Here is a 70,622-nt window from a genome sequence, read left to right as displayed (position 1 = left end):
CTTTAAAACTTAACTTAAATAATGTTTGCTCAAAAAGACTAACTTTAAATCCTACTTACTGTAGGAAACCAAATGGATTTTGGACAGTGGTTGCTCCAAACATATGACTGGAGATCACACCAAGTTCACTCAACTCACTTACAAAAGCTTAGGAACAGTTGCCTTTGGAAACAACGGCAAACTAAAGGTAATTGGTATAGGTAATATTGAATTAAAATTAGACTTTATAATTACAAATGTTTTACTTGTTGAAAATTTTAAATATAATCTTCTGAGTATAAGTCAATTGTGTGATACTAGGTATAAGGTTAAATTTCTATCCATAGAGTGTCTAATCAAACATCTAGATAATCCTACAATAAGCCTAAAAGGTTTTAGAAAAGACAACATCTATGCCATCAACTTAACCATCTCTTCCATTAAATGTTATTTAACACAAAAAGAAGAAACTTGGTTATGGCATAGGCGGATGTCTCACACCAACTTCAGAAATATAAGTAAACTAAATGGACTTGTAAGAGGCTTACCAAAATTATCTAACTTAGATTCAACCATATGTAATGCTTGTCAACAAGGCAAACAAACTAAATCCACTCACAAACAAACAAATCAGCCACAAACTAACTCAATATTAGAACTTCTACATTTAGACATTTTTGACTCCCATGAAGTCAAATCTATAAATGGAAACTTATATTGTTTAGTAATTATAGATGATTATTCTAGGTTTACTTGGGTAAAATTCTTAAAACATAAAGATGAAACTTTTGAAATTTTTACAAATTTTTGCAAACAAATTGAAAACGAAAAAGATATTAAAATTAAAAGAATTAGGAGTGACAACGGGGGAGAATTTAAAAATCACAACTTTAACAGTTTTTGTCTTGAAAACGGTTACCATCATGAGTTCTCATGCCCTAAAACCCCCCAACAAAATGGGATTGTAGAAAGAAAAAATAGAACCTTACTTGAAGCTTCTAGAACAATGTTAAATGAGTATAACCTCCCTAAATACTTTTGGGCAGAAGTCGTTAGTACAGCCTGCTATGTACAGAACAGAACAACAATAAATAAAACCCATAACAAAACATTCTTCGAAATGTTTTATAATAAACAACCAAGTATAAAATATTTTAAAGTATTTGGGTGCCCAGTGTTTATCTTAAATACAAGAGAACACTTAGGAAAATTCACCTCTAAAATTGAAAATGAAATTTTTGTAGGATATTCCCTAAATAGTAGAGGTTATAGAATTTACAATAAGGTTACCTTAAAAATTGAAGAAACAACTAATGTAAAATTTGAAGAAACTAAACAAGACTTAGAACTTACACAACCACCTGAATTTGTTCCAGAAACCAACCAGACTCTAAGTCATGAAGAAGAGGAACAACATCAAGAAAATGAACTCCTTAGAACTATAAGAGTGAATCCCAACCATCCAACTGATCAAATAATTGGTGACCCAGACATAAGGGTTCAAACCAGATCATCTTTTAGGAACTTGAGTCAAATCTCCCTGATTTCAAAAATAGAACCCAAAACTGTGGATGAATCCCTACTAGACCCAGACTGGATTATAGCCATGCAAGAAGAACTAGCCCAATTCGAGCGTAATGAAGTTTGGGACCTAGTACCACCACCTAAGAATAAGAAAATAATAGAAACAAAATGGGTATTTAGAAACAAATTAAGTGAAACTGGAGAAATTACTAGAAATAAAGCTAGACTAGTTGCCAAAGGATTTAGTCAGGTTGAAGGACTTGACTATGATGAGACCTATGCCCCAGTAGCCAGATTAGAATCCATTAGAATGTTACTAAGTTATGCAGCCCATAAGGAGATTCAGACTATACCAAATGGATGTTAAGTCTGCCTTTCTTAATGGACTAATTAAAGAAGAAGTTTATGTGGGTCAACCTCCTGGGTTTGAAAGTCTAGAACACTCTGATTATGTATTTAAGTTAAAGAAAGCGTTATATGGACTTAAACAAGCACCCAGGGCATGGTATGAAAGGCTAACATCCTACTTAACATCTAAAGGATTCAACCAAGGTCAAATTGACCCAACCTTGTTTGTTAAATCATTAAATACAGACATATTTATTGCACAAATATATGTAGATGATATAATATTTGGGTCAACAAATTCAGATTTTTTAGAGGAATTTATTAATCTAATGGAAAAAGAATTTGAAATGAGCCTAGTAGGAAAATTAACTTATTTCTTAGGATTACAAATCAAACAAACAAATGAAGGAAATTATATTTATCAACACAAATACACTAAAGAATTACTTAAAAAATTCGGAATGGAAAATACAAAAGAAATAAAAACACCTATGACAGTAAACACAATCTTAGATAATGACCCAAATGGAAAATCAGTTGACTTAAAATATTATAGGAGTGCAATAGGTAGCCTACTGTACTTAACTACAAGTCGACCTGATATTTTATTTGCAGTTAGTATGTGTGCTAGATACCAAACTTGTGCTAAGGAATCCCATTTGACACAAGTTAAAAGAATTTTTAGATATCTCAAAGGAACAACAAATGTAGGAATTTGGTATCCTAAGACCAATAATTTTTAACTTGTAGGGTACTCTGACTCAGATTATGCTGGATGTAAACTAGACCGCAAAAACACAAGTGGTGGATGCCAATTATTAGGTTCATCACTTGTTAGCTGGTTTAGTAGAAAGCAACATTGTGTTGCTCTATCTACAACTGAGTCAGAATATATAACCATAGGTGAATGTGTTGCACAATTATTATGGATGATGCATACTCTAAAAGATTTCAACTTAAACATCACAAATGTAAAAGTATTAATTGACAATATAAGTTCAATTAACTTAACCAAGAACCTTGTGCATCATTCAAGAACCAAACATATTGAAATTAGACACCACTTTATCAGGGATCATGTTACTAAAGGTGATATTGAACTCAAATACATTGAGTCCAAATCAAATTTAGCTGACATTTTCACAAAACCACTCCCTGAAAGTGAGTTTAGCAACTTACGTCGAAAATTAGGGATGTGCTCAATAGACTAGGAATTTTAAATTTCAAAATTGGTTTCAAAAATAATTCTTTCAAATTATAAGTTAAACTTGTTTGTTTTCAAAACTTTCCATTTTTAGATTTTCAAAAAAAAAATAGTTTTTGCCTTAGACTAGTTTTGAATCCTTAGAAATCATGTACCCATAGGACTAGTTTTTGAGCATCTTACCAACACCCTAGGTTTCCTTGCTTGTGCTTGACAAACATAGAAAGGGGTGAGATGCATAGGCCAACTGTCTGGACTTAAGATGCTTATTTCAGTGCATCAGCATAAGTCTGGACGTTAAATACAACTCAGATATTAATCAGATTAAAGTTCATCAGTCAAGTCAAACACTGACTGCTTATAATCAACTTAATCTGACTAACCAAGTGAAAGCTACTATCTTCTGATAGTTAGTTAGTACCTAATTGATTAGACAGCTGGTTAAATTTAAGTATCAAGTTCAGGGGGAGAAATCAACTTTGTGTGTTTGAAAAATGCTTCTTAAAACTAACTTATGTTTAAACATTAGTTTCAAAAAATTAAATTTAACTAAGTGTTTGAAAAACTTAGAAGTTTAATCCCACCTAATTTTCAAACCATGATTTAAAAAGTTGACTATTGAAAATTAAACTTTCCAAATTTAGCTATATCAAATGAGCCTTAAAAATTTATTTTGGCAAATTTAATCTCCCTTGTTTAATTTTTGCTTTGTTTTGAAAAATTGAAGTTGAAAATTTACCTGTTGAAAAGAAAATGTTACTTAAACCTGAAAAGAAATTTACCTTTTGAAAAGTTGAAAAAAAAACCTGATTTAAAATGTTTACACGCTTGAAAAGTTAAAACTTGATCAACTTTAAATTTATACTTTTCAAAAATTCAACTTTTCTCCCCCAAGTCAACTTTAAATTTGTACTTTTATCCTTGAATTTTGGACCAAACTCAGTTATTCTTCAAGATTAGGTGTTATTGTTTTCAGTAACTCTACACTATGATTATTTTTTTGATGAATGCCAAAGGAGGAGGGTTAGGCGGTTAAGTTAGATAAACCAAATTGAAAACACTAAAACTAACTTTAAAACCGATGTACCTGTTTTTGCGTTCTTTCACTAACTTAACCAGGTTGTCATTCTATCAAAAAGGGGAAGATTGTTGGTGCGGTTAGCACTAACGATTTAACCCAGGTTTTGATGAATGACAAATAGGTTAAGTTAGTTTTGTTGTTGTCTGACACTTTGATCGAGTGTGCAGAAGAAGTCCAGACAGGTCGACGGGCTGACTGGATGTCTGGCACGAAGTCCAGCTAGGTCAACGAGCTAACCGGATAGCTAGCGAGAAGTCCAAGCGGGTCGACGGGCTGACCGGACGCTTGGCGAGAAGTCCAGCTAGGTCGACGGGCTGACCGGATAGCTGGCGAGAAGTCCAAGCGGGTCGACGGGCTGACCGGACGCTTGGCGAGAAGTCCAGACGGGTCGACGGGCTGACCGGACGTCTGGCAGGTAAGTGAGGTAAGTCACTGAAGGGGAGTGACTGCGAGGACGCGTTCCCGGGAAGGGAACATTAGGCGTCGATCCGGCTTAGATCCATTTCGGATATCTAAGTCGAGATCGTGACTAGATTCCGGTCTCGGAAAGACGGAATCTAAGTCATACTAACTTGTGCTAATTCATATTATTATAAAATGTGCTAATAATCTATGTTGTAGGTTATATATTGCCTCGGACTAACTTTGTTTTGCAGGAAAAGGGAGTTTTCTGGAACAAGGTGGTCCGGGCGCCATGAGGGGATCCGGGCGCCCGGAAGGAATCCAGGCTCCCGGAAAGCAAATTATATCCAGCCGAGTCGTCGCCACGTGGAGCATCACGGTTTGTGCAGTTACGTCACATTTCAGGTGCCCGGAAGGGATCCAGGCGCCCGGAGCAACATATAAAAGAAGCCCCAGGCAGGAGCTTCAAATCAATCATCAATCTGAGAACTCTTCTACTACTGGTCTTGCTGCTCTACGTTCCTGCGACGCCGACAAAGCTCCGACAAAGTGATCCTTCAGTTTTTGGTTTATTTCTTTGTCGGTATTACTTTGTTTCATTAGCATTTCCTGTATTCATCTTGTAACTTTATTCGAATTGCTAGTGATTGCCCAACGAAAGTGGTCAAGGACCACGGGCCTTCGAGTAGGAGTCGTCACAGGCTCCGAACGAAGTAAAAAACAACTGTGTTCATTTACTTTTCCGCTGCGCTTATACTCGGTGTTTTTTCGAATCGATATTCACCCCCCCTCTATCGAATCTAACGGTCCTACAAGGGGCAGCACCCCTTCTTGCAATATAATCATCGCGAGTGTTCCTAAGTGATCCTACAGCGCCTTAGCCCGCTGTCCCAAAACATTTTGGGCGAGACCTTTCCGATTCGGAAGGTATTTCTCGGTAGTCGAAGCCTACAAGTGTTCAAACACTTGTTGTTTCGCTTCTACGAGAAAAATACCCATAAAATACATAAAAATCATAAATTTACAGAAAGTTACAGAACTGATATTTTTTTATAAAAATACAAAAGAAACTCGTACACGCTTCGCACGTGGCTCTGATACCACTATTGGATTTTTTGGGCCGTAAAAACCGCTTTTTACGGTGCGGAAACCCCGAATCCCATGCCACTGGATCCGTGCGAAGTTATAAAACAAAAATTTTCTATGTGTACGAGTTTCTCTAACCTAGATCTACACTAGATCTACAAAGAAAAGAGTTTACCCTTGATGCGATGCCCTTCGTAAATCCCGCTCGTCCAAAGTTCGCCAGATCTCAAGGTTGTCAAGTGTACAACCCTCTATGTGTATCCACACGAAAAAATCTATGGAGAGAACCTCTAAAGATGTGCTAGCAACCTTAGAGGATCAGCAATGGTGGAGGAGAGGGAGAGAAGAAAGGTAGAGAGGAAGAAGAAGGAGGTTACCAAAACCAAATGAAACTCACACTTGTGAATTAAGTGGCCCGCCACCTTTTGAGGCTTATAAACCTCCATGGGATTTCAAGAGTCACAACTCTTGATCTCCCTCATGAGGTGGCACACACATGTGCTAGCCTTGATAATGTGGCACATCATCATTAGTCCACTTTTGAGGCTTATAAACCCCAGTGCCCTCATGGTACCACAGAGTTTTGTCATGGGACCCCCGTATCAGTTGTAGCCTCAGCCCCTAGTCCAGTATCTATAGCCCCAGCCACTGGTTCAGTACCAAACGCAGTCCCAGCTACCAGTACAGTATCAGTCGCAACCCTTACATCCACCTCTGGCACAGTCTCCAGCACCGCCTCAGTGGCAGGCTCCTGCCCAGATGCAGCAGCCGCTGGCAGTGTTACCACCTCTACCTCGGCCAGAGACTGGACGTATTCATGTGGTCACCAGAGAGGATGTGTAACGGGTCGACGGATCCATTTTCCGTGGTATGATTTCTATTTATGCTTTATCTGCTGATATGCTGATAGATACTGGTAGCTCGCATTCTTTTATATCCCGTACCTTTATGAGGGAGATTGGTAGATTACCCACCTTCAGACCACAGCAACTGCCCGTGTCTCTACCGTCCGGTGATCCTTTGGACGTCACCCAAGAGGTCAAAGGTTGCCCATTAGACTTTGGCAACAAGATACTTACGGTAGATCTTTTAGTACTAGAAATGGTCGACTTTGATATTATTCTTGGCATGAATTGTTTGTCAGCATATCATGCCACTGTTGATTGTCAGACGAGGGTAGTCACATTTCGACCTCCGAACCAACCCTCGTGGGATTTCACTGGCATCAGAGACAATGGCATATCGACTATTTCGACGATTCAGACTCAGAAGCTGATGTCACATGGTTGTCAGGGTTTTCTGTTATCTTTGATTCATACTGAAGACGGCAGTAGTTCTCAACTCTTCGACGTTCCAGTAGTCCGAGAGTATCCGGATGTATTTTCAGAGGAGCTACCAGGTTTGCCTCCTAGAAGGCAAGTGGAGTTTGCTATTGAGTTGATTCCGGGAACCGCGCCGACATCGAAAGCTCCTTATCGTATGACACCAAAAGACTTGAACAAACTGAAGATTCAACTCCAGAAGCTTTTAGACAGGGGATTTATACACCCTAGTGCTTCTCCATGGGGTTCTCCAGTATTATTTGTTAAGAAAAAGGATGATACTCTAAGATTGTGCATCGATTATAGACAGCTGAATGCAGTGACCACCAAAAATAAGTACCCCTTACCATGAATTGAGGATTTGTTTGATCAGCTCAGAGGTACATCAGTGTATTCTAAGATTGATCTGCAGTTCGGATATCATCAGCTGAGTGTCAAAGAATCTGATATTCAGAAGATAGCATTCCGTACCAGATACGACCATTATGAGTTTTTGGTAATGTCATTTGGGCTTACCAATGCTCCAGCGGTATTTATGGATTTGATGAACCACATCTTCTTGAAGTACCTTGATCAGTTTGTTATCGTTTTCATCGATGACATATTGGTCTACTCGCGCTCTGAGGAGGAGCATGCGCAGCATCTTCACACAGTCCTGGAGACTCTTCGACGACATTAGTTGTATGCAAAGTTCAGCAAGTGTGCCTTCTGGATATCTTCAGTCAATTTTCTGGGACACGTGGTTTCTAGCAGAGGTATTTCAGTAGACCCTCAAAAGATCAAGGTTGTCACCAGTTGGGAGCAGCCGAAATCAGTACAGGAGATCCGCAGTTTTCTGGGACTAGCTGGATATTACAGACGGTTCGTCGAGGGTTTCTCCTGGATTGATATGCCGCTGACATGCTTGACCAGGAAAGTCGTGAAGTTCACTTAGACGGAAGGTTGTGAGACCAGCTTCCAGGAGCTGAAGCGGAGATTAATGTCGGCTCCGATTTTGGTTTTACCCTCCGAAGAGGACGGATTTATGCTCTACACTGACGCATCTCTTCAGGGTTTGGGCATTGTTCTAATGCAGCACGATAGGGTAGTCTCCTATGCTTCTCGTCAGTTGAAGGAGCATGAGAAAAACTACCCAATACATGATTTGGAGCTAGCCGCCATCATCTTTGCTTTGAAGATTTGGCGACATCATCTGTACGACATTACCTTTGAGATTCTTACGGATCATAAGAGTCTCAAATATATTTTCACCCAGAAGGAACTCAATCTCCGATAGAGGAGATAGATGAAGTTCCTGAAGGATTACGATTGTACCATTAGCTACCACCCGGGGAAAGCTAATGTGGTTGTCGATGCACTCAGCAGGAAGTCCAGAGGGACTTTGGCTTGCCATCGGTCTTCAGTCACGGACTTGATTCAGGGTTTCTCCGAGTTAGGCCTTGAGGAGCAGGGACAGATAGAACAGGGTATTCTTGTTACTATGGTTGCTCAGTCATCGATCAGGACGAGGATCCTAGAGGCCCAGGCCGGTGATCAACATTTTCAGTTCATTGGCACCCAGATAGCTTTCGGGCAGCAGACTAAGTTCACCCGAGATGAGGAGGGTATCATATATTTCCGAGGCAGATTATGCGTAACTCAGTCTCACCCGGTCTTACAGGAGCTACTTCAGGAGGTTCATCGCTCTCAATTTATGATCCATCCAGGTGGGGCCCGCATGTATCGAGATTTGAGGCGTTCCTATTGGTGGAACGGCATGAAGAAAGATATCGCAAAATTCGTAGCTAGATGTCTTGTCTGTCAGCGGATGAAGGCTGAGCACCAGAGACCTGCCGGATTACTTCAGCGGATTCCTATTCCTGAGTGGAAATGGGAACACATTACCATGGATTTTGTGGTGGGTTTGCCTAGGACACGACGAGGCCATGACACGATTTGGGTAATCATTGATCGATTAACCAAATCGGTGCACTTCTTAACGATCCGTAAGACTGATTCCCTGGATCGATTGACAGATCTGTATTGCCGAGAGATCATGAGATTACATTGAGTTCCTTTTAGTATTATTTCGAATAGAGACCCACGGTTCACGTCCCGATTTTGGCAGAGTCTGCAGCAGGCCTTGGGCACTCAGCTCTGTTTCAGTACAGCTTTCCATCGCAGACAGATGGACAGTCAGAGCGGGCCATTCAGACTCTAGAGGACTTGCTGAGATCTTGTGTATTAGATTTCGGAGGCAGTTGGGAGGATCATTTGCCATTGGTAGAGTTCGCCTACAACAACAGCTTTCATTCGGTTATCCAGATGGCACCGTTTGAAACGTTGTATGGTAGGCCTTGTCGGACACCCACCCTCTGGGATGAGGTTGGGGGGGCCCAGTTGCTAGGGACTCATAGAGCTCAGCATGAGGTAGAGTTGGTCCGTACTATCAGACGGAAGATGTCAGAGGCGCAGGACCGCCAGAAGAGTTATGCTGATCGAAGACGGAGACCCCTGGAGTTCTCTACAGGCGACCATGTATTTCTGAGAGTTTCACCCACGAAAGGGGTGAAGAGATTTGGCCTCAGAGATAAGCTAGCTCCGCGGTACATTGGCTCTTTCCAGATCCTGGAGAGGATTGGAGCAGTAGTTTATCATCTGGCACTATCACCGTCCCTGGCAGGTGTCCACGACGTATTCCACGTATCTATGCTGAGGAGATACATACCCGACCCGACACATGTGCTGACAGATATCTCAGTTCCCATTCAGCCTGACGTCACTTATGAGGAGGTTCTGGTACGGATCCTGGATCGGAAAGAGCGTCATCTATGGAACAAGACTATCCGACTGGTTAAAGTCGGATGGCAGCATCATTCGGACGAGGAGGCTACCTGGGAGCTCGAGGATACGATCCGAGCTCAATACCCTCACCTTTTCACATGAGGTATGTGGATTAATTTACCGTTCAGCATTTATACTCTTTATATGTTGCTAGTACTTGCTGATGGTAGATACGAAATTTGGGGACCAAATTTTTATTAGTGGGGGAGAATGTAAAATACCAAAAAAAGGCAAATAACCATAAAGAAATTTTTCAGAATTTTTTAAAAAAATTTCGAAAATTTTCGAAGACCGTATGGTTTCGGTTACAAGGATAAAAACTGGACCCCGGGAAAGTCTGTTTAAGGTACCCCATTTAAGCGAGAAAAAGTTGTTTTTCTTTTCCTTTTTATTATTTTTTTCTTCTCCCCAGCCGAACACCGCCCCCCTCCTTCGCGTCGTCTCCTCCCTTACCCTAATCACACATGATGGTTTCTTCCTCCCTTTACATACAAAACCCTCTAAGTCTCGCCTCTGCCCAATCCTCTTCTTCTCTTCTCCTTCTTCCTCCCCAAGCCGATCCTTTTCTGTCCCTGCCCAAGCGCCGACAACGTGCAAACCACTGTCAGTCCGTGCTCTAGTGTCGGTGCCTCACACTAGCACCCGTGATCCTTTGCCCTAGATTTGATCGTGCCGTCATCGAGTCTGCTTCGCTGACCTTCACTTCTCCTTTCCTTGTGCCCTAGTGTCGGCTGTCGCCACTGTGCCCTGCCGGCGCCGCTGCCGTCTCTCACCCCGAGCAGCGCAGTCGACCTTGTGCCCTAGCGTCGGTCGACTAGCCATCCAGTGGCGAGCTTTTCTTCCCTCGCGCTACTGCCTCCACACCTTCTCCCTCACGACCTCACTGTGGTCACACCTCCCATTCCTTGCCTCCTCCACAGAGAAGACATAGATTCAAGGACAAAGAGGAAGAAGATTAGGGTAAGGCAGGTAGGGTTATGTTTTCCCAATTCTTGTGCTAGTGGGTTAATTGATCACATTGGTGTTTTCTTGGTTTCCAGCAACAGCTCCATTCTTATTCCAGCAGCCAACGTCTTCGATTTTGGATCAACAGTGATACATCCGAATTGCGGTAAGAAGTAGGAATTTGTTTCTTGTTGTAGCTCAAATTCGAATTAATGGTTGGGTTGGTCACTGTGGCACCAGTCACTGTTTTCCGATAGCTCGCATATCCGGCAGTGGCCTAATAGTTGGGCACTGAGTTTTGGAGTTTGTTTTATAAGTAGCCTGACCCTATATGATGGGGGAATGGTTAGTAATTATTCATGAAAGTATATGTGCATGATGGATCTAATTAAGGTTCGTTAATTGTGTTAGATTTAATTTAGTTAGGTTGAGGTTTAGGGTTTAGGGTTTATCCCTAAATTATTCTTAAGGATTTTATTTATCTATTCATTTAAATTGTAGCTAAATAAAAATGTATATTTATTGGTGACACAAGACTTTGACGTGAGACGAGTATCTTGACGTCGAATTGGACCTTTCTATTGGAGGCAGGTACCTTGACTTATCTTTTAGATATGTCATTTGATATGCATAGTAATTTTTAACAAGTAGTAATGATTATATTTCATATCTGCATTGGTTTGTCACTACTAGATATCTGTTACATGCTTGTTTACCTGTTATGCATTTCATGTTATTACCACCTGATTATATATGCTTATAGAGGTAGTGGCATAACCATACTTTATTATGTTCAGGACCTAGGTTTTGATACCTTATCTGACCTGTGTATCTAGATCATTGATTTGGTCAATTTGTTCTATGGTACACATTTTGTAGAGATGGATAGGTTCAGGATATTTTCATGTTTAGTGTCATGCACCATCTCGTATGATTGCATACTGTGCGATAGTCGACTTACATGGATTTGCGCACACAATCACTCATGGGTTAGTGATTTTTATCATACAAGGTGTGTTATAGCAGGTTGCTTTGTCAAGAGCTCCGTTGGTCCACTCATGGGTAGTGTGACACAGTATTGTAGCAGGACAGGGATCCCTCTCTAGACTTGCTCAGGGAGATGAGAGCATTGAGCTCCCCCACTTATGATTTGGGGTAAGGAGGATAGGTGTACTCTGACATCATCCCGTCCACTCGGCCACTCATCAGGAGTAGTGATGGCAGAATGCATGGTTGTCACAGCCCTACCCACCCGGTCTCACCATCGTGTGTGAGATGGCTGACTGGCAGTAGGGATGACCAGGACATGTTATTGGCATCATGAGCATTGATACATTTATTGCTTGTGGTTGCTTTGTCAAGAGCTCCGTTGGTCCACTCATGGGTAGTGTGACACAGTATTGTAGCAGGACATGGATCCCTCTCTGGACTTGCTTAGGGAGATGAGAGCATTGAGCTCCCCCACTTATGATTTGGGTAAGGAGGATAGGTGTACTCTGACAGCATCCCGTCCACTCGGCCACTCATCAGGAGTAGTGATGGCAGAATGCATGGTTGTCACAGCCCTACCCACTCGGTCTCACCATCGTGTGTGAGATGGCTGACTGGCAGTAGGGATGATCAGGACATGTTATTGGCATCATGAGCATTGATACATTTATTGCTTGTGTTTGCTGCATTTATTTGTTGCATATTGGATGGATGCATTTATTTGACATGCATACAGGATTTTGATACCTCTCGGTTTATTATCCATACACCAGGTCCTGGTTAGTATAGTTGTTCTCCTATTTATTTCAGTTGCATTTATCCTTCTTATATCAGGAGACTGTACGCATGATTAATGTTATTTGTTATATTTCTTACTATGCATGTCAGTATTTACCCGCTGAGGAGTTGACTCACCTCGTGGTTATTACTATTTCAGGTTGAGGTTGTCCGGAGAGTTTCAGTCGCTAGTCCCCCTGCAGTTCGCGAGGATATTTGTTTGATTTCTTTTTTTTTATTGTACTATCTAGACTTGTACTAATTTGTTTTTATGGATATGGTATGGTTTTGTTTTAATTGTCGATGGGTTTTATTGGATTTGTTCCATTACATGCATGCCTAGACGGCAGAAGAGGTGAGTTGATTTTTATTGCGTCGTGATTTTAGCTTTATGGGTGTAGTTGAGTAAGATTTTTGAGATGATTTTTTCTTATCATTGCTTTAGTTTAGTATTACTATTAAATTACGTGGGGGTTTGCATTATTATTTTATTGTTATTGTTCCGGCCGTGTTGGCGGAGATATCTGCATGGTTGTAGGAAGTTTCATATTGTCATCCGTATAGGGGAGATGTTGTCGAAATTTTTTCTGACAGAGACTACTTGGGACGTAACATTATATATATTTAAGATTAAAAATTTTAAAATTTAAGAGAGATTATAATAGATCTGAGCTAATGAAATTTGAAGTTCATCGGGTCAGATCTAATGTCGAAAAAGGAAGTGGCCAATGTTTTCGACATCGTCACTGGTGGATGTGCCGGCTTGGTTGCAGCATCTCGTGCAGAGATCAAGTGAGATGATGGCGGTGGAGGAGGCGGAAGGCGATTGGATGTCATCACCTCACAAGTAGTTGGTGCAGGCAATGACGTTTATGTTGCAGGGCGTCCGACGGACATTGAAGGTCGCCAAGTCAGGTTCGGAATGCGATCTAAGTCTGACCGACAGAATCGACTTGGCACAATTTTTTATGGTAATTCAGGTGTTTAAATTTCACTAGGCTAATTTTAGAGGTAGATAATGTATGCGCCATTTATTCATATTTAAAGTAGATTTTTAAGATATACCTTTCATTTAAAATTTGAATCTTATTTTTTATCATTCATGGGAGTGGTCTACCACTACAGAACACTTCTGATCTGCGGGCACTCTAGAACTTGGAGTCGGTCTGAGCACAATCTACCTTGAATTAAATTGAATTAAAAAACTTTCACTCCACCCTTCCTCATCCTGCTATATGAAGGGTTTTTAGAGGGGCCGTCCAACCTGTTTGATAGCAGCACTATATGAGAGGAGGCACTGTGTATGCTTGAATTAAATTTTAATTAGACCATCCAAAAGTTGGATTGAATTCCATAATAAAAAGGAATGCTAATAATTTTTATAATATATTTTATTTTAATTTAACTACTATTTTTTATAGTTAAAAAAATTATTTTAAAAATATTAAAAAGGATATTTCATTGAATTTTTTAATTTAATAAAATTAAAAATGTATATTATGACATAAATTTGGATGAAGTTGAAGAAATATTATTATATGTTACCGTTTTAGTTAAAATTTACTTATAATAATATTAAAATAAAATATTTTAAAAATAATACTGTTATTAGTTTTTTTTTCAACGTAAAGGCTCATGAAAACAAAAGGTGGCCTTTTAATTTTTACGAATTGACGATTTCACATTAATCCTGTTCGGCGTGTGGCTGTGAGGAGGGGATCGAGTTGAGTGCAATAAGTGAGGTTGGTTGGTTGGACATAGAACTAGAAGAGGAGCCCATTGGCGTTGGATTTGCGTCCACGTGTTAAAATTTTAATAGAGAACGAGGAGACACAAGTGGTCTCCAACAAATTTTCACATTTTAAATCAGATATTTTATATAATATCCTCAGTGTAGATGATCCTCTTTCAATCTATTAGTATCCCGGCCGGCCCTCTACGTAGAACATGATTTGATAAAATTACATATTCTTATGTTCAAAATAAATTCAATCTCTCTAAGATACACTATCCAATCCCTATCTTATTCTCACATAGTCACTTTTGGAACATTATTACCTATAAAGCACAATTGAATGACATTAGCTACCTTGATCGTCTATAGTACTTGTATACTTAAATTGTCACAGAGAATAACTAAATCTACAAGGAGAAATAATGTTCACTTATTAACCATGAAGTCATTGTTTTAAAAAAATCTTTATAACTTTGTTGGTGGAAGTTGTTCATTTAATTTAATTGACTTTGTGTATATTGAATGAGTATAAGCAAGCTAACATCAAGTTTACTCATGAATGTTTGATTTATTTACCGCCTTAATGATTACTTATTGAACAAGAAGGTATTGTTTTACAGGAGTTACATTATTGTGGGGGGAGAGCAATCACTCCTCTCTCTATCTCTATATATCCCCTTCCTCCTTAATGCTTTGGGGATCTTTTTCTTTTCGAAACCTAAAGCATTCTTCCCTCACCAGCAAAGAAAAATTATGATGAATTTAGTGTACAGACAAACATAGCAAATTTTGAATGAACATAACATATTGTGTGGCTAAATGAAGGAAAATAGGGTGATTCTTTCAGAAGTCTGTGTTCCACAGAGTCTTCTCTCCTTCACCGCATCGCCGGTGAACGTCTTTGATCCTTTCGGCCGAGTTGCAAATGCCGCTGCAGGTCCAGTCAAATGAGGCAACACAGATGTTGCCTGCCTGGGCTTTCCATTCACAGTCTGCACGAATACGTTGGACTAAATTCAATCAATGTCACACATTTCAGTGTCTGCACAATGTTAACTTAATTACCGGGCGGAGTGCCGCAACATAGTTTCTTATCATCGATGTGTTCGACATCTAGCCCAATGAACCATGACCCGAGTGAAACATCCTCATTTGCGTACTTGTGAAGCACATGCCTGATGTTACAGGAATTAGATCAGTACAAGAATCTGAGGTTCAAAATGTTTATGGCACAACAGCAAAGTGATTATTGTAGCATTTAGCTTACTGATTCATGGATATGTAAGCAGCCAAGTCCTTTGAAATGGCATATAGCTGACCGGTTGCGTGCCGGAAATACTTATTTCCGTCATCGCCAAACTTCCAATACTCAGGTTCATGATATCTCACCCCCCTTCGGTAGCAACAACCAATAGTGGTATATCAATAGTTCATCATGCTGTCTTGGCTACAAATACAATGTCGAAAATATGCTTACTTTTGAGCTAGCACTGGACCAGATTTCATGCATCCAATATACACCCGAGGCTTCGACCGATGTTTAGCCAGAGTGGCTCCAAGTGTTGCTGCAATTTACAGATCAAAATATTGCCAAAATAAAGAATTTAGAGAGTATCAAGATTTTTGACAACCTATACAGATAGATATACATCTACTTTCTCCACAATCATGTCAATGTGTGAACATGAAAGTTCATTTTGAATGTCTTTCGATCGGAACATTTAGATGATACTCACCGATGTTTACATGGACATCATCATCTACTTTAATGTAGAAATCTGCATTCCACATGGTGACAGCAGTTGCAAAATATATTTTTGTTTTGGCTGATAACTCGAGATAGCCTTCGACATGATCCTGAACATAGAAGCAGCTTCATGAGATTCATAGTTTCCTGCATTTACTTAGGTAAGCGCGGGAGAAAAAAACTAACCAGCCTCATGAAGTCACCATGCTTTCGATGTTCAGCTTCGATTGCCTTGTCCAAAATTCCACCTGATGTAGCACTGCAGCAACAATTGAACATTTTAGATGACAATTCTCCACATACTTTTTCTTTGTTAGACAAACTTTGAGCTGAGGATGATACTCACCTGTGACCGATGACAAAGCGAACGATAATTCCTTTCTCTTCCTCAAGCTTCTTTCTTTTCTCACCTACAATACTTTTCAGAGATGAATTTGATGACCAGATGCAAGAAATTTGCTACTGAACAAGTAGTAAAGCAAATGTAGGCAACATACTGAACCTTGAGGCATCCAAGTCGCGCGAACTGAATCCCTTCGCCTGCGACTGCTAAATGCAGTGTTGATTCCTATAACCATGAGATACCTCCTCCTTCCAGCTGACTCAGTTTCCTTGAGAGTCTCTGGCACCGGAGCACCATTAAGTATTGATTCCTGCGCAGCTCTGGCAGCTGACAACTCCATTTCTAAGTCCGATATCGTTTTATCCAGAGTTCTGCAACAAAATTTATAATCCCACTGAGCAAATCATCCATCACTAATTGGTCTTCATATTTCAACTTTTCATCAAAACAGATTCCTTACTGGATTACTTGCTGAGTATCTTCGACGTTGTTGTGGATGTTCTAAGAAAAGGTAATGCCAAGAACCATTGCAAGATTAATCCAGAATATGAAATAAAATAGGTGAAAAATCTGGAAAGCTAGATTTATCTGAAACTCATGAAAAACTCCTCAAGACTTGAGTTTGGAAGGAAATTCGTAACATTCGGATGGTTTGACACACTTACTGTTCTCGGATCGCAGTCGCCAGAAACGAGATTGAGCTTATTGTCGTCTGATCTTGTTGTTGTCTTGATGATGTCCTGGGCTTCAGGCATAGACCAACTGTCACCATAGTAAAATGGAAAGTGTGTTGGCACAAGAATGATATTGATCAGAAACTTGTCTCAGAGAAGAGATCGAAAGCACCATGAATGAGTTTTCGAATTGGTTCATGAAAATTGAGATAAGAATTGCAAAATTCAGGCTTTGTGATGATAAAGAGAGAGCACTTGATACATACATGCACAGAATTCAGGATTCATAATTCAGAATTCAGAAAAGAAAAGTTATTTTTTGTTGTTGTTGCTCGAATCCAGATGAAAATCTCTTTATTGAGGAAAGAATTGACAGAAATTTAACGAGCAAAGAGCTCAAATTAAAAGGACAAAAAAAAAAGAAAAAGAAGAGAGGGGAAATCCGCACCTGTTGGTGAAGAGAAGACCTACACAGAAGCTTCCAAGGCAAAGCAAAAGGGTCCACTTTTTCGGCACCATTCCCTTCGCCGACACCTCGCCGGCGCCGGCACCGGCACTGCTTCCTCTCTTGAAGCTCATCGCCGACGTCCGCTCCACCCTCCCCGTCTTATCTCGCCGCCACGGAGCCCCTCCAACTCCCACTCCCCATCTCAATTCCCCGATAAAAATCCTACCTTTTCCTCACCGCACAATCGAACAGAAGGATCGCAAAGCAGCATCCGAAAGCAGAAATCCAACAGCGGAGAGGCTCGAATTCGGTACTCAAAGGCCTGCGAGATTGAGAGGAAAGATAAAAAATGGATCTTGGAGATCGAAAGTCTTCGGCCTTGGAGTCTTTCGCTCCACTTGTAGTCTGTTTCACTGCTTGGGGTGGACTATGGAAGAAGGAAAGGAGACCCACCAACCGGAGAAGGGGAGGGAAAGGGGCCTTGTAACAACAAAACTTTACCAAGTTTCTATAATTTTATTGCTTTGTTTAGTCATTGGCGATGGAACGCAGCAACAACAACTCGGTAATAATGGGCATAAAGATTACAAAGCCATCTAAAGAAAGGAAGAAGGAGGAGGTCGAGAATGAGCAAGACAGGGTGGAGTTAGCTCTAACAAGGCGGAGACACTGTTTGTTTGCTATGATTGTTCCATTTCACATTTGGCAAATTGGGAGATTACAGTCTCGATGATGTGATTAAGAAACAACAATTATATCCCTGACTCTTTTATATCTATATTTAAATCTAATTTATTTTATTATTATTCATCTAATACATCTACCATTAAGACGTTGGGACAATAAATGAATTAAAGGTTTATGATCAAGTTGGATGTTCAACTTTTATAATACATAAATAAAATTAAAACAATGAATAAACTGAAATAATTCATTAAACAAAATAATATTCATTAGTAATGATCATGTCCGGAATTTTAGTCAAACGTAGGTCGATGAAGATGATGTTGGTATTAACGGAGAGGTGATTTTGACGCACCCTGTGTATGTACATATGAAAAGCGAACCCCCCATGTGGAACTTCCCTATCTATAGTGATCCGGCAGTAAGAAGGGGGGTCCAGAGTCAACGCCATGTGGAGGTTGAAAGGTAAAAGATCAACCAGAGGCTTGGCCGAGCGGATAAAGATTGAGGCGACCGGACGAATGTTCCAATCGGAAGCAAAGACACCCCGGCGGGAAGTCGGGGTTCCGACGCTCATGTTGAACAGAGTCGTATGGCCGAGCGGGTAGCTCGTTCGGCCGAAGACATAAAGTAGCAACACTGCGAATAGTCCACAGAGCACACGACCGGGAATCTCCCGAGCGGACCAGCATATACGAACGGCCGGACACGAGGGAACGGCCGACCGGCCGGACGCTCGGCATGGAGTAAAAGGAGAAAAGGACAAGGGAACATTTTCTGACAGCGGGTATGTTCGACGAGCAGGCCATATGCAGGATCTTATGACAGAGTGTTCCGCTGTCCCATCAGAGATGTGCTCGGACTGTAGCAGTATGGTGTCAGGTAAGCTCTTCTGACAAGCCCATATGGAGGTATGGGTTGAGGACACGTATTCGCCTCGGTATGTGTGCGTGAGCCCCTTCCCAGCTCTATATAAGGAGCCTCATACTTCGCCGGAGGTACGCATTTTTCTCTAAGATTGATAACCACTTCTTTGTTGTCCACTTACCTGACTTGAGCGTCGGAGGATCGTTGCCGGGAACCCCTTCCCGGCCCGACTCCTTTGCAGGTTCGCCGGAGCTCCACACGGTCAGTCAGATAGCCACGTCATCGGTCTGGAGAGCGCAACGTGCCCAGCGTCCATTGATTCATCGTTCGGACAGGATCAATTTGGCGCCGTCTGTGGGAACACTCCTGCATCCGATCAGAAGCAATGGACGAAGCTGGACGACCGCACTCGGTGATGCTCTCTACAGAAGAACTCGACGCTCTGATCGAGACAAGAGCAGCTAAGCTTGTGGAACAACAGAGACAGAAGCCGCAAGCCGAGCGGATGGAGCAGCAGGCGACATCAGTATTTTTGGATCGAAAAGAATTTAGATATCTCCACAATTGCATGATATTGTCCACTTTGGGCTTAAGCCCTCATGGTTTTGCTCTTGGGCTCTCCCCAAAAGGCCTCATACCAATGGAGATATCTTTTCTCTTATAAACCCATGATCTTTCCCATGTGTTTCCAATATTGGACTATGTTTGCAACCTTGCAACCCCAACAATCCCCCCCTCAAACAAAGGATCATAGGCTTCCCACATCTGATCCTCGACCCACCAGGTCTTCCTGTCCCTCGGTCCACCCGACCTACTAGGATTTCCTTGCCTAGTCGCAACTAGGACTTCCTGCCTGGTGTCTGGTCCTCTTGATCCGAACATAGGAGCCCCCACTTTCTTTATTCGAGGTCAATATTGTACTCACATTGCTCAATCAGACCATAGCTCTTGTGCACAGTCGGCGGTTAAACCTTCTGGCAGTCCGGGCTCTGATACCAATTGTTGGATCGAAAAGAATTTAGATATCTCCACAATTGCATGATATTGTCCACTTTGGGCCTAAGCCCTCATGGTTTTGCTCTTGGGCTCTCCCCAAAATGCCTCATACCAATGGAGATATCTTTTCTCTTATAAACTCATGATCTTTCCCATGTGTTTCCAATATTGGACTATGTTTGCAACCTTGCAACCCCAACAAGTATCAGGGGGCCGAGCGGAAGCACCTCAGGCCACAGTTCCATTTCATCGGGCCCTATTCCGCACGCCTCCGGAAGCCGCAGCAATTAATCGTGATCGAGGATCTTCATCAGACAAAGTGCCAATACGAGACAACAGAAAAGGCAAAGCCCCCCGAGTGGACGCTTCTCCCGAGCGGATCAATAGGCAATTCTCAGAGGTCATTCTACGAGACCCTCTACCAAAGCATTATGTGCCCCCGGTGATCGGTGAATACAACGGAACCACCGACCCGGACGATCATTTGGGTAAGTTCGACAACACAGCTACCCTTCATCAATACACAGATGGAGTGAAGTGTCAGGTTTTCCTTACCACCCTCTCGGGATCGGCTCAACGGTGGTTTCGGAGGTTGCCGGACGGATCCATCACAAGTTTCAAAGACTTCCGCACGGCCTTCCTCCACCACTTTCCAAGCAGTCGGCGCTATCAGAAGACTAGTGTCAGTCTGTTTTCCATCAAACAAGAAGCCCGCGAATCGCTCCGAGCCTATATCCAGCGGTTCAACAGGGTGGCCATGGATATTCCAACGGCCACCTCGGAAACCATGATGAATGCCTTCACACAAGGCTTGGTGGATAGCGACTTTTTCCGCTCGCTGATTCGAAAGCCGCCCCGCAATTATGATCACATGCTGCACCGGGCCAATGAGTATATTAATGTAGAAGAGGCCTAAGCGGCCAGAAGAAAGGAAGCTCCAACCGAGCGGTCAGCCCCTGCCAAGCGGTCAGCCCCTGCCGAGTGGTCAGCCCCTGCCGAGCGGAAGCCTCATACTGCTCCTCAGCCACCTAGAGGACCGCGAGCTGAGGCAGCTCGCCCACCGCAACAGGCAAGATCCCACGCCATTCAAGAAGTATTTGCTGAGCGACCCAAACCAAAAAAGAAGGTATGGACCACAATGTTTTGCTCATTCCACCGGACGGACACACACAACACAAGGGATTGTCGGAGCCTTCCCCTGATCGCCCACCCCGTTCCCCGGAGTGGCGGTCGTCGATCGCCACCATCCGACAGGCGACAAAGACAGACTCCCGAGCAGCATCATACCCCGAGGCGTGAGAATCCCCGGATGTCTAGGGAGCGGCCTAGACCGACCACACGGGAAGAAGAAAATAGAAACAACACTTCCCGAGGCGAAATCAACATTATAGCTGGCGGGCCGACTGGAGGAGACTCCAACAGAGCAAGGAAGGCGAGCGTCAGGCAACTTCAGATCCATGCTGTCGGCTGCAGTCAAGAACGGGCGAGCGGACCCGAAATCAGTTTTGAGCCCAGAGACTTGGAGGGAGTCGAAGTGCCACATGACGACGCTCTCCTCATCAAAGCGGTAATAGCTAATTATACTATTCACCGCGTTTTCATTGATACAAGAAGCTCGGTCAATATTATATTCAAAAAGGTCTTCGACCAACTGTAAATTGATCGAGCCGAGCTGCTGCGCATGACAACCCCCCTCTACGGGTTTACGGGCAATGAAGTTCTGCCGATCGGACAGATCCGGCTGGCCATTTCGCTGGGAGAGGAGCCGCTCAGAAGGACGCGGACTGCAAACTTCGTCGTGGTCGACTCTCCCTCAGCATACAACGTTATCTTGGGGCGCCTGGGGCTCAGCGAGTTCCGAGTGGTCATCTCCACTTTCCACCAGAAAATCAAGTTCCCAGTGGAAGATAAAGTGGGAGAAGTACAAGGAGATCAAATGGCGGCTCGGCGATGCAACGTCGAGATGGTCCGAGCTGAACTAAATTCCGCTCGGAAGACGCCACGGATCGAGGTGAATGCTATAACCGAAAAACCACCCTCTTTGGTTTATGAAGATAAAGAGGAAGTGCAGATTCACCCGACCCGATCAGAGGCCACCACATTCATTGCGGCCGATCTGGAGGCAAGCCTGAAAGAGGAAGTGATCAAATGCCTCGAGAGAAACGGTGATGTCTTCGTATGGTCAACACATGAGTTGCCCGGAATTTCGCCAAGTATAGCGCAGCACGAGCTCCATGTCCGATCGGACGCCCGGCCGGTAAAGCAAAGGAAGAGGGACTTCAGTGCTGAACAAAATGTCATAATCCGAGCGGAGGTCGAGAAACTTCTGGAGGCCGGCCACATACGCGAGGTCTAGTTCCCGAGCTGGCTGGCGAACATGATACTAGTCTCCAAGCCGGGCAACAAGTGGAGAGTGTGCATCGATTTCCGGGATCTCAACAAAGCGTGCCCGAAGGATTTTTATCCTCTGCCCGGATGGATCAACTGGTGGACTCCACAGCCGGCTGCGAATTGATATGCATGCTCGACGCTTGTCAGGGCTACCATCAAGTGCCGCTCGCCCGAGAGGATCAAAAGAAGGTCAGCTTCGTTACAGCCAACGGTACTTATTGCTACAATGTGATGCCGTTCGGACTGAAGAACACGGGAGCAACTTACCAGTGCTTGATGAACAAAGTGTTCAAGGAGCAGATCGGACGAAATTTGGAAGTGTACGTGGATGATATTCTCATCAAGTCCCTTCGAGCGGTCGATCTCTTGAAAGACATGGAGGAGACTTTCCGAACGCAGTATGGAGTTAAGCTGAACCCTCAGAAGTGTCTGTTCGGAGCAAAAGGCGAGCGATTTTTAGGCTATATAGTGACCGAGCGGGGCATCGAGGCAAATCCCAGCAAGGTGAAAGCATTACAAGATATGTCTTCCCCAAGAGATCTGAGGGAAGTGCAGCGCTTGACCGGTCGGATAACAGCACTATCCAGATTCATCTCAAAGACAGCCGACCGGAGCCTCCCGTTTTTCAAAATCCTGCGCAGAGCCACTAAGTTTCATTGGGATGAAGAATGTGATCGGGCGTTCGAAGAATTGAAGACATATCTGAACTCTTTGCCCGTGCTAGCCAAGCCAGTTGTGGGTGAGACACTTTGTATCTATCTATCTTCAACTGAGCAAGCAGTGGGCTCGGCATTAGTGAGGGCGAGCGGAGAAGAGCCCGTGTATTTCTTAAGTCATATTTTAAAAGACGCTGAATCTCGCTACACTGGGCTCGAGAAGCTGGCTTTTGCTTTGGTCCTCGCCGCTCGGAGACTTCGCCCCTATTTCTTGGCACATACTATCATCATCCGGACAAATAGCCCTTTGGGAAGAGTGCTGCTGAACCTAGAAGCGTCCGGACGGCTCATCAAATGGACCACGGAGTTGAGCGAATTCGACATTCAGTATCAACCCCGTTCGGCGATAAAGGCGCAGTCCTTGGCAAATTTTGTCACAGAAGTGCAAAAGTCAGAGCCCGAAGCTATGTGGAAAATATTTATGGATGGATCGTCCACTCGGCTCGGGAGCGGAATTGGCGTGTTATTACTCTCTCCACAAGAAGAACGGATGCATCTATCAGTCCGACTGGACTACAGAGCCACAAATAACGAAGCGGAGTACGAAGCCCTCATAGCCGGCCTGCAGGCAGCCCGCCATGTAGGAGCCGGTCTGGTGACAATTCATTCGGACTCCCAGTTGGCCGCTCAGCAGCTCTCTGGCACTTTTGAGATTAACAACGCTCGACTCAAACTCTACGCTGAAGCCTTCGAAAAGCTCAAGGCCAACTTCAGAGAAGTCATTATCCAGAAGATACCTCGAGCGGAAAACCAGGCAGCAGATGAGTTAGCCAAACTTGCAAGTTCAATATCACCGGTCGTCATCCAGCAGCCAATTGAACAAGTATCTTTGGTGGCGCACGTCGACTGGATGGAAGGCCTCACGTTTCCGAGCGATTGGAGGACACCCATCATGGAGTTTCTCCGCTCGGGTGCTACACCGTCCGATCGGGATGAAGCCCAGCTATTGAGGAGGAGACCCGGCCGGTTCACACTCATTGGAGATCAACACTACAAGAAGGCTTTCTCTCGCCCGCTTTTGAAATGCGTGAGCTCGGAAGACGTGGCGTACATCCTCCAAGAAGTGCATCAAGGATCGTGCGGAGGGCATCCGGGCGGACGATCGCTGGCTAAGAAGATCCTGCTGGCCGGATACTTTTGGCCAACCCTGCAAGCAGACGCCGCTCAGACCGTCGCGACGTGCCTTTCCTGCCAGAAGTATCACAACTTCTCCCACTGACCGGTGGAGGAAATGAAAGCAGCTACCGTATCTTGTCCGTTCGACCAGTGGGGAATGGATATTGTGGGTCCATTTCCTATGGCGACCGGTCAGAGGAAGTTTCTACTAGTGGCGGTCAACTATTTTTCCAAATGGGTGGAGGCCGAGCCGCTGGCAAAGATCATCGAGCAAATGGTCAAAAAGTTCATCTGGCAGCATATAATTTGTCGGTTCAGTATTCCTCGCCGGCTCGTATCTAATAACGGACGACAGTTCGTAGGGAAGCAGCTCGAAGAATGGTGCGAAAGTTACGGCATCGAGCAACACTTTACTTCCGTGGCATATCCCCAGAGCAACGGCCAAGCGGAAGTAGCCAATCGGGAGATTCTTCGCATTCTTCGGGCTCGCCTTGACCATATAGGAGGAAACTGGGTGGACGAGCTGCCGAGCGTCTTATGGGCTATCCGCACGACCCCAAAGGAAGGAACGGGCGTCACGCCATTCCATTTGGTGTGCGGTGGCGAAGCAGTCATCCCGGTTGAAGTCGGCGTTGAGTCCGTCCGGATCCAGAATTATGATGATGATAACGCCGAGCAGAGGAACATGGAACTGGATTTGGTCGACGAGGAGCGAGCCAAGGCGTCCGTCCAGCTAATGGCGTACCGGCAAAGAATGAAGCAAAACTACAACCGGCGCGTGATCCCTAGAGCGTTCCAAGTCGGCGACCTAGTCTGGAAGAAACTAAAGCCGGTCGGCGACGTTGGCAAGCTGGAGGCTCCTTGGGCGGGTCCCTTCAAAGTCATCGAAAAACTCCGTTCAGGTGCTTATTATTTGGAAGATGAGGACGGACGGCGGCTAGATCGACCATGGAGCGCATATCATCTCCAGCCGTACCGAGCTGGGTGAGAGGTGCGCTGATGTAATTCATTTTGTGCATCTCTTGGTCGCATGTGTTCTCTTAATGCAGGAAGCAAAATGATAAGATAAATGCATTTGGCAATCTTCGCCGAACGGAAGTGTTGAAATTAGCCTTAAAGGCCGTCGAGCTCCGACGTTAAAAATCGAGAGACGAACCGGCGTCTATAAACCTCCCGGCCGGAAGACCGTCGAGCTCCGACGTTAAAAATCGAGAGTCGAGCCAGCGACTATAAACCCTCCGAGCGGAAGACCATCAAGCTTCGACGTTAAAAATCGAGAGTCGAGCCAGCGACTATAAACCCTCCGAGCGGAAGACCATCAAGCTTCGACGTTAAAAATCGAGAGTCGAGCCGGCGACTATAAACCCTCCGAGCGGAAGACCGTCGAGCTCCGACGTTAAAAATCGAAAGACGAACCGGCGTCTATAAACCTTCCGGCCGGAAGACCGTCGAGCTCCGACGTTAAAAATCGAGAGTCGAGCCGGCGACTATAAACCCTCCGAGCAGAAGACCGTCGAGCTCCGACGTTAAAAATCGAGAGTCGAGCCGGCGACTATAAACCCTCCGAGTGGAAGACTGTCGAGCTCCGACGTTAAAAATCGAGAGACGAACCGGCGTCTATAAACCTCCCGGCCGGAAGACCGTCTTGCTCCGACGTTAAAAATCGAGAGTCGAGCCGGCGACTATAAACCCTCCGAGCGGAAGGCCGTCGAGCTCCGACGTTAAAAATCGAGAGACGAACCGGCGTCTATAAACCACCCGGCCGGAAGACCGTCGAGCTCCGACGTTAAAAATCGAGAGTCGAGCCGGCGACTATAAATCCTCCGAGCGGAAGACCGTCGAGCTCCGACGTTAAAAATCGAGAGACGAACCGGCGTCTATAAACCTCCCGGTCGGAAGACCGTCGAGCTCCGACGTTAAAAATCGAGAGTCGAGCCGGCGACTATAAACCCTCCGAGCGGAAGACCGTCGAGCTCCGACGTTAAAAATCGAGAGACGAACGGCGTCTATAAACCTCTCGGCCGGAAGACCGTCGAGCTCCGACGTTAAAAATCGAGAAACGAACCGGCGTCTATAAACCACCCGGCCGGAAGACAGTCGAGCTCCGACGTTAAAAATCGAGAGTCACGCCAGCGACTATAAACCCTCCGGCTTGAAGAAGACAATAAATGGGTTGACTTTAAAGTCATTTGGCCGATCGCCCGAGTAACGAAAATCACATTTGTTGAACTGGCTATACTCAGCCGAGCGGATTAGCTACACAAAATACTTGGCGAAAAATCATTTTCGAACAAAAGAGGTGTGATTAGAGCCGAGCGGTACAACACTTATTGAGTAGCAAAAGAGAAAGCGAGTAAAAAGACAGCATTAAATAAATTAAGACCGGGCGGCCGAATTACAAAAAGGGGATAGTTTTAAGCCGAGCGGCAGAATTACATATAGACTTCTATTCTAAATAATCATAAAGAGTCGTCGGGATGTTGTTGAGAAGGGTCGCCTGGTCCTTAGCCGGGATGACGGCGGATTCGGGAAGTTGCCCTTGGGACTTCAAATATTCTGTCGTCGCATTCATGGCAAGTTCAAAGGTCGTGTACATCCGCTCGCAAACTTTCTCCGAAAATTCAGCCGAACGGATGTAATTTTGTCTCAGGGCGGCGACCCGGCTTGGCTCGGCGTCTTGATATTCTTTAAGGGCCGCTCGGGAAGCATCGGCTGCTGCCTGGTGTTCTTGTAAAGCAGCCTCGAGCTTCGCCACCTCATCCGTTCGGGCAACCTTCTCATTGGCCAGTTGGTCCATCAACTCTTTAACTTTCTGCTCCAAGCCCCGAGCCTCGACATTCTTTTTCTCCAGGTCGGAGATAGCCGTGTTCTTCCACTCGGTCGCCAGACTTATCTTGCGATCTAGAGATTTATTCACGCGCTCGGATGCCAACAAGCCTTGTGCCTTTTGGAGCTCTTTCTACAGCTCAGAGTAAGAGGGGCCTTGGGAGCCGGGCGGACCGTCTGCAGCCTTCAGTATTCTTAATTCTTCGTCCACCATCGCCAGGCGGTTGGAGACAGCTATCTCCTCTACCCATCTCTGCAGTTAATAAGATCATTAAAAGTCGATCGGAAGGACTACGTGAAAAACTCCGGAAGAAAACACTAAAGAAAACACTTACCCGAGTGGCCTGCTGCATGTGGTTGTTGGCCAAATTGCGAAGGGGGATCATCGCGACGCGCGCCCGAGCGTCGGCCCACATCTCGGCTAGGGGCCCCTTCAGGGTGATTGTGTGCTTAGGCGCAGTGGGCCGCTCGGACTCGGGTAAAATCTCCTCGGTTGGGAGATGCAGGGTGACCCTAACAGTACGGCCGTGACCGGGGGTCGTCCGAGCGGAGGATGGAAGAGGATCGGAGGCCGGCGCCGAAAATTGGGATAAAATGGTTGAACGCTAGACTCGGCGGGGAGCTGGCGGAAGGACGCTGACTGGAACGGCCTCAAGAGGGTCCGCCGACGCGTCCAAATGCGATGGTGTCCGATCGGACGAAATCGCCTCGACCTGTGGAGCTTTGCCGCGAGCAGATGCGGTGGCCCGTTCAGCCGGCTGGACCGTGGACGTGGCCGATCGAAGAGGAGTCTCCACTCGGCGCCTCTTTTGTCGAAGAGGCTGCTCTTCTTCTTGAGCAGAGCCTTCCTCCCGGACGGAGGGCTCTTGGCTAATAGTTGCTCCCGTCGCCTGCGCCGGGAGAGAAGCCTGAGCGTGCGCCAGGAGAGAAGCCTGAGCGGCCGACTCTTGTTGAGTGGCACTCTCTCCTTCATGCGAGCCGACCGGCTCAATGCCGAGCGCCTCCATCTCCTTAGTAGCTGCGGCCTTAAGCGTTGCCGCCTTCCTCTTCAAAATACCAGCCATCACCGACTCCATGACAATATTAGCTGCAAAGGAAAAAGGAGAAAATCAGTTAGCAATCAAGGCAAAGGTACGAGTAAAAGTCTTACCGAAGCCGCTCGGGAGGGGGGTTCTGATCGGGCTCAGGCCGAATATGTACATAACCCCTTCCGGAAGGAATTTGTTGATATCAACCTTCAAACCGGCTAACATGTTGGCAGCATGAAGATAGTCCGGTCGGGTTTTGAACCTTTTGAGCTCTGGTGAGGTTGGTGGTCCGGTCTGCCACTTCGTTAGGAAGGGGGCCCGCTCAGGAAGGCGAATATAAAAGTAGAATTCTTTCCAATGCTTATTGGAAGAAAGTAGTTTATTGAAGAAAACTAAACCGGGCCGAGCCTGGAACATGTAAGTGTCCGGCTCAGACTGTTTAGGGTAGTAGAAATAGTAGAAAACCTCCGGTCGGAGGGGAATGTTATGAATTTTGAATAGGACGACAACGCCGCATAGAAGGCGGAAGGTGTTGGGAACTAAGCTTCCGAGCGGAACGCCGAAAAAATTGCAGACGTCAATGATTAAGGGATGAATGGGAAATCGCAGACCGGCTGTGAACTGGTCGCGGAAAACACAAAAAGCTCCGCGCGGCGGTTTGTGCGGCCGAGCGGAGGGAGTGGGTAAGATAAGTTCGAGGTCGGAAGGAATCTCAAAATTATCTATCAAAAGATCGACTTCGCGCCGATCGAAGTGCGACTCCATGGTAGTATACCATGGGCCGAGGGTTTGGTCATCGGGTTGAGAGGAATGGGACATTGTCCGAACGGACGAAACCAAAAGAAAATGAAAGAGGATAAACGGAAGAAGATGGCAACGGAACAGTGTCCCGAGAACCAAAACTCGGGAAAGAAACACGAAATAAGCACAAGAACCACAAGAACCAAAGAAAGAGCAGGGAAAGAGCCTTACAGAGAAGAATGAGAATCAAAGGAAAAACGTCGGAGATCGTCGGAGCACAGAAGAACGAGGTCGCCGGAGAACTGAGAGCGAGGAGCTGTGAGGCACGCAAGAGCAAGAATGCGGCGAGGGAAGAAAGCGAAGCTTTTATAGGGGGGAGCCCGAACGGCCTCCACCGTTGGATTCAGGTCGCGAGAATCGGGGCACGCATCGCACCGTTCATTTCGAACCACTTCGGTCCCGTCAAAACACCACGCCGCCGTCGTACAATGACGGCAGTACCACCACGTGACACTCAACCGCTGGAACGCATTTAAGGAGAGCGTGCTCGACCTTAATGATGGAGATTGGCGGAAACTTCGAAGAGATGCTGAGGAATGCTGGCGTTAACTGGCGTTTTAGCTGCCCCCTTGTTTCCGAGCGGATGGTAGTTGCAGGACGCCGCTCGGCTCAACTGATGCTCCAGTCAGTCGGACTAATCGCCTCCTTCGACTAGACTTGAAGGGGAGGCAAGTGATTCGGCAGTAAGAAGGGGGGCCCCAGAGTCAACGTCATGTGGAGGTTGAAAGGTAAAAGATCAACCAGAGGCTTGGCCGAGCGGATAAAGATTGAGGCGACCGGACGAATGTTCCGATCGGAAGCAAAGACACCCCGGCGGGGAGTCGGGGTTCCGACGCTCATATTGAACAGAGTCGTATGGCCGAGCGGGTAGCCCGTTCGGCCGAAGACATAAAGTAGCAACACTGCGAATAGTCCACAGAGCACACGACTGGGAATCTCCCGAGCGGACCAGCATATACGACCGGCCGGACGCGAGGGAACGGCCGACCGGCCAGACGCTCGGCATGGAGTAAAAGGAAAAAGGACAAGGGAACATCTTCTAACAGCGGGTATGTTCGACGAGCAGGCCATATGCAGGATCTTATGACAGAGGGTTCCGCTGTCCCATCAGAGATGTGCTCGGACTATAGCAGTATGGTGTCAAGTAAGCTCTTCTGACAAGCCCATACGGAGGTATGAGTTGAGGACACATATTCGCCTCGGTATGTGTGCGTGAGCCCCTTCCCAGCTCTGTATAAGGAGTCTCACACTTCGCCGGAGGTACGCATTTTTTTCTAAGATTGAGAATCACTTCTTTGTTGTCCACTTACCTGACTTGAGCGTCGGAGGGTCGTCGCCGGGAACCCCTTCCCGGCCCGACTCCTTTGCAGGTTCGCCGGAGCTCCACACGGTCAGTCAGATAGCCACGTCATCGGTCTGGAGAGCGCCACGTGCTCAGCGTCCGTTGATTCATCGTTCGGACAGAATCATATAGTATGAGAACGGATGGTACTTGAACTCTACACACACTCAGACAAGCACCCGTGGCATTAGAGACTAGAAACTAGAGAAAAAGTCTCCGGTGCAGGCCCTTCGACGCTCAAGTTAGGTCCTTTCTCCCCAGAAGAACAGTGTACGATGAAAAAAGAACTGTTAAAGATGAGTGCGTATGTATGCGTACTTGGCCAAGGAATAGGATCTCCCTTGTTATATGACATTGCATACCTCTAGAGTCTGACCGTTGTCAGAGAATATTGGGTGTCAGAACCTGTCGGGTAAGTGAGGAATATGGTGGCCTCTTATTGGTGGAATGAAAGTTTCACTCTCATGTAATAGCAGACCACTGGAATATTCCATGGTGTATGGTAGTGATTCTTTGACAGGAGGTTATGATTCCTTGACATTGTTGTCGCTTAATACTTTCCGTCCTGCCCGGGTTCATCTATAGACAGCTCGAGATGACCGCTCAAAGGCACTACCAAGCTTGAGCCTTGATGAAGAGGGTGAGCTATGGCGAGGGACTCCTTCTTCATGATGTGATCGTTGAAGAGCCGTTCGAGAGTTGTCTTAGCAAAAGCAACAGGACCATCTGCAAAGCCCGAGCTGGAGAAACCCAATCAGTCGGGGGTAGGTCGGGAACTAGTCCAGACTACGTTTTACGTTTCAGATCTGGGGGCCCTGCCCTGATTCACTTTAGATCTAGGGGTATGGTAGTACAAGCTTAATAATATCTAAAATAATCAAGCTCAAGTCAAGTTTAAATCAAACTCAAGCTCATTAAGGACAAATTAAACCAAATTCGAACAATTATTTTAATGATTTAATTCACTTTAGATTCAATTTGACTCAACTTAATTATCTTATCAAATAATCTTGAATACCATAAAATTTAATTTATAATCCTATCCTTCCTAATTTAACGTTGTTTTTTTTTCAATAAATATAATCATGATTTTTATTTAATATTCTTATTTGTTTTCATCCTTTGAAGTACAAACACTTGTAATATATATATATATATATATATATATATGGTCATTGACAATTACATGTGTATGTATAGGCGGTAGGAATGATTGAGGCATCATGTGGAAGGAAGGTGCGGTTTAAGTTTAGGACTGCCTTGTAAGATTGGCTCATAAACATGTGGCCAACAAGTGTGACAGAAACAATGGCAAAGGAGGGCACATGGCCCCCCTTAGCCTTTTCTCTACTTCATCAACTTTCTCACTTTGGGTACGTGAAAGTTACAAGTTTGGTCAATTGAATTGCTTATAGTTCAAAGCTCTAGACCCTAGAATGAAATAGCTAACCTTTGCAAGTTAAAAAAAAAAACTTTTGCTAGAATCTTCCAAATGTGTTTTGTCTTCTCTAATTAAAAATGAAATTAGGATAGTAAATGGATTAATTATTTATGAGCAACTAGGTAAGAATTTATTTATGCTATTTTAATATACACTAGGATAATTAAATAAAAAATTTATATATCTCATTAAACTAAGTAAATTAAACTAAGTAAATAAACTTGAATACATATTTGTGAAGTATCCATGAATAAAATTGAATTAAGAGGTTCCTGAACAATCATTTCAACCATTTAGTTCGAGAAGATTAGAGATACCTCCAATTCTCCATATAGACTAGACAATTTAAAATCTTTTAAGTATTCAAATGAATCATTTCAACCATTTAGTTCAGAAGATTAGAGATGCCTCCAATTCTCCGTATTGACTAGGCAATTTAAAAAAAATTCAATCATTAAGTTTGAGAAAATTAGAGATGCCTTCAATTCTCTAGACAATTTAATTTTTTTTTTTAAGTATTCAAATGATCCTTTGCATTAATGCATGCACGTGTTGGAGGTTGCCCCATCAACATTACTTAATGGACTTCAACAAGAGAAGCCACCATGATTGCAATCACAGTAACACCTCAACTGCCTCCTCCATCCACCATACAAATTTTGGAAACATATTGCACTTGCACTTGCACTTGCACTTGGGTACGTAGATGAGAAGTCAACGAGAGAGCACCTCAATATGATTTATTATTGGGCAACAAAGGACAAGAATTAGTTAGAAGGGTAGGTAGTTGATAGTTAATGTGCCAAATTGGTTTAGTTTCCTCATACAATTAAGTGTATTTGAGTTGGTTGGGCTAGACATTGTCAATTAGTTATTGTCTAGTTCCTCAGCCCGTCAAAAATATATCATTACAATTCAACCCAACTCAAAGTAGATTGTGAATTACACAGATCAACCTATCAAAATATTATATATATATATAAAATTTTATATTTCATTAATTTTGATCATTTCATAAATACATAATTTTTTTTAAAAAAATAATTTTTGATTTTACACTTATACATATTAGCCAAAATAATTGACATAAAATATTCATAATTTTTACTATAAATATATATATCAATAAAAATCCATAATCCAATTTTAGATTTTTGTTTTCTTTTCAACCTACTTACGTGCGGACCAATTCAAATCCACCATGATACAAATTGTTTAACTTTGTCAAGAAGCTCAACGAAGTTAAAATGGGCTAACTTGTATTAGAGCACGCACAATACATTTGAAATCTCATATTGATGTGATTCACATTGTTCACTATTTTCTTCTTATTACATTTATTTAATACTATATATATAATTTGTTGAGTTCATTTATTCATAAATAATTTATAAATAAATTTATTTGTGTAAAATTTAATCATAAATATATTTTTATTTTTATTTAAAAACATAAAAAATATAACAATTTATTTATTTTTATAATCTTAAATTATTTGTTAAATAAAAAAACAATACAAGGCTCATATTATATAAACTTTCTACTCGAGCTCAATAAAACTCTCAAGCTCAACTTGATAAAAAGTTCACTTGACGAAATTTTTAATAAATAAATTAAATGAGTTAATAACTAAATAAATAATCTGATTCATCGAGAAGATGAACACGTCAGATTTCAGCAAGATGGACACGTCAGATTTCAGCCAGATCACGTAACACAGAAGATGTGGTCCAAGAAAGGCTGCTGCATCATGCATGCATCTGTTTTGTTTTACATGTTGCCGTATCTGCTTTTGTTTTCCACAATGTCAAACCTCGCCAAACTAACATGCACCTCCCTCGAAATGAGGAGATCATGGGAGCCAATGGAAGAGTCAACCAAATCATGAAGTGGCACAGATTCTAGACCATTTTTTTTTCAATCAACAATAATCTATTGCAAAGATTGCGTCTTCCTCTATCCCTCCATCTTCATCTACTGGAAAATGATCAGGAATATGGTTAATTCATTGTTCAAGTCCTCGGTTGACGGTCAACCTTCCAAGTTCCTTGCTTGGTCCATCCTTCCTCCAGTCTGATTCACACATCGATCGCGCAAGCAGGCGGCTGCTTCGTCAATCTCTCCTTCGCCTATTTAGTAAACGAATTCCTGTTTCTGGCCAAGTCGAGATCTTTGCAGCCAGTTCAATTCGGCTGCTCTGTTTTGTGCGGCACAGCAGGTGAAGATGGAAAATGAATTGCACCGTCGATCCATCACACAGAAACCATGTTCTGGTGGTTTACCAGGCAGAAATAGCAGCATCTACAACCTCATCGGAGCTTATGACTTGCAGAGCACAGTTGGGAGATCATATCTCAGGCCTTTTACCCCGACCTCTGCTTGTGCTCCAGAGGAGAAAGGTTACTCCAGATTTCTTATAGATTTCCTAATGGGCGGAGTCTCTGCTGCCATTTCCAAAAGCGCGGCTGCTCCAATTGAGCGCGTGAAGCTCCTCGTCCAGAACCAAGACGAGCTGATCAAAGCTGGCCGCCTCTCAGAGCCATACAAGGGGATTGCAGACTGCTTCTCTCGAACTGCCAGAGAAGAAGGTGTTCTTGCACTGTGGCGAGGAAACACTGTAAATGTCATTCGATATTTCCCTACCCAGGTTGAAGCTTCTCCTCCTCCTCCTTTTCTTTCTTTTCCTTTCCTTTAAAGTGGTTGTCATTGCCATTGACTGTTGTTTTGCTGATCACCACCTCAGGCACTGAACTTTGCTTTCAAGGACCACTTCAAGCGGATGTTCAACTTCAAGAAGGATAGGGATGGATACTGGAAATGGTTCGCGGGCAATTTGGCTTCTGGGGGTGCAGCCGGTGCTACCTCACAAATCTTTGTGTACTCGTTGGATTATGCAAGGACCCGGTTGGCGAACGATGCCAAGGCTACCAAGAAGGGGGGTGAGAGGCAGTTCACTGGCCTGATTGATGTTTACAGAAAAACCATACAGTCTGATGGAGTCGCTGGACTGTACCGTGGCTTCTGTGTCTCCATTGCCGGCATCATCGTTTATCGAGGGCTCTACTTCGGTCTCTATGACTCTTTGAAACCGGTTCTGTTGGTTGGTTCCTTGCAGGTCAGTTAGTGCTTGCCATGCTCATGTTTTAGTTAGATGATCAAGTGTTGAACGAGTGATGTTGTTTGGCATTTAAAGGATAACTTCTTGGCGAGTTTCTTTCTTGGATGGGGAGTTACTGTCGGCGCTAGTCTTTCTTCCTACCCGATGGACACTGTTCGTCGACGGATGATGATGACTTCCGGTGAGGCTGTCAAGTACCGGAGCTCTTTCGATGCATACTCACAGATTGTAAAGAATGAGGGAACGAAGTCCCTCTTCAAGGGTGGTGGTGCAAACATACTCCGAGCAGTGGCCAGTGCCGGCGTTCTAGCCGGTTACGATAAGCTCCAAGTGATCGTCTTCGGAAAGAAATACTAGATGGTGGCGGTGGCTAAGCCATGTTGCTAGAGCCTCTCAATGCCTAATGCTCGATGATGATGACAAAGTACCTGATCAAGTGAGATTGTTAGATTTTTGAATAATGACATGTAAGACGGCTAGATTCTATGATTGCTTCAATAAGGCTGCAGTGTTTATATTTACTTGTTTCTTCGGGTAACAACAACCTGACAACTCAAAACAAGCGATATGAGGGAGTCCTGCAAAAATAAAAAATCTCATCAAAAAGACTAACACTCAAATAATGTTTTTTTTTTTTTTTTGAAGAAATTGAGTTTTCAATGCATCTTTCTGCTTACCATTTGGTATGTGGTTTATCAAATCCGTTGCCTTGCTCATCACATCTGATTTCCTTCTTGTAATGTTGACGCGCTATGTACAGGTGACAAATTGCACGGCTTAATAGTCAAGTTGTCTGCGCTTCTTTTTCTTGTTAAAACTCTCTAACACTTCAAGCCTCTTTGAAGGTGATGCAGAGAGTATCCACTTGCTGAATTCCAGGCAATCCATGCCCATGTAGTGAGCAACGTGTCTAAACTCATTCCTCTTGAACTGTTCAGCAGAGACATCCACCCTATGGATCCTTTTCGAGTTATTAGCTTGTGTCTTTGGTAAAGTCGTGTCGGCAGAGTCTTCCTTCGTACTTGTGGTACAATTGTTTCCCAAAAGCCCAGGTCCCATGTTTACAATATCCTCGTTACGGTGAGCATATACTATGCCTGCGAAAAAACATAACTTATATTTTGTGCCATACCCTGTGCAAATACATACAGATTTTTTACTAACACTGAATTGAATTTCATGAAGAGATGGCAACTTCTAACAACATATGCACAATAGCATGCGTAAAAATAGTTGTGTATAATATGTCCCTCACCTTTTGGCGGTCAATCTTCTAGTCAGGAAAACTCATTTTATACTATCGCATGCAAGCTCTCAATGAAGGTATAAAATCAATTTGGTTGATCTCATCTACTAGGGAGTAACACACTCGATGATGATAAAAATTCTCAAGATGAATTTTTCCAAGTTCTCATATAAAATTACCTTTGCTGAAAATGGAAAAAATATTATTGATGGATGCATATGCTGTTTTTCATAAGTTAGAAAGGTTCGCAACTGTTCCATCCAATTTGTACTCATCAGCCTAACCTCAAACCCAGGTGCAACATGGGTTGATACCGAGTGGAATCCAGGCCAAATAACACATGGTATAGAATGAGGTAACCAAGTGGCAAACACAAGGAATATAGAAAAAGAGAACAAACAATTATTGAGCAGAAGAAAGGCAATCATCCAAACGATTTATAAATCTCCTGCCTCATCTCAAAAATCCTGTTCCCATCCTTTTCTCTAAGCCGGTAAGCCCTAATATACATGTTTCAGTACATCACATCAATACTGATCTGGAAAGTGAACAATACCCACACCGAAACTTTAAACTAGGAGGTCAACAGAAAAACAGATGGAATATTTTTGTTTCCTAATCAACCTGGTTCATTTTGAGGAATCTTAAACAGATAAGAAAACTTATCTTTTTCAGTCTCAAGAGAGATTACACAATGAATTCTAGTAAACACAAGCAAATGGATTTAGAAGATCTTCACGTAGGGACAATGAAATAGTACCCAAGCAGAACCTTAATAGATTCATGTCTAGTTGCATCATATTTTCTGTAATGAGTTTTTCTAGTATAAGTTGAGCTTTTTATGAAAAACAAATGAAAGAATGCTTAACTGCACATAAATTGGGATTGTTTCATACAAGCATACACTAAATCAGTTGACCTTGTTTTGTTATGTTGCCCTTTTAATAGATGTGAAAAGTTCGTGTGAACTTTTGAGATAATCATTATTGCAATGCATTCATATTACATGAATTGTGTTTTTGTCAACAAATGCCAGGGCATATATATGGACCAAAAACACTAATTGCAGACATAAGGCAAAATTTTACAGAATATTGACAAAGGAAAAGGAACTGGCCTAGTGGAGCTGCAAGTACACCAAGTAAAGACTCAAAAGATAGCAAGATTAAACTAATTTGATATTTCCAATTCCATGTTAATCTTGAGCACCTTAAAAATCTTGTTAATGCCAACTCTTGCCTAGTTTTTTCTCTTAGGATATTAACTATTCTATTATTGCACCTCCAAGGAACATAATGGCAATGCCTAGTTTTCTAATTCTTGTCTGTTAATAGATCTTGCATTCAGAAATGCACAATACAATGTACCTGAGAAAACAAAGAAATTATCACTCTCTTAAGTTTAGAAGGAGAAGCATGCTCTTAGAATGTGACCACATGCAATACTTCAGTAAATGCTTACTCAAATCTTCAATGGGAGGATTGACACTTCAAAAGTTTTTCTTCAGAATGGCTAAATTGCTTAGGAGCAATAGTAGTATGATATAATCTTACCTAGGTCCTGAAGCTTCCTTGTGTTTTCAAAGACTGTTGCACCATCATTCAATGTGTCATGAGATAGTATTTCACTTGTTGGAGGAACATAGTCATCAATTTCTTGAAGAAGTGGTTTGTTCTGAGTATCGAAGTGTTGACCTCCTTTCTCATGCATTTCAATTATCTCACTCGTGAAAAGCTTATCAGAGAGATCATGGAAGAGGTTGCAGATTCCAAATAACTCGCCCTGGAATTCTTTGCAATCCTAGAGAATAAGTGGAAGACAATACAATCAAGTTGAGAAACTATTGATTCTTGATCTGTCAAACCAAACTGGTTTTAAATAAAATCATATCAGAACAATACCTGGACACCTTGGAAGTAACGTTTTTCCATCTTCCCAGAGACAGCAATGTTTGAAAGCTGCTGTTTATAAATTTGGCGAGAATAGACAAGCTCTTCAAGGGAACCAGCAGCAAGAAGACGGCAAACTGTAACATGCCGCTTCTGACCATAACGAAATGATCTGTCCTGAGCCTGCAAGTCTTGTGCAGGATTCCAGTTGGGATCAAAAATAACCACACGGTTAGCACTGACCAGATTCAGACCTAAACCTCCAGCCCGAGTAGATATCAGAAATACCTATCAGAATATCTGTAAGTTTTTTTTTTTTCTGAAAATAAGCCAGTAGCTTCCCTCCCAAACTGTTTGTAGCTTGGGAAGAGAGAATATGTACATTATTAATTATTTTGACTAAAAACATTTTGACAGGCATGCTCACTTAAAGATCTAATTGAGAATTACCTGTTTACTAGGACTTTTATTAAATTCATCAACAAGTGACTGTCTTAAGCTCATTGGAGTTGAACCATCTAGCCTGGAAAAGCAATATCCTTTTCTTATGAGAAACTTCTCCAGTATGTCCAGCATCCTGCTTTTAACATAAACATCAGTCGCAAATAAAACCAAAACCATGACAGTTTGCAATTATACAGTGTGACAAATTCACTTTGTGGATTTTAGACTGTTCCATCTTCACTGAATGTATTTGAATGAGACAATGAAGAAACAGAAGGAACTGAAACATAAAAAATAAAAAAATCAAGGGCCAATTTGTTTTTTCCTCTTGGAGTGTTGCTACCTGACAGAATAGCTAAAAAGTAGAATCTTGTCACCCTTTGTAATCCAAGAAAATAATAGCTTTTCCAATGCTCGCATTTTTCCACAATGTTCAACATCACTAAGCCCCATGAAATTTTCATTCTGAGCATTGCCACCAACTAAGTCAACATCAGCACCAAAGATAACAGATGCTAATTCTGCATCCTTCTTTTGCTTCTCAAGATCATCCTTGGGATTAGGCTTTATCAACTCCAAATGGTTGCTTATCTGAAGAATCATATTTAACAGTTTAAAATTCATTGTTCAAATAAAAAAGGCAATCAAATATGAAGATACTAAAATGTTCAAGGGGTACCTGCTGTAGCTTGATAAGGCAGGGAAGAACTAGGCAGAAAGGGCAAGAATCACAGCCTTCAGGATTCTCTCTATGCAAATAAGACCACATGATGCCGTCTGGGACTGTCTTCTCACAGCATTCAACCTGAGTTAAAGGACTGCCACAGCTACAAGGCAGATCCTTGTTTATTAAAGATTGGACATCAGGTTGTTCCAGCATCCTCTTATAAACTCGCTTTTGCAAGTCACTCATTGCACAGAAGACAACATTATCTTCTTTCCCTAACATTAAATGTCCTATTGTCTCCTCTTTAGTCCTTCTTAACAAGTACTTACGCAGAACAGCGACAAGATGTTTCTTCCGTTCATCAGCAATGTGAATGTATCTTTCAGGAGCACTTAACCTCTGACCATGTTTTAAAGGCTCATCATAGAAATCACGAAAGTGTTCCCATGTTCCTAAGCACCCAGGTGCAACCCAATCAAACAGATTAAAAAGCTCCAATATCCTGTTTTGCATTATAGTTCCAGTTAGACCAAATCTTTTTCTTGTTTTTATTCCTAAGCATGCCCTATATAATCGTGATTTTTCATTTTTCAGCTTATGCGCTTCATCAACAATAACAATATTCCATGGGACTTCACATAAAATCTTATCATGAATTCTGAAAGTGTCAAAGCTAGTTACAAGTATCTCAGTACCATGAGTTTTAAGCTTCTCAAGAATTAACTCTCTATTTGGTCCATGATAAACTGAAACACTGAAATCTCCCCATTCAGATAACTCATTTTCCCAGTTCTGAATAATTGAAGTGGGACAGATGATTAATATAGGGCCTTTTTCCACAGCATGATACACCTTATCAGCTCTGTGCTCATTGTCTTTACCAGTTACAGCTGCAAGAAAAGCTATAACCTGGATGGTTTTCCCCAGCCCCCTAAATTAAAATGGCATTATTACTCAGCAACTAAATTCTTAGCTGATTAATGGAACTTGGGCATGTAGGAAGAGTAAAAAAATCAATATTGCATAAAACAAAAGGAAAAAAGGATTACATGTCATCTCCAAGTACACCACCATGATTGCTTTTGTACAAATTGTACAAAAATCTAATGCCATCACTTTGATGTGCTAGGAGCCTACAATTGATTGATGCAGGAACCTACAGAAAAAAGGAATCTAGAAATTGTTATCAGAGATACCATCCGTATGCATATCACTTATAAATATGGCTAATTTGAATGTGCAGTGATTCACATGTCATCATATGTTGAACAGTTGTTGATCATGTGGCACTAGAACATCCTGAATGGTAACAATTGTTATCAAAATTTGCAAGATTGACAAAGACTATGCACCTAGAACTTTGTATTAGATGGGGCGATAGATCCACAGAGATTTTTTATGAGCATGGCAGAGACTGGACATAACATCAAAGCATTCACAATTGAGGACGGCAGATTTATTGATATAGCAAAATCTAAACTTTATACTGGGCAACGAGAAGAGACAAACCAACAAATGGAGTGAAAAGTGATTGGAAGATGGAGACAAAAGAAATCAAGCTAGCAAATTGTAATTAGCAGATAATATTGTCAATATGATAGTCACAGAGATCTCATAGGGCAACAATCCTACAAAATAAAAGAGAAAACATTAAAAAAAGAAAGATATTGATTGAATGGATAAGACTATGGAATAGTGGCCTATTTTATAGAATTCACATACAGACTAAGTGGAAATAAGTTACATGGGGCAGGGAGAGGGAAAAAATCACAAAATTATAAATGAAGCTTCATCACTCATGTACATTTTTGTGTCACTTTCCCTCTTATCTTTTGGAGCCTTGATGCAATGGTAAAGTTGTTGGCGTATGACCTAGAGGTCACGAATTCGAGTCTCGGAAACAATCTCTTGCAAAGCAGGGCAAAGCTATGTATAATAGACTCTTCCCGAGACCCTGCATTGACGGGAGGGAGCTTCATGCATTAGGCTACTCTTTCCCTCCTATATTTCCTTTCAAGTGAACCTACCTTTAAAGTTTTTATTTCAACATTCAACTCCAACAAATAGAACTCAACTCTTCAAGAGTTGAAGTATGATTGCTTTTGAAAATCTGAAGCATTTACCTCATCTTCATAATGTTAGGTCATCCCTTTAATTATATAAAACATCATTGTAAGTTACTAAATCAAGAAGCATTCTCTACATATCAACTATAACCTCAAACTTCAGAGCATTGAGATTGCAAAAGTGTTGGAAGACACTAGTCAGAGATGCAAATGCCTCTAAGGTAGCAAATCCTCTATGCTGAAAACTATACTAATGCTTAAGTTGGTTAGTAAATCAAATGAATGCGTCAAAATCAAATGTTCTCACAGTGTGCAAGTAGTCTCTTAGAGAAGTATTTATGATGTGCTAGTGGTTTATGCATGCAAGATTATGATCACACAATGTAATTTATCTTATACATCATTATGTGCAATTCATATATGCTTTTTGTAACCCTCAATTGGATGCTAAACTAAACAAAGAAATCAAATACATATGTCAACAAGCTTTATATCTATACACAACTACAAATCAAAACTCATATTAAATATGTCTATAGAATTTTTACAAACAAATTTGTTAGTTGGTGAAAAATATATCATGCTTATTTAGTTTAACAAGTTCCTCTATGTTCATGTGCATATGCCAGTGCAAAGAATTTTTCTCCTATGAGTCCAGACTAAGATTAGCATGTAGGACGTAAACAAGATGGGGCTACAATTGTTCTCTTGTAGTGCTAAAGTCGACATTACCTCTAGATCTTTCATTTTGTTCTCAATTTAAGTCTAAGGCAAGTGATCAAGTGACTCTTCTAGAATTAAGCATTAGGACTCACTTAAAGGTTCTTTGATCGCAAGAGAAGGGTGACTAAATCAGGTGAAGTTTCATCTTCTATGATATCACTTTTTTATTTGTTCCATTTTTTCTTGAATTCGTCAAAAAATGAGTAGATTGTTTTGGCCGTAATGTGGAAAATACAGTCAAAGATGATAAAGGTAACAATTAATGAGAGGATGGAAACATATTTTGTCTCTCTACTATCCTGTTTGGATATCATCCTAGTCTCTCTTTTCGAACAATAGGATAACACCTCAAATTTATAGCGAAATCCTCATAAGTCCAAAAAGTGATGAATCAAGATTTCACTTTGCTGCCGTTAATCAAAGACTACGTTTCAATACCAAACCGTTCCTCATTTGAAAGAGAAAATTCCTCATTTGAAAGAGAAAAAAGAGAGAGCTACCTGAACAACATGAGTTTCTCCGGGAGAGGAGAGAACCAAAGGTTCGTAGGGCCCTCGAGCCTCAAAGGAGGCAGACTGCGAAAGGAGCGCATCACGCGGCAATCTGACGGTGACTGGAACGCCTCCACTCTCCTCCTCATCCTCCGCCGCTGGTTTCTCTTCTTCAAAGGGTGGTTTTGGTGGACGGAATTGGAAGCCCTCGGAGAGAGACTGCGCATCGAGGCGTTGCAGTTGCTGCGAGAGGGAGGATTTGGGTGGCTTCCTCGAAGGAGGGGCTTCGGACGGAGATTCCCAAGAGGAGGCGGACGAGGAGGAAGCGAGGGCGGCTCCGGCTGTGTCGGTGGCAGTGGCGGAGGAAGGGGAGTTGGAGCAGGGTCGGAGGGTTTCCTTTAAGCGGTTCAGCGACATGGTCTCGTTGCCTATTCTTTCCTAATCATGCGATTTCACCCAATTTATAAATTGAGCATATGACACTTTAAAATTTACCAAAAAGTATATCTATTATTCAAAATATCTTTGTGCTGACACAATTGATAATTACGACCCATATACAAAGGGTAATTATATTGAGTAAAGCTAGAGCCACTATATTGAGCAAAGTTAGAATTATTTATCTCCGTTTTAGATTATATAAGATAATTTTAAAAGAGCCTCCGTTGTAAATTACAACGGTGCTTCTTTTTTCAGTCCGGATCCTCTGGATCAAATTTTCTTAATCATCTTAGACCACAAAAAAGCATATAAAAGATTCTCACGTGCACATCATGTGCACACAGAAACCCCTCTCACGATAGAAACCCCAGAGTGGACAACGAGTTGCTCTAACCCTCGCGATCCTATCCGTCGACGACGAAAACTCCACCGGCGATCCTCCACCTCCGCGATCCGCCTGCGAGTTAAACTCCACCGCGATCCCCACCTCCCCTCTCACGCAGAAGATGAAAACCTCGTTGCGCCCTCAACTTTCAGAGCCCTAACCCCTCCATCATCCCCGACAGCCTCCATCATCCCCAACAGCCTCCCGCAGGCATCGGACCTTCCTGTGCTGCTCGGAGTTTCCAGAGGATCCGCGTGCTGCGTGCTTTGCAACTCGCAGGTGCTAGTTTCCTTCTTTGTTGAGTACTAATTTCTAGAGTTTTCAGTTTGTCTCAGTTCTATTCTGTTCGTTACTTATTTGTTGAGTACTTGATGTATTTAATCATAAATTATTACTACATAAATAGAGCAGACTCTTAATTATAGTTGTCTAAGCACTTTATGAATGGATTTTGTATTTATCGGGGAATTGTGGTTCTTAGTTAATTACTATTCTTGGTAGGATCTGGAGTATTTGATAACTAAAGAGAAGTTGGACCTACAGTAATTATCAGGAGGGTGAATCTACAAGTTGTCGTCGTTTGAATTTTGAAGGAAATAAAGATAGTCAGGAAGGTGGCTTTGATGTTATTGATGAAGGTAATAAGAATCATATTGGGATTGTATTGAGCTTCATTATATCAAATTTCCCTTTTTTAGCCATCTTGCTTTGTTTGTTTGATTGTATAGGTTTGAACATTGAAACAGATTTAGATATACCATAAATGGGATTGGAATTTGAAACAGAAGAAGATGCATATCAATTTTATTTGAGATATGCTAAAAAGGTTGGGGTTGACGTAAGGAGAGGTAGAATCCATAAGGATAAATCGAGTAAATTACTTGATAGAGTTTTTTATTGTTGTGCGCAAGGAAAAAAGGAAAAGACAAATAAGATCTTTGTGTCAAAGCAAGTCATGATGAAACAAGATTTGGTTGTGAGGCTAAAATGAAGATTTGTAATCGAAAAAAAAACAAGTTTACTGTGGTGCAATTTGTTAAAGAGCATAATCATTATCTCTCAAGTCCAAGCAAAACGCACCTCTATAGAAACCATAGGAATATTTCTTCTTCTGCAACGATACAGATTGAGATGACAAGTGATGTGGGAATCCCCCCAAAAGCATCTCATGATCTTATGGTGAGGTAAGTAGGTGGGAGGGAGAATTTAGGATTTATTCCTGAGGATTATAAAAACTACTTGCGATCTAAAAGAACAATAAATATGAGAGTTGGGGATACAGGGGGTGTATTGGAATATCTGCATAAAATACAGTTTGATAATCCTAATTTTTTTTATGCTATCCAAGTTGATAAAGATAATTTGATTACTAATATTTTTTGGTCTGATGCTAAGATGAGAGCTGATTATGTTAATTTTGGAGATGTTGTTTGCTTTGACACAACCTACAGAAAGAACAATGAAGGTCGACCAATTGCATTGTTTGTAGGTGTTAATCATCATAAACAATCCATACTTTTAGGTGTCACTTTCTTATATGATGAAACCAGTTTAACTTTTGAGTGGGTATTTGATACATTAACTAGAGCTATGGGTGAGAAAAAACCAACTACTATTTTTACATATCAGGATGCAGTAATGGCAAAGGCGTTAGCTTTTAAATAGCCTTAAATACATCATTATTTGTGCATTTGGCATATCTATCAAAATGTTGTCATACATTTAAGTGGAGTTTTTTCTAAGTTTAGAGACTTTGTTAAAGATTTTGCCTCATATATATATGATTTTGATTAAGAGGAAGCTTTTATTTCAGCATGGAACATGATGTTAGACAAGTATGCACTTGAAGACAATGATTGGTTGAGGCACATGTATAACATCAAGGAAAAATGGGCTTTAGTATATGGACGATAAATGTTTTGTGCAGATATGACTACAACCCAAAGAAATGAGAGCATGAATAGTATTGTGAAAAAGTATGTCACTTATAAACACAAATTTTTAGACTTCTTCAGTCACTTCCAAAGACTCCTTGATAATCGTCGATACGAGGAATTAAAAGCTGATTTCAAATCAAATACAACTGTTCCATATTTAATATTTCCAATTGAGATTTTGAAGCATGCTAGTGAAATTTATACTCTTAAAGTATACAAGTGTTTTCAACAGGAGTGGTGCTTATCTCATGATTCTAATCTAGAAATTTGTGAGGATGTTGATACATTTACAAAATATAAAGTTACTCCTCACAAAAAGAAAAACCATCATATTGTTACACTTGATAAGAAGTGTGAAAAAATTGAGTGTAGCTGTAGAAAATATGAATTTACTGGAATTTTGTGTTCTCATATTCTGAAAATATTTACGTGGAAAAATATCATAAGAATCCCAAGTGATTATGTATTGAAAAGATGGACAAGAAAAGCAAAAATTGGATATTTTGGAGTTAATGATTCAATGGCCAACAATACTAGTTTGGATCGAAAAGTACTTCAAAACATGCATTACAAAGAGTTGTGTGGGTTGAATGTTCAATTGGTTACCAAGGCAGCAGAAAGAGATGACACTTACATGTTTGTTAAAGATGCTATGTTGAGCTTGCGTAAGATGGTGGATGATAAGTTACAAGATAAGGAATCAAATGTCCAACAATCAAATGTGAGCCAAGCATCCTGGGAAATTGATTATGGTGAAGGGAACTCTACTGGAGTGAAAGGGATTAAAATGAAGAAAAAAATGGTATCAGGTAAAAGGTTGAAAGGTGGGTTAAAGAAGATTTCAAGGAAAAGAAAAGCAGCGAGGAAAACAAATCAAATTGTAATGATTTCTATTCCATAACTTCTCAAATTTTGTTTATTTGGTATTATTTGTTGTTAAATTTGAATAAGTTAAATCATTCTATTTTTTTTATAACACATGGTGTAGATCAAACTATTTCCAGTGTGGTCAGCGTACAATGTAACCGGATCAATCATCAAGTTGGTATTTGTTTTACTTATGTTAGATAATTTATGTTATAACCATCTAAGATTGTATTTTATTTTTTTTGTTTTAGCCTATAAATTCTGTGCCAACAATTGGCAGCTCTGTTGGTAGTTTCAATATGACTCAGACTCAATTTCCACCATTATTGACATCACAATTTTCTCAGGTATATATACACCTTAGAAGTATAATTAGTTTGGTCTGATAGTTAAATATCTAGTTGGGTTGAACCATATCCAATTGAAAATTTGATAATCTTTGTGGCAACTAGTTCCCTTTCCAGTCAAATATCCTTTTTGTCCTTTTTACAATTTTTTTTCAAAATGTTGTTAAAATTTCAATGTGGCATTATTGTATTGTATAAAAATGTCCTTATTCCAAAAATTGGAGCAATTGCACTACCATGCCCTGTTATTCTTTCTACCCCTGCAAAGATGGTTGTAATGGTTACGATATATTGGAACAGTGTGGTTTGTTTTGATTAGATTGAACAATGGTAGTTTAGGGGGATGATATTGTCATGTTTTGGTTACCAAACTTTTAAATTGATGTATATGAACAACTTGTCTCATTCCCTAAGTTGGTGGACGAATCCTAAGTTCTGGACAAACTGGATGTGTCATTACTGGTTTGACTCTTGCTGAAATGAAGCAGTGTATTTATGGAGTTCCCAAACTGAATTTATTCTTTGTTGAACTACATGTAAATTCTTTGTTCCCAAACTGAATTCATTAATATTTTACAGTTGTTTACTGTTATAGGTGCAATTCCTATTTGTGCAGTTTGCTGGACCACCTCCTGCAGCTTCCTCCCCTTAGACATCAACGATCTCGTATTTGTTTATGTCTATTTATATGTACACTTGTGCTAGTTAATCTATTGATATGATTTCCTTTCTTGACAGGTTCCAAATACTTTGGAAGTCATTTTGACTTTTGCCCAACTGGTCCTCATGCTTGTTTCTATAGATCCACACCGAAAAAGGAAGACAACGCTGAGATTGAACTATCTGTTTAACATTTTAAGCTTTCACAAATTTTCTGAAAACTCTTACATAACTTTCTAAATTGTTGCATCCCTCTTTTGGCAATGGAGATGTGTTTACTATTTGTTTGAAAAATATTGTTAGTTTCTGAAGACTGGAAAATGTTGTCTGTTTGAAAAATGTTGTTAATTATCTTGCTCCTGGTTGATGATTCAAAGAGTGATACAAAGAGTTATATAAAGAGTAATACAATGATATACATTTCTTGAAATACATACTTAGTTGTAATACAATGATATACATTTCTTGAAATACAACTTTCATTGTCACAAAAAGCTATCTTTATCGAGTATAATAATGAGTAAAGTGGTAGTTGTAATACTTGTTGAACACGTCTTGCTCCTGTAAATGCCTTAGAGTGCATGTCTAAGGTAATAAAACAACTCGACTACACCATTGGGATATCTTTGGTATAGTTTAAGCTTGCATGTCATTTAAGATCACTTGTAGCACGATACTTGTAGTCAAATTCCAATCCACCAAATTATAGTTGTCAAACTGTTTGGTGAAAACACGATTCAGAAATTTCAAAACCATGTCACAATCAACTAGGAAAATAAAGATCAAACTTTTTTAAATAAAAAAGTATATCTCATCCTAAGACTTTAACAAGAACACACTAGGCAAAATAATAGAAGTCAAAAGGAGCTATAACACACTAAAGAAACTTAATAAATTCATAAAGAAGAACAAAAGAGACACATGACCAACCTCATCGACACCTCAAATTTGTTAGCATAGCAAGCATTCCTTTCAATATAATTTCACATTCTTGCTTGAGTGGAGAAGTATCAGAGATGAGAACTAAGTCCTGAAAGAAGAATAACATAGAATAAATCATTACAAAATTTTCAAACCATTATATAATATGTTCCACAACATCCATCTTAACAAAAAAAAACTAACTATCCTATCATAACATCCATTATATAACATGTTTCACAACACCAACAACACTAATTAACCACCTGAACTAACAAAGTAATAAGGTATATGGCCAAAAGAGACAGTTTCACTATAACTAATGATCCCGTCCAGAAGCTGAGTCGGACAAAGGCTGGCTGCGCTGGCGCTGGTGTTGACGAAAAATCGTTGAGACGTCTGATTGACCTGGTACCTCTTGGAAAGGTTCTCACGGGTGGATGACGGACGGTGATGACGGGAATGATGAGGCGAGGGCTCTGCACACACTCAGACAAATCGCCCTCACGTTAGAGACCAAGAACCAGGGAAAAAGTCCCTGTGTCAGGCCCTCCGATGCTCAAGTCAGGTACTTTTTTCCCATAAGCACAGTGAAAGGATAAAAAGTAAAAGATGAGTACGAAAAGACGAGTGAGCGTACTTGCATAGAGATAAAGCCTCCTTTTTTATATGGCAGTGGGTACTTCTGGAGTCTGGCGAGTGTCAGAGAATGTTAGGTGTCAGGATTTGTCTGGCAGTAAATGACACATGACATCTTCTTATAGGCTTAAGGAGGGATCAATGTGTAATGAGTTCTAAACCGTTAGCATATTCCCTGACATGCGATGATTATTCTTTGACAGGTTGTTACGATTCTCTGACTCGATTGTCGTGTAGTGTGCGCCTGCCTCGATTTGTTAACCCTGGATTGGATCCTTATACCCGTAGATTTTGACTTGTGGGCATAGTCCTGCGTTTCCTGGCGAATTCCCTGGCTCGTGTTTGTCGCCCCATAAGTCCAGATCTGTATGTTCAACCCTCCATTTGCCACTCGATAGATCCCGATAAATCCAAACATGCGCTTGCCACCCTGCTAGTCAAGGCCTTCACTTATCATTCTTTAAGTCTCATTCCGTACGCACAACCCTGCTCTGTATTTTATCCTGTAAGTCTGGAACTGTATCTTATAAGCCCTGACATGTAAGTCATAGTCCTCCTGTCCTGACCTGTAAGCCTTAGTCCTCTTGTCCTGACCTGTACGCCTTGATCCGTGTGTGTAAGCCTTAGGCCGCTTACCTTAAACTGAAAGCCTTAGTCCTCCTGTCCTATCCTATCCTATAAATCTCGACCTGTAAGCTTTAGTCTGCATATCCCAACCTGTACGTCTTTGGTCCACGTATCCTGTTTTGTGAATCTCGTTCTATAAATCCTGACCTGTAAGCCTTAGTCCGCATATCCCAATTTGTACGCCTTTGGTCCGCGTATCCTGTTCTGTGAATCTTGTCCTGTAAATCCCAACCTGTAAGCCTTAATCCGCCTATCCCGACCTGTAAGCCTTAGTCCGCATATCCCAATCTGTACGCCTTTGGTCCACGTATCTTGTTCTGCGAATCTCGTCCTGTAAATCCCGACTTGTAAGCCTTAGTCCGCATATCCCAATCTATACGCCTTTGGTCCACGTATCTTGTTCTGCGCCTTTGGTCCGCGTATCCTGTTCTGCGAATCTCGTCCTGTAAATCTCCACCTATAAGCCTTAATCCGCCTATCCCGACCTGTATGTCCTACCTTCCGCGTTCCTACTCGCCATGTGGGCCTAACTCCTGTATGCCACTTATGCCCGACCGGGACTATCCTGTAACCTGGACCTTGGACCCCATGTAAGCCAGACTCTTGACCTCCATGTAGGCTGGACTTTTGACTTCCACGTAGGCTTGACTTCTGATCGCCACGTGAGCTTGACTTCTGACCACCACGTGGACTTGACTTATAACCATGTCAGCTATCCGACCCTACTATCATGCACCGTATCAACTAATATTCAGACCGCTGATGGTACATTTGATTTTCCTAGATTATGTCCACGAGAAGCAATAGGTTCACTTCCTAACCTTGACTCTATTCTTCCTAACCTTCCACTGTTGTCTTCATCAGACAAAGTATCGGCTACCACCCACTTTTGCCAGCCATGTTGCCCACATGATAATACCTCCTTCTGAGATTTTTGGTCGATCTAGAAACACATACCAATATTCTTTGTCCGCAGTCCTTGCATGGTACATTTTCAAATTTCGTATTGTCGATGGAGCTGTAACTTGACGATGCCATGAAATACCAACCTATTAATCAAACGAGAATTACTTAGATTCAAATATTTTTTTAATGTTCATAGATTATTTGCTAAATAAATTCAAAAACCGAAAATATGTCATAAGTACCACATAACTTATCTCATTTTGTTAATAAGCAATAAGTAAAACATAAACTTAGTGATTTAAGCTATCTCATGACTAAATTACTTTTATTTAAATCATCCTCTACCAAGAAAAATAATTGGACTTTGAAATGAAATTGTCTGATGAAGAGCCAAAGTATTTGTTTGATTGTCAATGAACAAATAAAGCAATACATAGAGGTTTTTCTAAAGGTTTTACAATAAGCACTAGCATTGTGATTGAAGGAGGATCCAAAAATCATTAGACAAAGGCTTCAATGTCACATTTGGTAGCAAATCTAAATTATACAAATTCTTAAACTCAGTTAGCAACTTACAAATGAAACAAATTCAACAAAAATATAATTTTAAAAAGATATTGGAAACAAATCAATTGGAAAGGTCCTTATGCTGTTGTAAATATGGAACTCAAACTTTTAAATAGGAATGAATTAAAGGAAAACTCAAACTTGCTAGAACCAACAGTTGAAATTAGCCCTAACGGCGGTAGAGCGTGGGTCGTCGTCGGTCGAGGGCAGGGTTGGGCGTCGGAGGTCGAAACTCGTGGGCGCGTTCCTATGCGTTTGGGGACGTTTCTGCGCAACTACATTTCCGCGTGCACGCGGAAATCTAGTCCAGGGTGGAGTTAGGGCACAGCGAGGTTTTCATCTTCTGCGTGAGAGAGGAGGTGGGGATTGTAGTGGAGTTTAACTCGTAGGCGGATAGCGGAGGTGGAGGATCGCGGTGGAGTTTTCATCGTTGGCGGATAGGATCGTGAGAGTTAGGGCAACTCGCTGCCAACTCTGAGGTTTCTGTCGTGAGAGAGGTTTCTCTGTGCATGTGAGAACCTTTTATACGCTTTTTTGTGGTCCAAGGTGGTCCAAGGAAGTTTGGTCCAGAGGATCCGATCTGAGATTTTCTACTCTCCACCAATTACCCAATTTTAATTGTGAATCGGCTGATCAATTTTTTTTAATTTTTTTTTACCTTGTCAACCATTTCAAACGTTTAAAATATTTTGTTTGAATGAGTAACATTATTTAAGTATTTTTTATTAATAGTTATAATTAATTAATTGTTATTCCTCAAACTCCATTAACATAAATATGTTAATCATTTTTGTATACAGCGCTCATAATATATCTCAATTAATATGTTTAATTTTAAAAGAATATGAATTAAATTTTAAAATATTTTTAATATTATTTGTGAATGTTAGTTCTAATAATGTAAATCTAGATTACGAATCGAACTGTAACCAGTAATTCTATACTGCAAGCCATGAACCATAATGATAATGAAATGTCAAGAATTGATATTTTTCAAACCGTTGAACTATAATTTTAAATTATAGAATCCTTGATTCTAAACTATGGTGGTCAAGTCTATTTCCTTTATAGGATGACCCAAAGAATTACTACATCGTTAATAACATTACGAGAGGTCGGTCACTACGAGTGAGATTATTTTTGCACTCATAAAAGATCCAATTGTGACGTTGAACCCATCTTCAACATCTCAGTTGAAGGGGCTCAAATCTATTCTTTGCAGTCTGGTTAGAGCACCATTCTTGTCTTTTTTTTTTTGGGTGATCCAAGTGTCCAAAGTCTTAGATCTACTAGTTTTTGGAGGTGTACTAGTCTAGTTCTATATAAATTTTTACATCTAAGTAAATTTAAACACACAAATAGAAGTCAACTAATAGCCGCCTACAAATCCAAAGTTAGAGGCCCAATAGGAGAAACGGTGTCGCATGGCTCAAACTCAGTAGGACCCCAGGAACTTTAAGAAAATATTTCAAACCCTCGTTGCATGCGTTTGTGGATGCTTTGTGGTATTTGCTGCCTAAACACATCTTTTGGCTACTTTTTTTTTTTTTTTTTTTTTGTTTTTTCATAGCACTGGCCATGGTGATACCGTAGTTGATGGCAATGTGCATAATCTCGGACCGAGATCGAGCAAGGGGATCATTTTTTTCGAACCTAAAATAAAAAGGGTGTAGTTGTAATTTTCAAACTTCTTAGACTTTTTTTTAAAGTGCAATTAAAAAACAAACTATGCTTTCTTCTTTCTCGTGGCTTCTTCCCCCAACGGCCTTATTCGCCATCATTGTGGCCCACGGGTTCAGCTGTTGTAGCAAATGGGTCGATAGTATTAATACCAGATAGTGAGTTTGATTCATAATGATAATGCTGGCAAGGAATAACACTCTTATATTCTGGGTGGAAACATTCAGTCCTACCACCCAATTACTGTTATTTACCTCTTGGAAGTGGGACAGACAAACAGGTTGACAGGACCTTGGGGTCGAGGGTTATCGTCTCATTCGTCATCATTGCGCGGCCATCGACATCCGTAGCGACGAGCCCCTCCCATTGTCATAGATCATTTTACTTGTTGTCGTATATAATTTCCTACAACAACAAGTAGCAACAATAGATCCATCCTTCCCTTCTACTTATTTATTCCATTATCATTGCAAGTTTCCCTTCCGATTGAAAGAAAAGTGAAAGAAGTAACAGTCGAATGAATGCCACATTGAATTGTTGAGTGAACATATTAATCAGAATTTAGACATACCAGTTTAGACATAGGCTATTAAGGTCTATGCCTAGGGTCTTAATTTTTATTGGGACTCATTATTTTTAATATATTAAATATATTTTTATATATTTTTTTAAGAGAGTGAAAAAATAAGGATAAAAGATTTATAGGATCGTATTCTATAAAAATTAGGGTCACATTATATTTTATATATATAAAATTAGGGTCACATTATATTTTATATATATATATATATATATAAAAGAGAATGAAAAAGAATAGGACAATATGATTAAAAATATTTATGATCTCATAATTTTTTTTAAGAGAGTGGGAAAAAATAACGATAATAGATTTACATGATCTTTTATTTATTTATATATATATATATATATAAACGAGAATGGAAAAGAATAGGATTATATGATTAAAAATATGTATGATCTCATTTTTTTTATCAAAGTTTTGGATTTCGCATAAATCTCATTATAATTCAAACGTGTGTCTATATATATATATATATATATATATATCACAAACGGATTTTTTTTTTTACATTTTAAATTTATTTTTAATTATACATATTATTTTATTAGATAATTTGTATCTCCACTAGTGAGAAAATTAAATTTTATATAAAAAATTATTTTCAGTCCTAAGTTTATTGAATGAAAAAGGATGAGAATTTTTTTTTTTTCCAAATCGACTTGAGCCGGTCGTGATTCAGACCAACCAAGAATCACTGTTATATGGGCATTCTGAATAGGAATAACTAGGCAAGTTCACGAACAGGAAAGAAATCTAGTGCTGGAAGAAGAAGAACATGCTGTAGAAGCTCATCTGGATTTCATAGGTTTTCTGTTTGGATTGAGCTTTTGAGCGGCACGTACTCGCCCAAGTTATCATATACCGCACCCTTGTCGATCTGCTGGTGACGGTAACTCTTGCAGACATGGTAGAAGACGCTCTGCACGAGACGGCTGACGAGGTTCACAACAACAAGCACGGCCACAAGGGGGACGCCTTGGCGACGACGCTGGTGGCGCCGAGGCTGCCCTCCTCCTCGCGGGGGTCCTTGACAACGACGGCGCGGAAGATAGTTAAGACCAGACAGCAGGCGGTTGTGTAGGCTAGGACGAGAGCAGCAGCCGAGCGGACGCGGCCACGGAGGAGGTAGCGGCTCTTGGCAATGTCCGCTAGGCCGCAGAGGGGCTCAAGGACGGAGACGACGCTGGCGAGGCGCCACAGCGCGGAGATGTATACGTAGGCAGCGAGGAAGGCGAGGAGGGCGAGGGCGATGAGGAAGACAACGAGGGGGGAGGAAGGGAAAAGAAGGAGAAGAGGGAGGAGGACGAGGACGAGGACGTGAGCGAGGATGTAGAGGAACATGAGCAGGGCGGACCACAGGAAGGTGCGGAAGAGGCGGGGGATGATGGGGCGGACGGCAGCGAGGGAGGAGGCGAAGGAGACGGGCTTGGCAGCATAGAGGGAGGCGACGGTGAAAACGATGGCGGCGGTGGAGGGAAGGGAGAAGGTAAAGAAGAAGAGGAGGTAGACGAAGAGGTTGAGGAGGATTCAATCGGCGGCGGGGGCGGAGGGCTTGTGGCGGAGGTGGAGTAAGAGGGGTTGGGTGAAGAGGGATTGAGCAAGGACAGAGAAGGAGAGAGGGAAGATGACAGCAAGAGCGAGGGAGGCGAAGGTGCGTGGGGCGGCTCGCGAAACCTCCACTGCCTCCCGGAGCACGTCTGCCGCTGACTATGTTTGCAGATCCATCGGTTGCTTTTAAACCACTTCGTCCCTTTTCTTTCTCGACCCCTTCGTTTTATCTGTAGTCTAAGTGGGCTAACATTGGGCCTGAATAAAGTGAATGGAAACAAGGGTTACAGCCTATTAAGCCCGTTTAACTTTTTAACGATCCAGCCTATCACGTGCTGCCAACTCATCACTCGCCGTTCCTGATCTAGTTTTCTTAAAGAAATTCTTCATCTACCCACACCCAGGTCGCTTGCGGGTTCCACCTCGAGATAGCCGAGACGGATTCTGGGTCCCATGCCTATTGTTCCAATTAAAATTTGGCACGTACCATCTTCGCGTGAGATATCTGCGGGGGTGTATGGCTGCTTTGCGCCGCGTCGGATATGGTCCAATCCGTGCTGGTAAAAAAACCCTAGCGCTCAGATCTCGGCCGTGGCCGAGTCGATCCGTTTCCGCTTGCCATCTCATTCTCGGCCTCTCCACCTCGTCGTCTCGTGTCCTACGCCGCTGCCTCCACTTGGGGCGGAATCGGATGGGTTCCCACAAGGAGAAGGCAGCCACCGCAAAATTGTCGCCGGAAGCCCCCTCCAAGGGCCCACCAGAACTGCCACCGACGCCGTTGACTGCGGTCCACCCCATGCAGTCCTTATACGGACACGGAGTCCCGGCCGTTATGGCCCAGGCCTTCTATTCGCCTTCGCCGGTCGCCGCGGCGCAGCCGGTGGTCTGGGGACCTCAGGTTTGTGGAATCCCTCTTGGCGGTGTCGGAAAAAGTTTGCATCAGTGTTAAAAATTGCATCATGTAACCCTTTTTTTTAATATCTGCGGGTTATTTTTGGCAATGGAATATCCTAGCAAGTGATGCCGCCACCCTTCGGAAGCCCGATCCCTTACGCTTCGTTCTACCCGCACGGAGGATTTTATGCTCAGCCTCCTCAGATGAACGCGGTAGAAATATTCGAGGAATCCCTTTTGTTCTTTGTTTAAATTTTTTAATGCAGCGTCAGTTAGCTACGATTTGGGGTCGAATAATATTCGGAGTGGGTGATTTTCTAGGGCATGGCTTATTGGACGACTGAAACTGAAGGGAGACCCTCGGAGCAGAAGGACCAGCGTCCAGTGAGCAAGGATGTTTCTGGAGGGGAATCTCTAGGCAAACGAGAGAATAATGATAGAGGAACCTCCAGTGTCGGGGAGGATGCCTCGCAGAGGTTAGCTTTGCGGACTGGGACGATGGACTGTTGATTTTTGTTGACCTTTCTGTTGATATTGTTTTTCTGCAGCGATCATACTGAAACAGAGGGGTCATCTGATACCGTAGGAGACGATGGGCAACCAAAGGTATGCATGGGAAATATACCCTTGCTTCTCTGTTTTTGTTTGGAGACTTGTCACAATTCTTCCTGCTATTTGCAACTCTTTGGAAGCCTTGTGAAAATGATGGGGCTATATCTTTGTGACGTTTGTTTATGCCATTTCTACTTTTGCATTGTTGAAAATGTTATCTTGGGACCAATTGATACTGTTACAGTTCAGGCTCCTTGTCTGATAAAAAAACAAGAATATATTTTCAATTTCAGTTAATGCAAAGTTCTCTTGGTTATTCAGGAGCATTTCTCGAATAGAAAGAGAAGTCATGAAACTGTAGTTCCAAAAGGTAAATCTGCTATATGAAAAATGGTTAATCTCTGTCAATTTGAAACTTTTTGGTCATAGTCATTCCTACTGAATTTGCTCAGGTGGAACCTTTCAGTCCCTCAGCAATGATGAATATAGTGGTGCTAATGCTCAATCTTCTTATAGTGGAAGAGTGCGAACTGCCAAAAAACTTCCAGTCTCTGCCCCAGGAAGAGCAGCACTGTCTGGTTCTCAAAATAATATTGAAATGGATTTGTTGAGTTCTTCCCTTTCTGGATCTGTCCCCATGTATGCTAGGTCTAATGGGGCAAATTCAGGAACCATAATGGTAGGATGTGTAAAGGGCATGCATGAGGAACCATGAACTATATTTCTTTTTTCTTTTTTTTTTAAACTACGTTTTTATTAATATCTTTTTCAGGATGAACGTGAACTGAGGAGAGAAAAACGAAAACAATCTAACAGGGAATCAGCTAGAAGATCAAGGATGAGGAAGCAGGTATTATTTAGATTATTGAAGTGTGTTCTTTGTTTCATTAAGGCGATGAAACAGTTATCAGTTTTCTCTTTTCTTGTTCGTTCTCTTCACCTTATCAGTTATCCATATTGTCAGAGTTACCAAAACTTCTGTAGCCTGTTGTATATCTCTCTTAAATTTGTGCTAAAGATGAATGAAATTTTGTGGAGTTGACTTGCTTAAACAGAAAAATGAACTATATGCTCAACTGTATATATTTGAAAAATAACATGTTGAATTAATTGAAATGTCATGTGCATAATTAGACTTGAAAGTGCAATGCATGAAAATTGTTTAATATACAAATGACCAATATGCCTAAATCATGAATTAATTTCCCATCTCCAAGCATCTAGTTTTAAATATTACCCGTTCAGGTGTTGTTCATTTGGTCTGTTTTTATAGAGTACAACTATGATGTTGCAGTCAACTATGTTACCTGGTAGGCATGCCATTTGGTATTTTCACTTTTATAAAAGAGTCCCCTAAATGTCCAAGATAGTTTATTTTCAGTTGATGCTATTCCATTTTATTTTTGATTTTCTCTATCCTATATGCATGGTGAACCATTCTTTGCAAGTGTTAAGAAGTAACAGTATATAAAACATTAAAGAAATAATACATATAGCGTTGCACCCAACATTAGGATCTTGAAATGCATGTGCAAAGTTACTATGAGAAAAAAAAAACTAGGGAACATTGAGGTGGAATCTTTATTTATGAAATGATAAAAACTCCATGTTCAAAAATGACCATCAAATGTCTAAAGTTGAGAGAGTTGAGCGAGAAGAGAAAAGAAATATTAGATTATGCAACAATTACTGGCCTTATGAGCTACTCCGAAGCATCATTTACAGCAGGATATTGCTTACAATTTTCCGATGATCTCAAAGTCACCTATCAGATGAATGTCATAATCTCAAATTTACAGCTTTTAGGATTTCATTATTTAAATAGTTGTTAGACTTTCCTCTTTTAGTGAATAAAAACACGTACACTTTGTACACTTGTTTTGCTGATCTTAATCTTATGATTCACTTTGAGCTGGAAAAGTTTCACTGCATAATATCTAGACAACCAAATTGAAATTACCTTTTGTCCTTCATGTTGTATCAGCAAGAATGCGAAGAATTGGCAAGGAAAGTGAATGACTTGAACAACGAGAACACTGCCCTCAGATTAGAACTTCAAAATCTCAAGAAGCTGTGTGAGGAAATGGAAACCGAGAACAGAACATTGACGGTTAGTTTCTTTTCTTATTTGTATTATATTGGAGGGTGTCACAGTTGATATTCTGCTGGAGAGTGTATGCATCTCCTTCTGATAACTGTGCACTTATATTTCTTGGAACAGGAGGATCTAAAACATACTCAAGGAGCAGAGCTTTTGTCTGAGCTCAGCATTGGTGTAAACCAATCAGGAGACTCATGAAGTTAACATTTTCCAAAACCTAATCAAGTTCTAGACGGTCTAATGGGGCTTCTTGGTAACTTTGTTCTACGTCCAATTCACTGGCGTTCCGCCTGTGATACTTTTTTTTGTTCATTGAGAAGGTCTTTCTTTCCCATAGCTGGCTACATATTTTAGAAATTCAAGTTAAACACTTTTACTTTTTTACCACAAGAGAATTGCAGCTTCTTGTGCCAAGCTGTTTTACCTGATGTGTGGAGTAATTTAGTGTGCTTTCCGCTTGAAAAATCAGTGGGAAATGTGCGTTAGAATCCTAACTCTACTTTAATCTTGTGTAAAATAACTGTTGAAATATAATTCTCAGTGAATCAAAATCAAATATGGTTGATGGTTTTGCACTATCTGTTCATGCAGTGTGGCTCTGTGCGCGCGCGCACTTTGATGTCAGTTTGTCTTGAAAAGAGAATGGATGCTGACTCATCTTTATTTATCTTTTTGCATCAGACCTGACTCAGCTATAGAATTACTGATGTCTACTTTGAAAGGATGGAAGTTAGGGCTCATCTTTTGGTTCCACAGCCATATCTTCCTAATGGCTATCAAGTTGGAACTTCAAAAAGGTAAATAAAAATACAAGATAAAGCTAATGTAGCAGCATTGCTTATATAAACTTTTTTCTGGTAAATGCCAAGCAGATGATTCATCAGGAGCTCCATATGCACTACAATACAAGAGAAGATGAAGTCTTATATCAGGAGCTCTTTACAGTGACCTAAAGGAAGAAAACAGATAAGGAGAAACAAATATGTGATGATGAAGTGAAAAGACTAAATCTCAGCAGTGATCAAGTCTTTGTATATTAGCAACTAATTGTTCCATAAACATATATAAAACCTGAGCTTATTATAAATATATTCAAGTTTAGGACCTTCCAAACACTTAACTAGGAAAACTATACCATCAAAAGTGATAGACTCCTTACATTGCAGGTGTTTTGATACGTTTAGTTCACTTATGCAAGATTAGAGTCAAAACAAAATGCATTACACCTTGATTATGACGATATTTATTTGTTGGTTTAGTAGTAATGTTACTAACTCAATCTCGAACTATTGGAGGATATGCTCACAAGTGGCTTAGTAGTAATTTCTTATAAAAAAATCATTTCATAAATTTAAATATTAATATAAAATTTTGGATATATAAAATAAAACTTGTAAAACTCTTTGAAATTTTTTTAATTTGTATATTCTTAAATTTTTGTAATAGAATTTTTATAAATAAAATAAAAGAACATAACTTTTATTATTCAAAATCAAATTAAGATTTTATAAAAATTTATCCTAGACAGGATATAGGTAAAAGAGATTATTTTAATTTATTTTTTTTAACAATAGATTGAGTATAAATTATAATTTTTTACAAAAATGTATTTGATTTTTACAATTTTATTTTAAAATTGTGTAATTTGTAATTAATATGAAAAATAAAAATCTATATCTTCATTTAAATCAAAATTTTATAAAAATCTGGAAAAAAATAAAAGGGAATATAAAAAGAGGATCGACCTCGTTTAATATGTTCATCCCCAGGGCGTAGCGCAGACGGTGGGCGCATGGTATCTCTGGCGTAATGGTTAGAGGTCGATTCTCAGGAACTGACGACTTGGGGTTTACCCCACCATGCGTCTATGACCTGTGTACTTGCATGAACCTCCCTCCATATCCGTGGGACCGACACTAGGGGGGCCGCTAAGATAGCGAATCTACCTTTATCAATAGTCTAATTTTAGAAAAAAAAAAAAATATAAAATACACCAATAAATCGACAATCATATGACATGAATGCAAAGGGTTGAGGTAAATCGGTAAAATTATCTACAAATTAGAGAAGTTAAAAAAATGGAAAAGAACAAAGTGCGAGGAGTGATCGTGTTTATCAGAAAGGAGCAAGGGCGGGTGCCTCGTCGGGAAAAAAAGGGCCGGGCACCGATGAAATGCAGCGGCTGGTCTCTGATCTCGTGGAGGACACGGGAGAAGGTGCCGAAGCCAGTGTTGAAGCCCACGAGGAGAATCACCAGCAGAAGCAGGAAGTAGAGGTAGCAGCAGCACTTGCATGACTGACCCATTTACCTCCAACCGGTCAGACATACGATCGAGAGAACCAATGGATATCCCCGGTTTGCAGGAGCAAGAAACATCCGGCCTAAAAACATCCAATCGGACAAACCTATGAGGAATCGAGCAAGCCATATGACAATTGATCAGAAGTTTGCTTTTCCTATTGTGACCGGTCAGGATAGATTATCTTCATCTTGATTTTAATGTCCACCTAAGTATGTATCTTGACCTTTTTGAGGGGACATGTGGAGGCTCCATCTATTCTTACACATCACAAGTCCCTCCGTCAAGTCTAATCAAAAGAGATGGAAACCTGACTAACTGGATGAGCTGAGTTAGTCAACGGTTACCTCAATGATGTCACGTGGAAGGGATGTAAATCTCTTGCATTTATTAAAAGCATGTTTTGAGAGATTGTGCATTAACGAGGCGTGATGCCCAATTAATGAGGCATAGTGCATATTTAATGTTGTGTGATGTCATATGTCTTGGGTCAGGCGTAGGGTGTGTTGCTATTGTACTTTTTCGAAGTCGTGTTAGATTATGTGATTGGATTGGATAATTATGTTAATGAGGGTAATGATTTGTAAAGATTTTCTTGATTTTTGTGCTCTATCGAATGGCGGAGAATCAAACAGCTATGGCCGAATGAGTGATGCTATATTAAGCCAGTGGAGGGTGAATTCCATTTTCCTATTTATTCATCTTCTTCCACCTTGCTCCTGTTTTCGGCTACCATTTCTATCTTCGACAATCTTTCATAAGTCCCCTCCATTACTTTTGATCCTTTTTTCATCCTTAATTCATGGCTCGTGACCTTCCTCTTTCCCCTGGTATGAGTGGACTCATTCATCCCTCACTGGAGAGGCCCGTGCCAAAATTCGACTATCCTTCGACATTTTGATTAACCATCAGATTCATATACCAAATGCGGATCAAGTGTCATACGTGCTTCTACTGGGTTTCCTCACATTCTTTTCTAGTCAATTAAAAAGTGGTTTTCATTTTCCAATCCTTGAATTATTACGGGGAGTGTCGAAGTATTTTTAGATTCCTCTCCAATAATTAGCTCCAAATGTTTTTAGGATCGTGAGCAAGGTAGCAGTGATCTTCAGACTTTACCAAATACCCCCGACCCTCATTTTTGTTTCATTATTTTTATCATCCAAAACGGATGGAGCTTGGGGCTTTCCACTTCATGGCTCAGGCGGGTTGTCACTTCTTGGACGGGTTTCCCTCGTCTCACAAAGGGTGAAAAAGTTAGTTCTTTTACATAAAGTCTCCAACTCCCTTTACTTTCCCAACCGGATGGCAAGTAGAACTGTCAAACCCACCGCCGCTCGGAAGATACACGAAGGATCTTGAGTATAGGAGGGTCTTGGAGCTGCTGACTGACATGCGCTTCAATGTGACCAAGATAATTGAGAACAAGAGCTTATTGTACTGAACCTGTCTAAGCCCTAATGCCGCCGATCTGGAGATATCACTCGGTAAGTCCTACACTATATATTCCTTTTGTAATACTTTTTTGTGTTGATGTAGGTGTCACCATGTTGAATATTTCGATAAGCAAGCAAGTGAAGTGGGACCGAGCGACCCTATAAACACTCTTAGACACCGAAAGTTTCTGAGGATGCTACGAATGGAGAAGAGAGTGAAACTGAGTTGCCTCCCTCCCAACCTCCAATGAGTATCGAATTTGAGGGAGAATCAGCCAGCCGAATGGGGAAAATGAGGGAGAGTTCCCAAGAGGCACCCAGTCGTCCGAGTGGATCCGTGGAGGTAATGCCACCATCTCCTCATTGCTTGGGTGTGGCGGCGGAGAACTTGAAGTGGCTCGGGAAAATTGGCTACATCTAATGAAGCATATTATGATGTTATAATAGTAGGTAGAGGATTTGGAAGCCAAATTGGCTACATCCACCTGGGCGGTAGAAGAGGCGAAAGTCAAGGTAGCTCGATCACGAGAGGGGTCTCAACTACAGATGAGTTTATTGGTTCATCCACGAGAAGAACTTGAAGTGGTCCGGGTAAACATCGTTGCTTTAGAGGCTACATTGGAGGCGACCACCCTCAAGGAGGAGGAACTTCTACAAACGTGGGTCACATCGTTGGAGGCAGATCATGAATGCTTGACAACCCAAGTGGGGTTGCAAGAAGCCCGAATAAGCCATCAAGAGGACCAAATTATCGATCTGGGCAAGCAAGCGATTGACCTATAGAAGCACTTGACTAGGGCGATCGAGAGCATCAGGATGTTGAGAGAGCAAGAAAATGAGGTTATTCAGAGTCAAGGAGTGGCCACCGTACAACTGGAGCTTGTGAAGGCCGAGCTGCCAGTTTATAAGGATGGGGAGGAAGAGCACGCTGTTGGCCAAATTCAAGGATGATTTCTTGTAGTCACTAGAATATTTTGATCTGCTAAGCGCTCAAATATGGAAGAGGATGCAACAAGGATTTGAAGACACAATCCAACAAGTTTTCAAGGATGGGTATCTGTCGCCTAACATTTCTTTGGACTTCCTCGACCTACAGAAGGTGTGGGAGGACCTGCCTGACTTAGAGAAGATAGATAAATGAAGGGACACTATTGTTTTTCTCTGTAGTTGGCCGAGAGGCCCTATGTTGTAGAAATGAAACTACTTCCACGTTTTTTTGTATGTAGTGATTGAGAGGCGTAGCCTATTCACTGTGAGCATTCAGAGAGGGTCCAACCGAGTGGCCATTAGGGGCGTGCCAATTGAAAATCGTTGAGCTATTTTGATCGCGAAATACTTGGGAGAAATTCGGAGAGAGCCCAACTGAGCGACCATTAGAGGCTTGCCGATCAGAAATCATTGAGATGTTTTGATCGTGAAATACTTGTGATTTTGGTATAACTCCTACTTGGTGAAGCTAAGCCCTTTTGGACCTTTGGTTAGCTCCCTCTTGAGGAGGCTGAGCTCTTTTGGACCTTTATCAGTTGACTTTATTAACTCTCGCTCAGGGAGGCTGAGACCTTTCAGACCTTTAGTTAGCTTCCGTTCGAGAAGGCTAAGTCCTTTCAAACCTTTGGTTAGCTCACACACGGGGAGGTTAGTTCTTTTGGATCTTTATTAGTTGACTTTATTAACTCCCACTTAGGGAGGCTGAGCCCCTTTGGACATTTGTTAGTTGGCTTTATTAGCTTCCACTCGAGAAGGCTAAGCCCTTTCAGACCTTTGTGTTGGATCAAGACGCACGTGAGAGGGGAGGAGAATCACATGGTTTTGAAAAATTTATTATTTTTGGTTTTGAAAACAAGGTGCACAGTGGAAATACAAACAAAAATAGATAAGTAAAGGCAAGTAAAAGACATGAAGGCAAGCGATTTTACTTGGTTCGGAGCTTTCGGTGACTCCTATTTCAAGACTCAGGTCCCGCGGACCTATCGATGGATAGTTCACTAAAAGCCACTTTCAAAATTCCCGGAAGAGGGGATCAAGTACAAAAGAATAAAAAAAGTGTAACATACTACACTTTCCATTTGCAGAAATTAAGAACAAAAATTAAATTATGTTACCAAACATTTTCATAGATGGTCTGCTTGATCTCGGTGTTTAGACGGCTTCTCGATGGCAATAGAGTGTAGTAGAGTCTCAGCAGGAAGCTAGAGTAGTCAGAAAGCCAAATCGGGTGCGTAGGAGCTCATGTAGAAGTTGATATTGAATGAAGAGGTTGAATGCTCTTTTATATAGGGTGGAAGGCACCTTCCATGCCTTTGAAGGCACCTTCAATCCCCCAAATTTGATCCCGATCAATCTGACTCTTATCGGTGATAAATTCTAAATTTTATCTATTGGAAGACGCCTTCTATGGCACTGAAGGCGCCTTCCATGAACAGTGTGGAAGACGCCTTCCAAGGCATGGAAGGCTCCTCGGCCACTGTTCATCTGAGGCCTTTTGTACTCCTCTTACCCTACAAAACGTGTTAGTCTAATAAATCAAATAATAACATGCAAGATAGTGTTAGCATAGTAATAATAAGTAGTAATTAGATCTTGTCTCCCCGAGATCAGTGTTAGAATGTATACTAAAAGCCTAGCTTTTGTAAACATTTATTTTTGAAATAAAGGAATCACATTGGTCAATATCTACATTTATTTGTTAAATGTAATTTGTTCAATTAATTTATATTGTAGATAACATGGTGTGTGGTGTCACACATAGAAGATCATGTTATCGGTTATTTATAAATTATAAACAGTTGCTCACGACTAATATGGAAAGGAACAAACCATTGGAATAGTCGTAGTGTAATTAAGTATTAGTTTATCTTGACTAATAAATTACACTAGTACACTCTAAGTGTATTGAGTAGGACCATTTTAGGTAAGTTCTTTTTGTACTGACTTTATAAAAGAACTAGACCTTGGTTATTATAGAAGTGTGTGCTCTTAATCCTAATATAATAACAAACACATATATTTAGTATTTATTTCTTTAACTTATCAAAGGGTGAGATTTAGCTCGATAAATCAATAGGTCCGATAAGTTGGGAAATGATACTACTTATAGTGTGTGTTGTTGATTATAGAAGGAATCTGTGTCCTAGTTATCTAGGTTGAGAATGCCCTCAAGAGGAGCTCATAAGGATTGTCATGTTAAACCCTGCAGGTGGGCTTAGTCCGACATGACGATGAAGTTGAGTGGTACTACTCTCGGAGATAGATATTAATTTAGTGAGTTGTCAGTAACTTACTTAATTATTGGACATTCGTTATCTTAAACACAGGGAGACTAACACACTCATAATAAGAAGGAGCCCATAATGTAATTTGGGATTGGTGCGATAGTGCGGTAATAACTCTCTAGTGGAATGAGTTATTATCGATGAACTTGAGTTGTGTGTTCGGGGCGAACACGGGATACTCAAGCTCATCGAAAGGACAAAACCAATTTCTCCTCTAGGTCCCTGTCATAGCCTCATTAAATCCTCAAGTCCATCCAAAGAAAGACCCATCTTGGTGTCCAAGAAGGGGGCCGACCCAATGCTTGGTGACCAAGCAAGGGCCGGCCACATCCACTTCTATAGGGGCCGACCCTATTACTTGGTGACCAAGCATGTAGGGGCCGGCCAAGATTAATTCAAATAAGAGGGGCGTTTTAAATTTTTAAAATCTTCTCTTTGTAGAAAACTACAAGTTTTAAAAGAGAGATTTTAAATTTAAAAACTTTCCTTTTTTGAATTAGGCCACATGTTTTAAAAGAGAATTTAAAAGTTTTAAAACTTTCATTTTTTAACCATCTTCATGGTTGAAGGAAAAAAGGAAGAGAGGTTTTAAAATTTAAATTTTCTATCACCATGTTAAAAGAGGAAATTTTATAAGTGAAGTTTTAAAATTTAAAACATGGTTTTAATTTTTAATTTTTTTCTTTTTTAACTCCCACTTTAGAAAATTAGGAGAGAGCTTGTAAAATTTTATAACGACTTATAAAATTTTATTAAAAATTTTATTTTTCCTTTTTCTCTTGATGAGGTGGCCGGCCACTTTGCTTGGTGCCCAAGCAAGGGGCCGACCATAATTAAAATAAAAAAATTATCACAAAATTTAATGTTGGTGATTGATTCAATCAAGAGGAAAGAAAATGAAAAATAAAAAGGGAAAAGGAAAAACTAGAGGATGATTTTATTTTTTGTAAAAAGTTTTTCCTTATTTGCCTTGGGCAAGTAATATAAAAGAATGGGTGAGGAGGCCTCATGAGACACAACTCTTATTCTCTTGCTTGGAGACTCTCTTGGTGTGGCCGACCCTCTCCCTTCTCTTTTCCCTTTTGCTCTCTTCTCCTTGGTGGTGGTGGTGGCCGGATTTTAGAAGAAGAGGAAGAAGCTTTTGGGTGGTGTTCATCTTGGAGGATCGTCGCCTACACGACGTCCAAGGTGAGGTGAGGAATACGACAGAAGATCTCGAGGTCATTAGCTTACAAAGAGAAGGTATAACTAGTAATTTTCTTCCGCATCATACTAGTTATTTTCTTTGTAAGAATTCTAAATACAAGAGGCAATTAGATCTAGTTTTTCGAATTAGTTTTTCGAGTTTGTGTTTTCTTCTTTTTTGAATTTGTGATTCGATTGTTCTTTTTGGTTAACCTAGAGTTATTTAAGGAAATTAAATATTAGCTTTCCTTAAAAGGCTTTGTCTAGGCGGTGGTGGTTGCTCCCATATCCAAGAAGGCCATGTGCCTCGCCATGCAGTCCTGGAAGCCAATTTTAGAAATTAATATTTAATGGAATTAATAACATAGGTGGATTTGAATCAATAGTGTTAAGTTCCGCTTGCGATTCAAATCTAAACCATTAAGAACAGATAAGTTAAATTTAGAATCAATGATGTTAAGTTTCGTCTGTGATTCTTAATTTAACTTCTAAAGAACCCAATAGGTTATTTAAGGAAAGGTTCAACACTTGTACAAAATTTTTGTACAGTGGAATCGGTACGTTTTCCTAGGACTAACCAACAATTGGTATCAGAGCTAGGGTTTGCCTCTGTGTGTTTAGAATTCAAATAGGTTATGCACATGCCATATATAATTTAGGTAGGTTAATAGTAGGATGTGCTAACTCTTTGGTTGCAGGCTCCAACTATTATGACTTATTGATGTTGTGTGTGATTGGACCCTTGGACATGTCAAGGGCAATATTTTGTGTGTGCATGATTGTATGTAACTAATACAGCAGGAGCTGTATTAGCCCTAGGATTTTAGAATTTTATTTTCGATCTAGATTACATGTACATTCCCTCGTGGAATATATGATCGATATATGTAAAATTCTATTTTTGTTGCGGATCGAATTCTTGCGAGGCGTGGTACTTATGGAGCACCAGAGGCGCAGCGGAATAAGAAGCAAGATGGATGCGACGACTCGACCCGATGGTGGTGGCTAAAGATGGCAGCAGCTAGGGTTGGAGCACATGGAGGACAGTAACAGAAAAATGCCATAATAGTTGGAAAATAATTTTCATATTTATTACTTTTACTGTGATGTGTGTGTATGCATGAGATGTATGCTAGGATAGTTTAAAATTCCTCACTTTAAATAACTAAGTGGGAGAGGGATTTATTTTAATAAATTTCACGGTCTCCATTACTGGTTTGTAAGTGATGCAAATAAACTTGCGCGTTGGCTCTGAGTGCCTTCCTCCATATCAGATAAGTTTGTTTACGGATCACTAGATCAAACTTCCATTTTGGATGATTATAGGAAATTAATTAAGAGCGTGTGTTCATCCCTATCGGAAGGGGCACAATCTTATTAATGGACTTAGTGTCAAGTAATGGTATATACTTAGGCACGTCTAATAGTATCCTCCCCATCGGAGTCACTGCTATTATTTGTGTGACCGAATGAAACCAACTATTAATTTTATTTGTCAAAAGTTAGGTTGACAAGATAATAAAATTAATGGGTTACACCCTCCTTTTACAAATGTTGAATTTGTATACGTCCACACTATCGTGGCATACAAAATTCACGGTGTTTTGAGGTGTTGGTTAATTTAAAATAGTATTGTTTGAGGAATCAATATTATTCTAAATTTAGAGTCCTGACCAAAGTTATTTTTGTGATTCTTAGGATGACTTTCAACCCACTGGCCATTATACTGAAAGAGAACAAACTTACTGGACCCAACTATGTATATTGGAAAAGAAACCTGGACATTGTCCTTACTGCTGAGAGCTATAAGTTTGTACTGACTGAGGCTTGCCCTGATGCGCCTAATGGTGAATCCACCCAAGAGGAGATTGAATATCATAAGAAATGGGTAAAAGCAGATGAGATGGCGCGGTGTTACATATTGGCTTCGATGTCAAATGTATTGCAACATCAGCATCAAGATTTACCAACAGCTTATGATATTATAAACAATCTCAAGGATCTCTTTGGTCACCAGGATCGGGCCGCTAGGCAAGAAGCAATGAGAAAGTTAATGACAGCCACCATGCAAGAGGGTACTCCCATAAGGGATCATATCCTAAAGATGATGGCTTATCTGAACGAGATACAAATCCTTAGAGGAGAAATTGATGGGGAAACCCAGATCGATATGATTCTCCAAACGCTACCCAGAAGTTTTGAGCATTTCCGCCTGAACTATAATATGAATAAAAGGATGTATTCATTGGCGGAACTACTGACAAAACTTCAGGCAGCAGAAGGGCTGTTTCGTCACAATTCTCAAATTCACTATGCTGAAAATGGTTCTACTTCTAAACCGAAAGGCAAGAAGAAGAATAAACATGTTTTTTTTTTCAGCAAAGAAGGTGAATAAACCTCAGAGTACAGGACAAAAAGCTGGAATGAAGAAGCCGAAAGGCAAGTGCTTCATCTGCAAGCAGACAGGGCATTGGAAGGTGGACTATCCTCATAGGAATCGGAACAATAAAGGTATATCTCATGCTCTAGTTGTTGAAACATGTTTAGCGGTGTTATCTACCAGCACCTGGTGTGTAGATACGGGAGCCACTGATCATGTCTGCAATTCCTTGCAGGGGTTCCAGGAAACCCGACGACTATCTGAAGGAGAGATTACCGTCTACATGGGTAATGCTACTAGGGTGGCGGCTGTTGCAGTGGGAGACGTCTACTTATCTTTTGATAGGAATAGAAAATTGGTTTTAAGAAATTGTCTTTATGTACCCAGTTTTAGAAAGAATTTAATTTCAGTTTCTAAACTGTATTTGGATGGATATTCTATTTCCTTTAATAACAATGTGTTTATAAAGAGAAATAGGGTTATTATCTGCTCTGGTGCATTGGTTGACAATTTATATATTTTAAATCTAATTTCTCCCACAAAGCAACAAATGGAAATTAATAACACATCTTCTAATTCCAATAAGAGAAAAGAACCTTCGGAGATGAACCAAGCGTATCTTTGGCATCTAAGGCTTGGTCATATTAACTTAAGAAGGATTCAAAGGTTTATAGCTGATGAACTCTTGGGTTCATTAGAGTTGGAAAATTTTCCAACTTGTGAATCTTGCTTGGAAGGTAAAATGACCAAAAGGCCTTTTAAGGCCAAGGGGTATAGAGCCAAAGAAGTGTTAGAATTGGTTTATTCTGGTTTGTGTGGTCCTATGTCTATCCAGGCTAGAGGTGGTTTTGAATATTTTGTCTCTTTTATAGATGATTATTCAAGATATGGATACATTTACCTAATGCGCCGCAAGTCTGAGTGCTTTGATAAGTTCAAAGAGTACAAGGCTGATGTGAAGAAACGTCTAGGTAAAAGTATCAAGATACTACGGTCTGATCGTGGTGGCGAATACCTCTTTGGAGAGTTTAGGAATTACTTATCAGAGGTCGGGATTCAAACCCAATTATCCGCACCTGGTACACCCCAATAGAATGGTGTGGCAGAATGAAGGAATAAGACTCTTATGGAGATGGTTAGATCGATGATGACTTATTCAGAATTACCAAATTCATTTTGGGGATACGCTCTGGAAACGACAGCGCACATTCTGAACTTAGTACCTTCTAAATCAGTATCTTCTACTCCCACAGAATTGTGGAATAGGCGAAAGCCCAGTCTAAGACATATTCAGATTTGGGGTAGTCCAACACATGTGTTGAAACCAGATGCTGATAAGTTAGAATCCTGTACAGAAGTTCGTGTGTTTGTGGGTTATCCCAGAGGAACGAAAGGTGGTTTATTTTATAGTCCTAAAGACCAGAAGGTCATTGTTAGCACCAATGCCCAGTTTTTAGAAGAATACTATATAATGGATCACAAGTCCAGTAGCAAAATTGTTCTAGAAGAACTTAGAGAGGACACGTCTACTTCAGTACCAACAGTACAAGATGAAGTACCACAAGAGACTGCAACATGTGTCACACATGATACACAACCACAGACGGTGCCTCGTCGTAATGGGAGGGTTGTAAGGCAGCCTGAGAGATTCATGTTTTTGGGAGAGTCTTCGGACTTGATCCCAGGTAAACATGAACCTGATCCCCGGACATATGATGAAGCACTCCAAGATATAGATGCAGTATCTTGGCAAAAGACAATGAATTATGAAATAGAGTTTATGCACTCTAATAAGGTCTGGGAGCTTGTAGAACCACCTGATGGTGTAAAAGCCGTTGGATGCAAGTGGATCTACAAAAGGAAAAGAGGGACAGATGGGAAGGTAGAAACCTTCAAAGAAAGACTTGTTGCGAAAGGGTACACTCAGAAAGAGGGAATCGATTATGAGGAGACTTTTTCACAGGTAGCTATGCTTAAGTCTATCCGGATACTCTTATCCATTGCCGCTCATATGGATTATGAGATTTGGCAAATGGATGTCAAGACAGCTTTCCTTAACGGAAGTCTTGAAGAAAACATTCATATGAAGCAACCAGAAGGGTTAATTGAAAAGA

At 41.2% G+C, this 70,622-nt stretch overlaps 5 protein-coding genes and 1 pseudogene across 11 annotated transcripts; 3 read left to right on the top strand and 3 right to left on the bottom strand.

Annotated features, from left to right (window-relative positions):
• Positions 1-14,764: 14,764 nt before the first annotated feature.
• On the bottom strand, positions 14,765-18,130 carry LOC122024454 (probable beta-1,3-galactosyltransferase 2). The gene is made up of 11 exons (XM_042583086.1): positions 17,429-18,130; positions 16,972-17,068; positions 16,767-16,807; positions 16,466-16,677; positions 16,310-16,373; positions 16,150-16,222; positions 15,953-16,073; positions 15,694-15,781; positions 15,484-15,609; positions 15,282-15,391; positions 14,765-15,208 (listed from the first exon to the last, which is right to left on the bottom strand). The coding sequence occupies exons 1-11, from the start codon at positions 17,557-17,559 to the stop codon at positions 15,060-15,062; spliced, it is 1,212 nt and encodes a 403-aa protein (XP_042439020.1). The 5' UTR covers positions 17,560-18,130; the 3' UTR covers positions 14,765-15,059.
• Positions 18,131-33,362: 15,232 nt separating this feature from the next.
• Positions 33,363-42,741, bottom strand: LOC122022303 (switch 2-like). Of its 3 annotated transcripts, none has more exons than XM_042580263.1 (10): positions 42,290-42,741; positions 40,050-40,156; positions 39,013-39,502; positions 38,677-38,924; positions 38,340-38,466; positions 37,902-38,177; positions 37,554-37,800; positions 35,432-35,851; positions 35,277-35,332; positions 33,363-35,182 (listed from the first exon to the last, which is right to left on the bottom strand). In XM_042580263.1, the coding sequence occupies exons 1-8, from the start codon at positions 42,695-42,697 to the stop codon at positions 35,532-35,534; spliced, it is 2,223 nt and encodes a 740-aa protein (XP_042436197.1). In that variant the 5' UTR covers positions 42,698-42,741; the 3' UTR covers positions 33,363-35,182; positions 35,277-35,332; positions 35,432-35,531. The 3 variants fall into 3 exon arrangements, with proteins under 3 accessions (XP_042436197.1, XP_042436196.1, XP_042436198.1); XM_042580262.1 differs by having other exon boundaries at positions 39,013-39,931; positions 42,290-42,740; XM_042580264.1 differs by having other exon boundaries at positions 39,013-39,931; positions 40,050-40,173; positions 42,290-42,427.
• On the top strand, positions 33,861-35,275 carry LOC122022305 (ADP,ATP carrier protein-like). The gene is made up of 3 exons (XM_042580265.1): positions 33,861-34,283; positions 34,380-34,751; positions 34,830-35,275. Exons 1-3 carry the CDS (start codon positions 33,861-33,863, stop codon positions 35,109-35,111), a joined length of 1,077 nt encoding a protein of 358 aa, XP_042436199.1. The 3' UTR covers positions 35,112-35,275.
• Positions 42,696-47,349, top strand: LOC122022927. Its single transcript, XM_042581032.1, has 3 exons — positions 42,696-42,703; positions 43,037-43,385; positions 46,996-47,349. Exons 1-3 carry the CDS (start codon positions 42,696-42,698, stop codon positions 47,155-47,157), a joined length of 519 nt encoding a protein of 172 aa, XP_042436966.1. The 3' UTR covers positions 47,158-47,349.
• A 6,224-nt stretch (positions 47,350-53,573) lies between these two features.
• LOC122022926 lies at positions 53,574-54,843 on the bottom strand (annotated as a pseudogene).
• Positions 54,844-54,890: 47 nt separating this feature from the next.
• Positions 54,891-58,893, top strand: LOC122024311 (G-box-binding factor 1-like). Of its 5 annotated transcripts, none has more exons than XM_042582914.1 (11): positions 54,891-55,286; positions 55,403-55,495; positions 55,604-55,758; positions 55,831-55,888; positions 56,156-56,204; positions 56,287-56,513; positions 56,607-56,684; positions 57,819-57,944; positions 58,056-58,188; positions 58,617-58,732; positions 58,808-58,893. In XM_042582914.1, the coding sequence occupies exons 1-9, from the start codon at positions 54,906-54,908 to the stop codon at positions 58,131-58,133; spliced, it is 1,245 nt and encodes a 414-aa protein (XP_042438848.1). In that variant the 5' UTR covers positions 54,891-54,905; the 3' UTR covers positions 58,134-58,188; positions 58,617-58,732; positions 58,808-58,893. The 5 variants fall into 5 exon arrangements, with proteins under 5 accessions (XP_042438848.1, XP_042438849.1, XP_042438847.1 ...); XM_042582915.1 differs by having other exon boundaries at positions 58,056-58,255; XM_042582913.1 differs by having other exon boundaries at positions 58,056-58,412.
• The last annotated feature ends 11,729 nt before the right edge of the window (positions 58,894-70,622 follow it).

This window comes from Zingiber officinale, chromosome 9B, assembly GCF_018446385.1.
Source record: "Zingiber officinale cultivar Zhangliang chromosome 9B, Zo_v1.1, whole genome shotgun sequence".
Taxonomy (NCBI): Eukaryota; Viridiplantae; Streptophyta; class Magnoliopsida; order Zingiberales; family Zingiberaceae; genus Zingiber; species Zingiber officinale.
This window is presented reverse-complemented; position numbering and strand designations above follow the sequence as displayed.

Excerpts from the sequence above, each read along its gene's own strand:
- LOC122024454 (XM_042583086.1), bottom strand. The coding sequence starts at position 17,559 with ATGAGCTTCAAGAGAGGAAGCAGTGCCGGTGCCGGCGCCGGCGAGGTG. Across the intron at positions 16,808-16,971 it reads GCGACTGCGATCCGAGAACA|AACATCCACAACAACGTCGA; the intron begins GTAAGTGTGTCA and ends ACCTTTTCTTAG. Across the intron at positions 16,223-16,309 it reads CGCTTTGTCATCGGTCACAG|TGCTACATCAGGTGGAATTT; the intron begins GTGAGTATCATC and ends TTGTTGCTGCAG.
- LOC122022305 (XM_042580265.1), top strand. The coding sequence starts at position 33,861 with ATGGAAAATGAATTGCACCGTCGATCCATCACACAGAAACCATGTTCT. Across the intron at positions 34,284-34,379 it reads TTCGATATTTCCCTACCCAG|GCACTGAACTTTGCTTTCAA; the intron begins GTTGAAGCTTCT and ends TCACCACCTCAG. Across the intron at positions 34,752-34,829 it reads TGTTGGTTGGTTCCTTGCAG|GATAACTTCTTGGCGAGTTT; the intron begins GTCAGTTAGTGC and ends TGGCATTTAAAG.
- LOC122022927 (XM_042581032.1), top strand. Across the intron at positions 43,386-46,995 it reads GCGTGCTTTGCAACTCGCAG|GTTCCAAATACTTTGGAAGT; the intron begins GTGCTAGTTTCC and ends CTTTCTTGACAG.
- LOC122022303 (XM_042580262.1), bottom strand. The coding sequence starts at position 42,697 with ATGTCGCTGAACCGCTTAAAGGAAACCCTCCGACCCTGCTCCAACTCC. Across the intron at positions 40,157-42,289 it reads GAGAAACTCATGTTGTTCAG|GTTCCTGCATCAATCAATTG; the intron begins GTAGCTCTCTCT and ends TTTTTTCTGTAG. Across the intron at positions 39,932-40,049 it reads GGTGTACTTGGAGATGACAT|GGGGCTGGGGAAAACCATCC; the intron begins GTAATCCTTTTT and ends ATTTTAATTTAG.
- LOC122024311 (XM_042582914.1), top strand. The coding sequence starts at position 54,906 with ATGGCTGCTTTGCGCCGCGTCGGATATGGTCCAATCCGTGCTGGTAAA. Across the intron at positions 55,759-55,830 it reads GGGGAGGATGCCTCGCAGAG|CGATCATACTGAAACAGAGG; the intron begins GTTAGCTTTGCG and ends GTTTTTCTGCAG. Across the intron at positions 56,514-56,606 it reads CAAATTCAGGAACCATAATG|GATGAACGTGAACTGAGGAG; the intron begins GTAGGATGTGTA and ends TATCTTTTTCAG.